Raw genomic sequence first — 72,089 nt, forward strand, 5'->3', positions numbered from 1 at the left:
AAAAGAAAAAATGTGTTGAAAATAAACTTGCAAAATTCAAAATTTTCAAATTCACAATTACACATCTTGGGGGCTTCTCTCGGGTCTTGAGCCTTTTACCTCTTTCTTCCTTAAACCATCAACTTAACCACATTACAACCCTTGAAAGACCTCTTTGAGGTGTACATACACTTGTGAAAAGTTCGGTTAGAGCTACGTTCGTTCTGATTCCTAACGGATACGTAGGCAACCTCACATCGAGGTGCGGCCACATTCATATTCATATCCATGCATGATCGAGTCAAAGAATATCCAATGCTTATCCCTACCCATTTAGAGCTAGACTTGGGGGCTTGAACCCAAATCACATTAGCTTACCCAGCCTGAAGAGTCATCATCTTTAACTCTTCTTACATCTCTTTCCATCGCTATAACCCTTGCAGCCAGCCTTAGTATCACATTCCCACACTTCACTCACACATCCATATCAATCATCCTTCCCTTTAAGAGTCCTTTATCATGAAATCTTGTTTCAACACTGTGCATGCTTCATCATATTTAAAGACAACATTCAGTAGAAGAAACATTGCATACTTGCTTAGCTTCCTGACCTGAGCAATGTTCATTGTTTCGCATAATGTGCTAAGAAACATCTATATATCAATGATTTTTAATCATACAAAGCATATCGTGCTTAGCTCCTTGACCTAAGCAACGTTCATTATGCAATAATCACTTCATCTGTATACGTGCTTAGCTTCCAAACCTAAGTGACATTCAAGATCGTTTCTTTACACCATAAATGATGCTTAGCTCCATGACCTAAGTTCATTCATCTATCGTGTCACATGATGTAATTGTCCTTAGCCTCCTGGCCTAAGAACATGCATCATGCATACATTACTTTCAAGAAAAGCAATTCAATCCATGCGATTCATTTTGTCTTGCTCAACGAGGAAGTTCAAAACTTCTTTCCTTTTTTCGCGTCTTTTCTTTTGGGGAAGTTTTTTTTTTTAAAAAAAAAAAAAAAACTTTTTCAAAATTTTCTCAACGAGGGAAGTTCGAAAATAAAAGTTCAGTTTTCACATCTTTCTTTTTCGGGAGAAAGTCGGTACCCTCCACTCATGACAAAAATTGACGGAAAATTTTTGCTTTTGCATCTTCGTTTGCTTGTGTCTGCACACACACACTCACAAGTCATACACATGTCATGTCACATCAAGTCAAACTTGGTCAAGTTAGTGGTCAAGTCAATCACAGTATATACGAGTCCATTGGCAAATTTATTTTTGCAGGTCTTATCTAAAGCCCACGTCCAGGGACAAGCGGACCATCTACAGCCCACGTCCGGGGACAAGCGGACCACCATCATTTCATGACGCAAGGTTCTCGATACACAGAGACTTGCAATCTCATCATCTTTCGACTTTCCTCAAGCATGGAAAGTATTATCCGGTGGATTTTTCTTCAAGTATAGAAAACCGCCAAATCGGCTTTCCTCAAGCATGGAAAGCGTTATCGGTGGAATTCTTCAAGCATAGAATGACACCATATTCATCAGTCAGCTTTCCTCAGGCTTGGAAAGCGTTATCGGTGGATTTTTCTTCAAGTATAGAAAACCGCCAAGTCAGCTTTCCTCAGGCTTGGAAAGCGTTATCGGTGGATTTTTCTTCAAGTATAGAAAACCGCCAAGTCGGCTTTCCTTCAGGCTTGGAAAGCGTTATCGGTGGATTTTTCTTCAAGTATAGAAAACCGCCAAGTCGGCTTTCCTCAGGCTTGGAAAGCGTTATCGGTAGATTTTTCCTCAAGTATAGAAAACCACCAAATTCCTTTGTCGGCTTTCCTCAAGCATGGAAGGCATTATTGGTGAAATTCTTCAAGCATAGAATGACACCAAATTCGTTCATCGACTTTCCTCAGGCATGGAAGGTATTATCCGGTAGCTTTCTTCATGCTTAGAAAACTGCCAAACTCTTCAGTCGGCTTTCCTCAAGCATGGAAAGCGTTTCAACCAATGTCACTCGGTAGATTCCTTCAAGCTTAGGAAGCTACCAAACTCATTTGTCACCAATACACTGGTGTCAGATACGTATTCTATCCCTTTACTCCTTTTATCTGTAGAACTAACATTTTTCTGCAGGTATCGGCGTATACAGAGTGATTTAGGATCGCAGAACGTCTTAAATCATTCTCCGTCCCTATCGGCTACTTTGACTATCGTTTTCGAAACTGACGTTTCTACAAACTCGGTCAAAGTGGGGGCTTCTGTAGACACCTAAAAATATCTCCCCAAAACCAAACCCGATGATAAATAACCTTTCACCGCCTCTATTGGTCGGGTTTAGTATTTAATCCCGAGGGTGCTTAAAAAATCGTATTTTATTAAATTCATACCTTTGAAAGGTCCATGGATTAGTCTTGGTGTTTGGTAAAAACATAGTTTTAATTTTAACCCGAGCTTATTAATTAATTTTAAGCCCAAACCTTTTTATTTTATTATTTTATTATTTATTTTTGGCCCAAACATTTTATTTATTTTTATTTTATTATTTTCTTATTTTAGCCCGAATAATAAAAGTCAGAAAAAAGCCCGAAATTATCAATCGGCACTTAAAAAGCCGAAAGAAATTAGGGTTAAAAATGAATTTAGACGGAAATATGGACTGGAAGTGACCGTGTCACGGTACAGTCTGACCGTGTCACGGGAACCCTTCCCGTCTGACGGTGGGACTTCCCGTGACACGGGAGGTCTGCCATGACACGGGACGTTCCGTGTCCTTTCCGCGTAAACCCTTAACGCGTTTTTCATTCTGTTTTCTGAAAATTTCCCGCGTCACTCCAAAACTGTACCGTGTCACGGGAAAGTGTACCGTCTGACGGTACAGTCTAACTGTGTCACGGTACAGTCTGACCGTGTCACGGGATACTTTTTTAGGGTTTTTATCATTTTAGGGTTCCGTGTGTTCCCTCAGCACATTTTCCCTATAAATACCCCCTCGTTTCTGATGTACGGGGCAACCAGAATTTTATTATTCTTATTTTCTCTCTTCTATGCTATTAACCTAAACACTAGCCTCCCCTTTTCACTTCAAAATTCCTTCTTCAAGCACTCAAAGGAGTCTATATTTTACTCGAGGTTCTGTCCTTAAGCCAAGGCGTGAAAGGTAGAATCGTTTGAGGGTTTGGCCCCAAAATCAACCTTATTTTATTTAATTTAATTTAGTTATTGTTTTATTATTTCCTTGAAGTTACTAACTTGTTTATTATTTTGTAGTTGCAAACAAACAGATTCAAAGTAAGGATCATGCTCTTTTTATTATTATTATTTTTCTAACGATTTTTTTGTTGTTGGAATTGTGATTAAATTGGTTTTAATATTAATGTTGATTTTATTCTATTTTGATCACCATATTGCATGATTAAAGGGAATATGTAATTGAAAATCACGCCTAATAAGATAATTTGGACAACCGGTTTAGGTTCCTTTTTAATCTTATTATTAATTGAAGTGATCACCAAATTTTTAGAATTATGTGTGCATTAATCATAAACCAATTTAATTAAATAATAGTTTGGAGCAAATTGAATATTTTGTTTGTATGCCTTTGAGATCACAGGAATGCTTTTCAATATAAGAATCGAGTAGAGGCCAATACGGGCGAATGTGACTCCATAACTCACTTCGTACCATCATCCCCGATCCTCCTTTCGTGGTTCCGAACCATATGGAGTTAGTAATCTCATGGATTATGAATGGGGTGTAACCTTCACGGGTCAATCGTTGTTGCCTTTGTTGTCCCTTATTCGTGGTTGCCTTTTATGATCTGTGAACGGTTTACAAGTTCCTTAAAAACTTGTTGGCGGCTCCCTACTTTATTTGTCCCTAATCGTAATGTCAATTCCCACTTCCTATGAGTGCCAAGCATATTCACCAAATGCTTTTAACGTAGGCGCACTTCGAGCAACGCCTACACCATCAATAATGTAATTTATTTTATTAATGAAATTCCAGCTTTTTAATTAAATTATTTACTTTAAATTTAATTTTATTAAAGCAATGAAAACCGAAAAATTAATTTTTCAGAAATTTTTTTGATTACGGACGTCGAAAATTTTCCGAAAATACCAAAATATTCCCAAACTTGTAACTGTAAATTGGCGCCACACTTTTGCGACCGGCGCCGGCTCCGGCAGTCTAGCGTCAGGAGACGGAGCCGTCGGCTGGCGCTGATGTTCATCGGCTGGCGCCAACGTTCAACGGCTGGCGCTGGAACGTTTTCCGTGACGCCGATATTTCGCCGATCTTCTGTCGAGTTTTTTATTAATTCTGGGATGCGAGATTTTTGAATAATAAAGTGGCCGCACCCGTAAAGGGTTGCCTACGTATCCTTTCTTAAGGAATCAGGCCAAACGTAGCTCTCTTGAGTATCCTACTCAAGTAATTATGGGTAGTATTTCTTAAGTTGGTCAAGAATTGTCATGTTCGAAAACTCATTGCCATCCATATCAGTTAATTTTGCTGCACCTCCTGACAGGATTGTTTTGACAATGTAGGGTCCAGACCAATTAGGTCTAAATTTTCCCCTTGGATCTAAACCATTTTTCCTTAATGCTTTTAACACCAAGTCTCCTACTTTGATGTTTCTTGTGTTGACCTTCTTATTAAAATGCCTAGCCATACGAGTTTGGTAACACTGAGTGTGATGTAGAGCTTCTAGTCGTTTTTCATCGAGTAGAATTAATTCTTCATATCTTGCCCTAGTCCATTCAACTTCATCAAGTTTTCTCTCTAACGCGATGCGTAGAGATGGAATCTCTAGTTCGACAGGTTGTACGGCATCCATTCCGTAAACCAAGGAAAATGGTGTATTTCCTGTTGATGTGCGAATTGACGTGCGATAACCCCACAATGCGAAATGAAGTTTGTCAGGCCAATCCTTATAATTTTCCGTCATTTTTTCGATGATAGTCTTTAGATTTTTATTAGCTTCCTCAACTGATCCATTTGCTTGAGGCCTATAAGGGGAAGAATGATGATGTTGAATGCCATATTTTTGTAGCGATTCTTCACATTCGGCTTGAAAGTGAGTTCCATTGTCACTTATCATTTCATGTGGGACTCCGTATCGACAAATAATATTTCTCTCGATAAAGAGTGCTACATGTTTTGCAGTGAGTTTAGCGTATGATTGCGCTTCGACCCACTTTGTGAAGTAATCAATTGCTACTAGGATATACTCGTGGCCTCCTGTTCCTAGGGGAGTGATTTTGCCGATGATGTCAATTCCCCATGTAGAGAACGGTCATGGTGATGTGTAGGTATAGAGCAAGGATGGAGGAACATGTTGTTAATTGGCATAGAATTGGCACTTAGGGCATCTTTTTACGTATTGATGGCAATCCCTATTCATTGTAGTCCAATAATATCCTTCTCGCATTATCTTTTGAACTAACATTTTGCCATTTATGTGAGTGCCACAAATTCATTCGTGAACTATCCTCATTGCTCTTTGTGCATCCTTTTTTCCTACACATAAGAAAGCTCGTCCCTTAGGTACCCTTTTATGTAGCTCGTTGTCTATGAGTACATATTGGGAAGCTAAAAGTCTTAAGGCTCGTTTTGCTCTTTTGTCAGCATGGGGAGGGTATTCTCCTTTGGTGACATAATTGAGTATATCTGTGTATACTCTGACTGATTAGTATGAGTTTCCAAATAGGTTTGGTAAGGGGCTAGACTTTCGCTCCTTACTTTCCACCTTTTGTTTATTTGATTGATGATTAATGAAGAGTCTCCAAATCCGTAACTTTTTTACTCCCAATGCCAAAGCTGTTTCAAGGCCTACCACGCATGCTTCGTATTCAGCAGTGTTGTTGGTAACGTCGAAGTCAAGCTTTATGGAGATTGGGACATGCTCTTCTTTAGGTTACACTAGTAATACTCCAACGCCACATCCCTTTTGGTTTGAGGCTCCGTTGAAGTATAAAGTCCAAGTATCATCTTCAGTGACCATCAAGTCTTCATCTGGAAATTCATTGTCTTGTATCGGCGTTGAGTCTTCTATTGGAAAGTCCGCTAGGAAGTCTAACACCACAGATCCTTTGATAGCTTTTTGCGGCATAAACCTTATATCAAACTGGGATAAATTGACTATCTATCTCGATATGCGTCCATTGAGTGTATATTTCTCGAATAGATACTTTAGTGGATCTAATCGGGAGACTACAAAGACGGTATGCACTAGCATGTAATGTCTTAACTTGGTTATGGCCCACACCAAGGCGAGGCACAATTTCTCAAGTGGTGTGTAACGTGCTTCATATTCAAGCATTTTCTTGCTTAGATAATAGATTGCGTTTTCTTTGCCTTCTACTTCTTGTGCTAGCATAGCTCCCATTGTCTCTTTGGTAACTGTTAAGTACAACCTAAGAGGTATTCCGGGAAGTGCTGGTGCTAATATGGGAGGATTTGCGAGATAAGATTTGATCTTTTCAAAGGCTTTTTGACACTTGTCATCCAATATTACTGGTACATTCTTCTTAAGCTTTTTAAAGATTGGTTCACATATCGTTGTCAATTTTGATATGAACCTACTTATGTATTGCAACCGGCCAATAAATCCTTGAATCTGCTTCTCGGTTTTGGGCGGTGGCATTGACATTATTGCTTTGATCTTTGTTAAGTCTATCTCTATTCCTCTAGAGCTTATGACATAACCTAAAAGCTTGCCTGAGGTGACTCCAAAAGCACACTTAGATGGGTTCAACCTTATGTTGTATTTTCTTAGCCTTTCGAAAAATTTCCTTAAGGCTACTTGATGGCCTGGGCGGTCTTTTGATTTTACAATCATGTCGTCTACATATACTTTGACTTCTTTGTGCATCATGTCATGGAGTAAGGCAGTTGCTGCACGTTGGTAAGTGGCACCCGCGTTTTCAACCCGAATAGCATTACCGTGTAGCAGTAAGTGCCCCATGGTGTTATGAAGGTTGTTTTCTCCATATCTTCTTCTGCCATGAGAATCTGATTATAACCTGCATATCCGTCCATGAACGAGAGAAGTGCGTGATTTGCCGTGTTATCCACCAGAATATCGATGTGTGGTAAAGGGAAGTCGTCCTTTGGACTTGCCTTATTTAGATCTCGATAGTCGACACACATTCTTACCCTTCCATCTTTTTTCGGAACTGGGACGACGTTGGCGACCCATTCAGGGTATTTAGATACCTTGATGAAACCTGCAGTTATTTGTTTTTGGACCTCTTCTTTTATTTTTAGTGCTACGTCGGGTTTCATTCGATGTAACTTTTGTTTTACAGGTTTCATTCCCGGAATTAATGGTATAGTGTGTTGAGCTATTTCTCTATTAATGCATGGCATATCTTTGTATGACCAAGCAAATACATCGATAAATTCTTTAAGTAAGTTAATTAAATCGGTTCTTTCTTGTTCATTAAGTGTTAGTCCGATTTTAACTTCTCTTTTATTGGTTGAATCATTTGAGATATCAACCGTTTAAGTTTCTTCAATTACCGGTGTTTTCTTTTCGAGTGTTTCCATTGCTTTAATAAGTTCTTTGTCTTTTTCATTGTTAGTTAAGCAATGCTCGTCATCTTGGGTTAGAGAAGAACACAAGAAATAAAGAGAAGAAGATATATTATTGTACTCTAAGATCATTACATCAAAGAGTGATATGTCCTCAGGGACTTGATCACTAACTATTCTAGGAAAAGAGATAGAAGGGGAAGGTGCTACTACTAAAGACCTAGATGACTCTATAGGGAGAGACTCCGACTCTGACTCTGACTCAGACGACTCTTTAAACATCGGTCCTTGCCCTGTCGTGATGAATATTTTTCTTCCACTTGGAGTAGTCACTTTGACGGTCTTGCGCCACCCTTGTAGTGATCCTTCCGCTGGAGTGATTAGCTTCGAGGGATCGAAGCTTTCGCTTTGTAGGACTGTTTGAATGAGCGAGGAGTTATCCTCTTTGTAAGCTAGGTAATCCTTTTCTCTCCCAAATAATAATCCCATGACGTTAAAGTCAAAGCATGGGGGTGCTTTCTCCTTATGGACAGAAGTTGGGATTTCATCTGTGAAATAACAATCCAAGAAAATTTCAAATCCCGGTTGCCTTATGTCGTTTACGACAAATGGATCGGGAAATTCATGGCATGGATAGTCCTCTCCTTCTTTTATGAATTGACCATTAAGTGTAAGAGGGTACTGATCCATTGGGATTGCTTTCTTTTGAATGCAAGCGTCCCTACGTGCCTTTGATTTTTCCTGGGCTCGCTTAAGATCTTTCCAAGTCGGTTCGAAACCAAGTCCAAAAGTATCTAATTTAGGGAGGCCAGGTGATTCCAGCGGTTTTGCTATTCCTTTCTTCTTTCCTAGGGTCATCCCAGGAAAATGTCCTTGCTTCTTTAGAATAGCATTTACGATCATGTTGGAATGGGGGTCATGGCAAAGAGGGGTCCTTTCATCTTCCTGGATTAAGGAGACCTCTTCGTTAAAGCCCCATAAATCTTCATCATCCTCATCGTGCTCCACATTAATTATTGGATTTTCTATAGACTTGATTCTCATAGGTGAAGCATCGATAGTGATAGGAATTCCCCCGACTATGGCTTTTACTTGTTGGTGGAGAGATGAGGGGACGACCTTTAGGTCATGAAGCCAAGGGCGTCCCAACAGTAGATTGAATGAAGCTTTAATGTCTACTACTTGGAAAGTAGTAGCATGTTCTATTTTACATTCATGGTAATTTTACCAAGAGCTTGACGACGAGTGTTGTCGTAGGCTCTTATTCCTTGTGTCGACGGAGTTAAATCTTCACCCCTTATGCCTAGCATCCTCGCAGTTCTAAGTGGACAGACGTTAATGGCTGATCCATGGTCTACAAGAGTCATAGGGACGTTCATTCTCTTGCAAACTACAGTGAGGTTTAATGCCTTATAGTGTTTGTCACCTTCTGGAGGTAAATCTTTGTTAGAAAAGGTGATCAAATTGATGGGACTAGGTAGATCACTCGTGAGGAAGTTAGCCAACCCCTTAGGAGTGGTGTCAGAATCTATCCCTATTTTGTCAAAGGCATTCATTACAGCCAACCTATGTTCTCGGGATGTTGCCAGAAGTTTCCGCACGTTCATTTCAACTTTTGTCTTCTTGAATTGTTTGACGATATCATTATCTTCAATTATAGGCATGGGAACTTGCTGTGCGGTTGGTATGGGTTGTGTTGAGACGGGAGGTTGCATTCTCCTGGATCTTGTGAGGACGTCTATCGATGAGTCTTCTTTAGCCCAAAAGTCATCCATGGCGTATGATACTGAAGGTGGAAGTCCTACCACGTCTTTTAAATAGACGTCTTCTTCATCACTGTCCCAAACTCCATTAATACTTGCATCCTCTACTTGTGGAACTTGGACTAGTTTCTTTTCATCAATCATTTTCTGAATTAAATCCTTAAATTTAAAACAGTTTTCGATAATGTGACCCCCTGATTGATGATACTGACAGTAATATCTATTTGTCCTTTTCAATGATTTGAATGGTCTTGGTTCGAGAGGTTTGATTTCTCCACTCTCGGAGAGCATTTCTAACATTTGTATATACGGGATCCCAATTGGAGTGTAGAGTCTATTACTCTTCTTAGGTTTTTCAGTGACTTGTAAAGGAAAACGCTTTTCTACATAAGTCGTTCCCATGGGTGTGAATACTCTCTTGGGTTCATCTTTCGGGAGTGGAACCTCATCATATTTCTTCTGAAGTTCCTTTATAGCCTTGAGAGTTTCACGTAGCAAATGCGATCCTTCCATCATAGACAGCGTAAGCGATTGTATGTCCTCTTTACTTGCTGGTTCTGGAAGGTTATCCATGGCGTCGAAAAAGATCTCATCCTCTTCTTCGATGGCATGGATTTCTTTAATAGGTTTGATGAGAGACGAGGGTTCGACCTCGTTTTCCTCATCAGAGATAGCCAAGGAATGAGCGAGGGGCGCATTATCAATACTTGGTTTCTTACTGGCAGGGGGCAATGGTAGCTTGTTGTTGTCAATTAAGTCTTGGATAGCTTCTTTAAGCTTCCAACAGTTCTTGGTGAGATGGCCCCTACCTTGGTGGTACTTGTAGTGTGCATTGGGGTTCCAGTTAGCCGACCTCTTTTCGACTGGTGGGTCCCCAAATGGTCCAATGGGAGTTATAAGACCTTTTGCATTTAGTCGATCAAATGCGGTGTCATAACTCATGCCAATAGGAGTAAAGTTTCTCCAAAATGGCTTCTTTTGTCCTTGATTATTCATAGCAAGGACTTCACCTAGGTTAAAAGTGCTAACATTGTTTGAGTGGGTGGTTTTGGAAGAAGAAGGATTGTCATTCTTCTTTCCTTTCCAGCCACTGTTGGAGTTATTGTTGGCAGCTTTTAACTTAGCCAAGTCGTCTTCAATCACTAGTAGAAAATATTAATTGGCCACCGGTTCAAAACCCCCCTATGCCACCGGTTTTGAACCGGTGGGCATTTGGGGGGTGGCAATAAACTGAAGCAAGGCCACCGGTTCAAAACCGGTGGCAAAAATTGTTATTGCCACCGGTTTAACCGGTGGCAATACACACGTCCCGGTATTTTTTTTATATTAAATTAATGCCACCGGTTAACCAGTGGCAATAGTCCATATAAATTTTTTTTGTTTGTTTGTTTTGTTTTATTCACTTTAAATATAATAAAAGTGTGGATATCGAGTGCTCGTTTTTCCTAAAAAAAAGCGAATAAATTAAATAATCAAACAATTGGAAACGCAACATCAAAATTTTATTACTAAACAGTTTTCTAATCTACTAATTGCTCGATATAGATCACAATTACGGAAATCAAAATTACAATATAAATAAATATAATCTAACAATTACAACATACAAATAAAAAAAATTTACAATATAAATCAAAAAATAAAAGTTACAACATTAAAATAAAATAAAAAAAAAAACCATACAACATCAATATTCCTGCATCTTGATTCTTCAATTAAAGATATAAATCATTATACCTACATCAATTAAAACAAAAAAATAAATTGATTAATATAAATAAGCTGTGAAAAAAATAAATAAAAAAAAAGCCATAAACCCAGAAATCAAACAAAAATCCAGAAAAAAAAAAAACAAAAAAACCCAGAAATTATTAAAACTAAAAAAAAAAAAAAAAAAAAAAAAAAAAAAAAAAACCCAGATATCATGCATGTACCCATAAACCTTTGAAAATCAATCACACCCAGCAAAAAATTAAACCCAGAAATTTCAAACAATATCGAACCAATCAATTTCGAAATTAAACCCAGAGAAAATTCCAAAATCAATTAAACCCATCAATTTCGAACAATATTACAACAATCAAACCCAAAAAAAAATCAAGGCATGTAAAATAAATAATTAAACCCAGAAACCCTAACCCCGAACAATTAAACCCAACTACATGCACTAAGCCACTAACCTCGAATTTTACCTGAAAATAACCTCGAATTTTACAAGTTGTGGTTGATTTCGGACTTGGCGGCGGCGGTGGTTAGTGGCGTTGGTGGTGGTGGGCAAAAGACAGAGGGAGGTCGGAGAGATCGAGAGGGGAAAGAAGAGGGATAGAGGGGAGAGAAGAGGGAGAGAGGGAGGTCGGAGAGATTGAGAGGGGAAAGAAGTCGACGGCGGCGGTGGTGGTGAGACGAGAGAGCTGGAAAGATAAGAAGAGGGACGGCGGCGGTGGTGGTGAGATGAGAGAGCAGGAAAGACGAGATGAGATTGGAGAGGAGATGAGATCTGGAGAGGAGAGGAGATGAGATGAGATCAGGAGAGAGAGAATGAGGGAGGCTGAGTGATTTGAGAGTAGGGTTTGGGTTTTTTTAAGGGGCGTTTTTTTTAAAAGGAAAAGCCACCAGTTCAAACCGGTGAAAATAATGTTTTTTGCCACCGGTTTAGTTTGAACCGGTGGCAAATACCTCCCCTCAAAATCCCGCCTATTTTTCCCCACATTTTCCCCACCGGGTTTTAAAAACCGGTGGCCTTAGGGCGGTGCCAATCTTCTTTTTTCACCTAGTGAATATTAATTCCAATGTCGTAGACGGCCTTGAAGGTATGGAGATTATTTTGATACTTGAGATGCTTGGAGTATTTTTCTTGAAGGTTTTTAATGAATAACCTTACAGACTCTTTTTCACTTGGCACCTCAATCACCTTAGCTGAGGTTTCTCTCCATTTGTTAAAGAAGGAGGTGAAGCCTTCGTTCTCCTTTTGTTTGAGGATTTCAAGTTCCCTATGGTCAGTCTCAACTTGAATGTTGCACTTGTATCTATCAACGAAAGCGTTTGCTATGGACTCTCAGGTGGAGGTCTTTTTTTTCTCGAGAGAAAAGAACCATTGTTGGCAAACGGTCTCGAGAGATAGTGAGAACAGAGAGGGGAACACCTTTTTGTCGATACCCTTAATACTCATTATTGTTTCGAAGGCTCTTAAATGAAAATAAGGGTTATCGGTTGCTTTGAATTACGGGATTTCATTGGCATTGAACTTCTGCGGAAGAAGATCTTTGTCCACCGAGACCCCTTGTGAACTAATCCCTTGAAACTTGTAGTCGCTAGATAGCTTGCTTAGACTCTCTTGCATGAGTTCCAACTGTTGTTGTTTCACGGGATCATCAATCTTAAGTGTTAGGAGCTTCAGTGCCTCAGTAACAGTAACCAGTTGATTCCTAAGCTCATTGACTTCTTCTTGTGTTGCCATTACTGTCCTAGCTTTCCTCTTACGAGCAATGGGTTTGTCAAAAAGTTGGACTTGTACGATAAGGTTGTCTTTAATTAACCGTCCTTCCTTTCTTGACCACGCGCTGTAATTTAAACCATTTTGCGTTTTAATTACTTGACTCAAATCGACTTGACTTTACGGTTTTAAACAGGAAAAAATAAAAAAAATTGGTGCATATGTTGGCAAAAATAATGTATATATTTTTAGGGAACTAAGTATGGTATTCAAATTGGAGGATTAATATCCGACTTACCCCCCTAAAAAAATGACATGCTTGGACTCTTGTGTAAGACCATGGGACTTAGTGCCTAGACTCAATTAATGACTTAACAAAAGTATTATTGACAGTAAAATTTAATCGAATTAATTAGTAAATTGGTTAATTAGACATAAGGTGATGACTCGATCAATAATCCGAACTGTCGTCAAAACGACAGAACTGGCGCCTCTCTTTGCAATGTAGCGCTAGACGACAGAGTTGTCGCCAGGCGCCACACTCCACAGAGTGGCGCTACAGTTCAGACTTTGGCGCCATTGCTGGAGCTTGAATCTGAAACTGTTTACGGTGTTATTAATCAGCAGGGGTATGCCTAAAGTCGTACTAGGTCAATTCTGGTTAAGATATTAGACTTTATTTACTCAAATTAATTAATTAATTAATTAGTCAAAGTTCTTTTATTCATTAATTTATTTAATCTTTTATTCCTTGTTGTGAAAGATATTCCTCAAATTTCCTACGTGTAAAATCCTATGTTTTAACTCATTACGGATGGTCTTTCCAATGAGATATTTTTTTATGCATATGACAATAATGTTAATCAAAATTACACACATGAAATACTTAGAACGTTTCGAGTCTCATCCACTCATTCTAAATCATTGCTGAAACAAATTCAGGAATTAAAATAGAAATCCTCCCCAGTGGAGTCGCCAAAAACTGTAGGAAATATTTCAAGCGTTAATCCCTAGCTTGAACCCCACTGTGATCATACACTAAAGTACGGTGGCGTCCAAAGGGAAAGAAGATAGAGCAAAAGAGTCGCCAACAAGTTTTTTAGGAACTTGTAAACCATTCACGAGGTGAAGGTTACACCCCTTAACGATCCAAGAGATCGTCAACTCCATTAGGTCTTGAACCAAATAGGGTTCGGGGATGAAGGTACAAATCCAACCTAAAAGAGATTGAATCTGCCCTAATAATAGGCCTCTACTTTATTCTAATCGTATTCATGTGCGCTTTCTGACTAACATGCAATCAATAGGATTAACCCTAAACCTGTTTATCTATGTTGGTTGAATTTAATGCACAAATAAAACTATTATTGGCGATCACTTGAATTATAATCATATTAACCCTAAACAAGATTATTAATTATCTTATTAAGCGTGATTACAAGTACCAATTCCCTTTAAACATGCATAAAAGGTGTGATCAAGCAATAACAATAAATATATATCAAGCAACATAATAAATAATCACCATAATAATAATTATAGCAATTATAAAAATAATCATGATCACATTAAAGCATAATAATAGCAAGATCCTAGGCATGATACTAACAAGATTAATAACAAACTCTAGCATGTCACTAAACAATAAAGATCAAAGCTTAAACAATAAATATTAGGAAGAACATAAAAGGCATCATACTTTTAATCATACTTGGTATTAAAGTTACCCTACACATGATACTAGGAATTTATTGTTGTCACCCAAAACATCAAATTAAGGAAAACGTTCTAACATGATACTAGGAATCAAAATAACAATCTAAGCATGATTTCTATATCATAATATCAATTAAACCATTAAAGTGCTTACTTGGATGCCTCGTACCTCTTTCTAATAACAAAATACACGCGTTAGTAACTTCAAGGAAAATAATAAAATCAACAACAATTAAATTAAATAATTGAAAGAGATTTGGGACCAAACCCTCAAAAATTAAACCTTTCACGTCTAGGGCGAAGGAAACTTTGAATATTGCTTGGTGTTTCTAAATATAATGAATGCGGAATTTTGTATTTGAGAGAAGCTAGTTTAGAAAAAGAGAGAGAGAGTAATCAAAAAAATCTTGATGAGAGTTGGTGAGTGAAAATGGAGTTTTTAGGAAGCTAGTTATAGAAAAAATCACCCAAAAAGATAAAACATCAAAAACAGAGTTCTGACGTGAAAAACCAGGTTAGCGCCAAACGCTGACCTTAGCGCCTGACGCTAAGGCGGCGCTACAGCTGGCGTTTGGCACTGACTAAGAAATCGACGCGTTTTCTTAAAATCAGATAGAAATTGCCGTACTGGAGGATAAAATCGTATTTTCCTCAAAAACGTTCTTTTATTTTGATTAAAGCTCTAAAAAGTCAACAAAAGTCAATTTATCAATTCTAATTGAATTAGGAATGAAAAGAACCTTCTAGAAGAATCTAGAAGACTAAAACCATTCCTAATTGCATTAGGAGCGATAAATCCACATTAGGCCCTCCTCTAGATCATTGGGCCGCATATAAGGCTCAAACCAGGTCCAGTTCAGTAATTTGGCCATAACTTCCTCAATATTCATCGAAATTGGGCTTATAATATATCGTTGGAAAGCTCTTTTCAAGCCCTATCCAACTACACTACTATTGGACCCATATCATGGACCAAACAAACTAGATTGGCTGTTTTCTTAAAATAGGTTTTTAAAAACAGAGAGAAGAGAAAAGAAATTAAAACTATCCGCAACACTAAACTTTCCACAGTTTCACTATATTCGATTATGATTCGACGCGAAAGGTACTCATTACCGGGCTTGGTTTTGGGGAGACACAAATGGTTGTCTACAAAACTATACAGAGTAAATTACAAATTAAATAAAAAAATAAAGAGAAATTATACCATATGGTTTTCTAGAATGCTGATGTCACGATAAATACACCAATCATTTGGAAGCCAATCAGGCCACACTTGATTATTCAGATTTTCAACTACGACATCATCCCATGAACATTTTTGTTCATCCCTTTTCTTATCGTTCAAGTGAGTGTTTGATTCTTACAGTTCTCAGTCACACTACTTTATGCTAGAAATATCTGTTCCACCTAAGCATATTTATGTATTAGTCTCGTTGATTTTATGTCTACGAGAGATGTCGAGCTCAGAACGGTTATTAATACTATGGACGTATTTATGTTTTCCAAGGAAATAAGGGATAATATCGACAGGGGTGTATGATATTATTGATAAGGTACAAAGAATGTAAGGATTTGTTGTATTTGTCATATAAGGTAGAATATCATGTAAAAGAGATGTGTTTATATGCATTATTAGAGTACTTAATTCGATTTATTTGTGTGTGGAAAGTATGATTTATGATTTGGGTGGATAAAGTATGTTGATATTTATTGTTGTCTATATCAAATTGGCTCAAACCATTTGTATGCAAATGAATCCATACGATATGTACTACTCCATTGGGAAAAAAATAGTATGTACATATAATTAGTTTAACTTTTCAAAAACAAACAAATGAAACATTTATATTTGAAATGTATTAATGCAGTGTTCGGGAAAAGAGAATTATGATTAAAATTTAGAATGGAGAAATTTATTTATTATTTTTTTTTATTGAGGCAAATGGAGAAATTTAATTAGTGGAATCTTGTTTAAAAATTGATTTTAAAAAATGAGGGACAATGTATTAATGTAGTGCTTGGGAAAAGAGAATGATGATTAAAAATTAGAATCATGCATGGAGAAATTTAATTAGTAAAATCTTATTCAAAACTTGTTTGACAAAAAAGAAAAGCATAATAAATATATACACATTTATAAGTGAGATCATGTGTTAGTATCTGTCTAGTAACAATTAAAGATGGACAACCTAAAAAAAGGAGGATTCGGTCCATAAACAAGGCCCAAAGAGAACCATACTAAACCAATTATTAATTATACATATATATCCATAGTTATTAGTAGGAATAACTATTCTACTTTACGGAGTGATGTCATCCCTTTTCTATTTTCTAATGTGACACTCACAAGTAAGATTAACAGTACCAAAAAAAAAAAAAAAAAAAAAAAAAATCGCCAAATAATGATACAAGTAGAAATTTTATTTTTATTTTATTTAACAACATATTTCGTTAAAACACAAAAATTAACAGCAATTTATGTGTGTGGCCACATTTTTTCATATGAATAACACATATTCATTATTACGAGTAACCTTATTTTGCTGATACAAGTAACTCATTATAAAAGTAACATAAATTGAAAAAAAAAAAACGAATCTCATTTGTTTATTTGTGTAACCTATTATATTTTGTTTTAATAATTACAAGAATAATTCCATTTTCTATTAGATTGACTCTCGTTTATACAACGAACAAAAGTAATCTCATTTTCCTTATATTAATTATATACATGTAAAGTGGTCATGCCATGCATGTGGCTGGCCATGTATATTATTCGGGTCGTAACCCCTGTTATATTTTGTTTTGACTCTTACAATTGTAATTCCATTTGTTTATATGTGTAACCTTATTTTTTCGTTGGATTGACTCTCGTTTATACAACCTATACAAGTAACCTCATTTGTCTTATGTTAATTAAATGCATATTTTGTGGCTGGCCATGTGTAGGCGTCGTTTGAAGTGTGCCTACGTTAAAAAGCATGTTGTGAATATGCTTGGCACTCATAGGAAGTGGGAATTGACATTACGATTAGGGACAAATAAAGTAGGGAGCCGCCAACAAGTTTTTTTAGGAACTTGTAAACCGTTCACGGATCATAAAAAGGCAACCACGATAAAGGGACAACGAAGGCAACGATTGACCCGTGAAGGTTACACCCCATTCATAATCCATGAGATTACTAACTCCATATGGTTCGGAACCACGAAAGGAGGATCGGGGATGATGGTACGAAGTGAGTCATGGAGTCACATTCGCCCGTATTGGCCTCTACTCGATTCTTATAGTGAAAAGCATTCCTGTGATCTCAAAGGCATACAAACAATAATTCAATTTGCTCCAAACTATTATTAAGCTAAATTGGTTCAAAATTAATGCACACATAATTCTAAATATTTGGTGATCACTTGATTAAACAACAAGATTAAAAAGGAACCTAAACCGGTTGTCCAAATTATCTTATTAGTCGTGATTTTCAATTACATATTCCCTTTAAACATGCAATAGGGTGATCAAAATAATAATAGAATCAATATTAATATAAAAACCAATTTAGTCATAATTCCAACAACATAAACATCGTTAGAAAAATAATAAAAAGAGCATGATCCTTACTTTGAATCTGTTTGCTTGCAACTACAAAATAATAAACGAGTTAGTAACATCAAGGAAATAATAAAACAATAACTAAATTAAATTAAATAAAAACAAGGTTAATTTTGGGGCCAAACCCTCAAACGATTCTACCTTTCACGCCTTGGTTTAAGGACAGAACCTCGAGTAAAATATGGACTCCTTTGAGTGCTTGAAGAAGGAATTTTGAAGTAAAAAGGGTAGGCTAGTGTTTAGGTTAAGAGCATAGAAGAGAGAAAATAAGAATAATCGAATTCTGATTGCCCGTTCATCAGAAATGAGGGGGTATTTATAGGGAAATGTGCTGAGGGAGCACACGGAACCCTAAAATGATAAAAACCCTAAAAAAATATCCCGTGACACGGTCAGACCGTACCGTGACACGGTTAGACTGCACCGTCAGACGGTACAAGTTCCCGTGACACGGTCAGTCTTTGGAGTGTCGCGGGAAATTTTCAGAAAACGGAAAACGCGTTAAGGGTTTACGCGGAAAGGACGCGGAACTTCCCGTGTCACGGCAGACCTCCCGTGTCACGGGAAGTCCCACCGTCAGACGGGAAGAGATCCCGTGACACGGTCAAGCTTGACCGTGACACGGTCAACTCCAGTCCACTTTTCCGTCTAAATTCATTTTTAACCCTAATTTCTTTCGGCTTTTTGAGTGCCGATTGATAATTACGGGCTTTTTTCTGACTTTTAATATTCGGGCTAAAATAAGAAAATAATAATAAATAAAATTAAATAAAATATTTGGGCCAAAAATAATAAATAATAATAAAATAAAAAAGGTTTGGGCTTAAAATTAATTAACAAATTAAAACTATGCTTTTACCAAACACCAAGACTGATCCATGGACCTTTCAAAAATATGACTTTAATAAAATACGATTTTTTAAGCACTCTCGGGATTAAATACTAAACCCGACCAACAGTGGCAGTGAAAGGTTATTTATCATCGGGTTTGGTTTTGGGGAGACATTTTTAGGTGTCTACAGAAGCCCCCACTTTGACTGAGTTTGTAGAAACGTTAGTTTCGAAAACGATAGTCAAAGTAGTCGATAGGGACGGAGAATGATTTAAGACGTTCTGCGATCCTAAATCATTCTGTATACGCCGATACCTGCAGAAAAATGTTAATCCCACAGATAAAAGAGTAAAGGGATAGAATACATATCTGGCACCGGTGTATCGATGATAAACGAGTTTGGTATTTTCCTATGCTTGAAGGAATCTACCGAGTGACATTTGTTGAAACGCTTTCCATGCTTGAGGAAAGCCGACTGAAGAGTTTGGTACCTTTCTAAGCCTGAAGAAAGCTACCGGATAATACTTTCCATGCCTGAGGAAAGTCGACGAACGAATTTGGTGTCATTCTATGCTTGAAGAATTCCACCGATAATGCCTTCCACACTTGAGGAAAGCCGACAAAGGAATTTTGTGGTTTTCTATACTTGAAGAAAAATCCACTGATGATGCTTTCCATGCCTGAGGAAAGCCGACTTGGCGGTTTTCTATACTTGAAGAAAAATCCACCGATAACGCTTTCCAAGCCTGAGGAAAGTTGAAAGATGATGAGATTGCAAGTCTCTATGTATCGAGAACCTTGCGCCGTGAAATGATGGCGGTTCGATTGTCCCCGAACGTGGCCTGTAGATGGTCCGCTTGTCCCCGGACGTGGGCTGTAGATGGTCCGCTTGTCCCCGGACGTGGGCTGTAGTTGGTCCGCTTGTCCCCGGACGTGGGCTGTAGATGGTCCGCTTTTCCCCGGACGTGGGATGTAGTTGGTCCGCTTGTCCCCGGACGTGGGCTGTAGATGGTCCGCTTGTCCCCGGACGTGGGCTGTAGTTGGTCCGCTTGTCCCCGGACGTGGGCTGTAGTTGGTCCGCTTGTCCCCGGACGTGGGTTGTAGATGGTCCGCTTGTCCCCGGACGTGGGCTGTAAATAAGACCTGCAAAAATAAATTTGCCAAAGGACTCGTATACACTGTGATTGACTTGACCACTAACTTGACCAAGTTTGACTTGATGTGACATGACATGTGTATGACTTATGAGTGTGTGTGTGTGTGTGTGTGTATATGTGTGTGTGCAGACGCAAACAAACGAAGATGCAAAAATTTTCCGTCAATTTTTGTCATGAGTGGAGGGTACCGACTTTCTCCCGAAAAAGAAAGATGTGAAAACTGAACTTTTATTTTCGAACTTCCTTCGATGAAAACTTGGAAAAAGTTTTTGAACTTCCCCAAAATAAAATAATGAAAAAGGAAAGAAGTTTTGAAATTCCTCCTTGAGCAAGACGAAATAAATCGTATGGATTGAATTGCTTGTCCTGAAAATAATGTATGCATGATGCATGTTCTTAGGCCAGGAGGCTAAGGACAATTACATCATGTGACACGATAGATGAATGAACTTAAGTCATGGAGTTAAGCATCATATACGGTGTAAAGAAGCGATTTTAAACGTCACTTAGGTCTGGAAGCTAAGCACGTATAGGGATTATTGCATAATGAACGTTGCTTAGGTCAAGGAGCTAAGCACGATATGCTTTGTATGATTAAAAATCATTGATATATAAATGTTTCTTAGCACATTATGCGAAACAATGAACATTGCTCAGGTCAGGAAGCTAAGCAAGTATACAATGTTTCTTCTACTGAATATTGTCTTTAAGCATGCATAGTGTTGAAACAAGATTTCATGAAAAAGGACTCTTAAAGGGAAGGATGATTGATATGGATATGGATGTGTGAGTGAAGTGTGTGAATGTGATATTAAGGCTGGCTGCAAGGGTTATGACTATGGAAAGAGATGTGAGAAGAGTCAAAGATGATGACTCTTCAGGCTGGGTAAGCTAATGTGATTTGGGTTCAAGCCCCCAAGTCTAGCTCTAAATGGGTAGGGATAAGCATTCGATATTCTTTGACTCGATCATGCATGGATATGAATATGAATGTGGCCGCACCTCGATGTGAGGTTGCCTACGTATCCGTTAGGAATCAGGCCGAACGTAGCTCTTAACCGAACTTTGCACAAGTGTATGTACACCTCAAAGAGGTCTTTCAAGGGTTGTAATGTGGTTAAGTTGATGGTTTAAGGAAGAAAGGGATAAAAGGCTCAAGACCCGAGAGAATCCCCAAGATGTGTAATTTTGAATTTGAAAATTTTGAATTTTGCAAGTTTATTTTCAATATATATATTTTTCTTCTTTTCTTTTTTTTTTTTTTTTTTTTTTTTTTCATTCTTGTGAATCAATGTAGGCAATCTCAGATCATGCGGTCCATCACTCACTTGGCATTCATGTTTCTCAGGCACGGTATCGAGCACTCGATGAGAGACGCAATTTGAGACGTGTTCATATCAAAGACATTGGAACACTTGCCTTTAGACATTGTTTTATTTTTGCTTTGCTACTTTTTTTTTTTTTACTTGCTTTATGAATGTTATACAATTACACATCTTCCAATCCCAGGGTTAAGTGAATGTGGGTTGAAGAAATGAAGGCCAAGCGTTAGACGAGGCTCAAAGTGGTTGATGAAAAAAAAAATGGATATGTAATTGAATGGTTAATGGGGAATGAATGGGTTGCAAAGGTGCCTCAAATCATTGGTGTACCTTGTGTTTAGTTCGACAGCTTTTATTATTTTTTTTTTTTTTTTTTTTTTTTTTTTTTGCTAATCACATGATCGAATGTAAGAAAGAGATGCTCATTTATGAAGAAGGTAAGAAATGTGACACATAGACACATGGATAACGAGAACCTATGCTAAACTTATTGGGGAGAGGGTTGAAACAAAAGAATGAAAAAAAACATGAAATCTTGCACGAAGGATCTGTGTGCCTTGTATTCATTACTTCTTGCCGCCTGGAGGGACAAGAAGTTTATTTGCATTCATTCTTGAATGACGTCCTTCAAATTCCAACATTGCTCCGTAGTGTGGCCCCTTCCTTGATGGTACTTGTAATAGGCATTGGGATTCCATTTGGCGCTCCTTTCTTCAGGTTTTGGCTCTGGAAATGGCCCAATAGGTGTGATCAGGCCTTAACTGTAAAGGCGATCAAAGGCCGCATCATAACTCATTCCTAAAGGAGTGTAAATTCTTTTCTTCTTGGGCAATGGAGTATCAAGAGCTAACACTTCGTTGAGATCAACTTGGCTTATATTGTTGGTAGTATTTTCGTGCTTAGAAGACGAAGAAGAAGGATGGTCGTTCTTCTTGTTTTTCCAAGTGTTATTATTGTTACTACCAGCAGTCTTTATTAGCTCATCCTCGATATTGATGCCGATGTCATGTACAGCTTCGAAAGTGTTGAGTGGAAGAAATTTGAGATGTTCCCTATATTTATGAGTCAGATTTTGAATAAAGAGGCGAACCATCTCTCTTTCTTTGGGAGGATCTACCAAGAGTGAAGCTGTTTCCCTCCACCTGTTCAGGTAAGCGGTGAAGCCTTCATTCTCTTTCTGTTTGAGAATGGAGAGTTCACGTTCAGAAGTTTTAGTTTGAATGTTAAACTTGTAACGATTCATGAAACTGTCGGTGACATTTTGCCAAGTCGCAGTACGCTTGGCATCTAGGGAATAGAACCATTGTTGGCAAGCATGTTCTAAGGAGAGAGGGAACACCGTAGGGAAGAGTGTTACGTCCAATCCCTTAAGAGCCATGGTTGCAGAGAACGCCTTCAAATGGAATATTGGATTGTCAGTAGGCTTGAACTTTGGAATATCAGCAGTGGAGAACTTTTCAGGGAGTCTGTCCTTCACATTCAAAGGAGTGGGAGGCCGTTCCACATAAGTGAAATCCTCAGAAATCTTACTCATTTGTTCCTTCAGTTTGTCAAGAGTGGAAATAGTGACCTTGTTTTGTTCCATGGTAGTGACCCTAGTGGTAAGGGTTTGCATCATGGAAGACAGTGCCTCAATGGATTTGTTGATGTTCTCAATGTCCTCTTTAGTGGCCATTGAAAGGTGATGAGTAACGGAGATGACAAAGTTCTCTTTGAACGCCTATTAGATCTGAGAGATTGTTGCGGTAATGGCTCGAACCGTATTGATCTATCTCTGTTCCTTGAACAAGTACTGTGAAATAAAACAATTCACTTAATTGTTTGACTCATTGCTCAAGATAGGAAAGGAAGGAAAAAATAGACATTTGAAAACAGGTGAGAAAACTCCACTCATTTTTTTTTATTATGACGAAAAAGGGTGCATGAACCTAATATACGATCATAAACGACCTGGTGCACGACTCGAGTCGGAACATAAAGAAAGTGTGTGGACTATATTTGACTCGTGAGTGATCAAGTGATGTTATAAGACTCGTGGTATGATCGTATGGCTAGACATGTGAACAATAACCAAAATGACTGACGCGAGGACCAAATTAACACGGAAGACTAAACTGACGCTTTTTTTTTTTTTTTTTTTTTTTTTGTGAAAAGGGGTGACGTGGCACGGGACACTTCTCCCGTCAGACGGGATAAATTCCCCGTGTCACAGTCAAATTTTTTTTTTTTTTTTTTTTTTTTTTTTTGAAAAGGGGTGACGTGGCACGGGACACTTTCTCCCGTCAGACGGGATAAATTCCCGTGTCACGGTCATTTTTTTTTTTTTTTTTGAAAGGGGTCACATGGCACGGGACACTTCTCCCGTCAGACGGGATAAATTCCCGTGTCACAGTCAAATTTTTTTTTTTTTTTTTGAAAAGGGGTGACGTGGCACGGGACACTTCTCCCGTCAGACAGGATAAATTCCCCGTGTCACAGTCAAATTTTTTTTTTTTTTTTTTGTTTTGAAAAGGGGTGACGTGGCACGGGACACTTCTCCCGTCAGACGGGATAAATTCCCGTGTCACGGTCAATTTTTTTTTTTTTTTTTTTTTTTTTTTTTTGTAAAAAAAAAATAAATAATTTTGAAACGTTGCTTGTTTATTTTTAAAAGGGAGGATACCATCCGATTTAAAAAAAAAAAAGACATAAAAACAAGACTTTCCCTAAAATACGGTCAAAAAAGGGGTGCACGACTTAAAGCAAAAAGTGTGTAAACACGACATGTGAGTGATTAAGTAAGGTTATAGACGCGTGTTTTGACCGTATAACTAAACACGACTCAATACTGGACACAAAAATCGAGAAAAAAGACTGACGGGACACTTTCTTGGGCACCGTGTCAGATTTGTGATTTTTTTCAGATTTTAATCGATTTTAAATCCGTACTAATTACTATGTGAGAATAAAAACCCTCGGTCATGGGTCAAACAAAAAGAGCAAACACATTAGGGTTAGCACCGAACAAACACATAGCATTTAGGCACGATGATGTAAAAAGAGTTCGCAACCTAAAGTCAAGATCTATGTTCAACTGTTGGTCAAGCATTGGGTGTCAAAAGGGTACCATGGTTAAGAGTTTGGACGCGTTAGCAAGGCAGCCTCCCTTGAGGGTGTATGCCAACGGGCGGCTCCGCGAGTTCGTGATGAAATCGAACTCGACTCCATGGTTTGGGTGAATTTAATGACTCGGATGAACCCTTATTGCCATGAGCGTTTTTGGGTTGATAGAGCTTAAATTCCCCGGGGCTAAGACGCATGTAGAACACATACGTTTTTTCAGAAAAATCGAAGGAAGTCGACTGTGGGAAAAGAAAATAGGTCACCGGACAGATTTTAGGACTGCCGTGACACGGCAGAAATTCCCGTGTCACGGTACAATGTGCCGTCAGACGGTACACTGTACCGTGACACGGCAGACTCTGCCGTGACACGGTAGTCAGAAAATCTGACTGGTGCCCTGTTTGCTTTTGCGCGCAACCAAGTTATCCAATTTTTCCTACGGGACAGACCTGAATGCGACGTTAAAACGTCTATGCAGATGCAAAAATGCCAAATGAATCACAGGAATATTTTTTCAAGAATCATTCAAGTCTCATCCACTCATCTTAATTAAATACCGATCACTCAAATCGATAAATAATTAAGAATCCTCCCCAGTGGAGTCGCCAAATTGTAGGCGTCGTTTGAAGTGCGCCTACGTTAAAAAGCATGTTGTGAATATGCTTGGCACTCATAGGAAGTGGGAATTGACATTACGATTAGGGACAAATAAAGTAGGGAGCCGCCAACAAGTTTTTTTAGGAACTTGTAAACCGTTCACGGATCATAAAAAGGCAACCACGATAAAGGGACAACGAAGGCAACGATTGACCCGTGAAGGTTACACCCCATTCATAATCCATGAGATTACTAACTCCATATGGTTCGAAACCACGAAAGGAGGATCGGGGATGATGGTACGAAGTGAGTCATGGAGTCACATTCGCCCGTATTGGCCTCTACTCGATTCTTATAGTGAAAAGCATTCCTGTGATCTCAAAGGCATACAAACAATAATTCAATTTGCTCCAAACTATTATTAAGCTAAATTGGTTCAAAATTAATGCACACATAATTCTAAATATTTGGTGATCACTTGATTAAACAACAAGATTAAAAAGGAACCTAAACCGGTTGTCCAAATTATCTTATTAGTCATGATTTTCAATTACATATTCCCTTTAAACATGCAATAGGGTGATCAAAATAATAATAGAATCAATATTAATATAAAAACCAATTTAGTCATAATTCCAACAACATAAACATCGTTAGAAAAATAATAAAAAGAGCATGATCCTTACTTTGAATCTGTTTGCTTGCAACTACAAAATAATAAACGAGTTAGTAACATCAAGGAAATAATAAAACAATAACTAAATTAAATTAAATAAAAACAAGGTTAATTTTGGGGCCAAACCCTCAAACGATTCTACCTTTCACGCCTTGGTTTAAGGACAGAACCTCGAGTAAAATATGGACTCCTTTGAGTGCTTGAAGAAGGAATTTTGAAGTAAAAAGGGTAGGCTAGTGTTTAGGTTAAGAGCATAGAAGAGAGAAAATAAGAATAATCGAATTCTGATTGCCCGTTCATCAGAAATGAGGGGGTATTTATAGGGAAATGTGCTGAGGGAGCACACGGAACCCTAAAATGATAAAAACCCTAAAAAAATATCCCGTGACACGGTCAGACCGTACCGTGACACGGTTAGACTGCACCGTCAGACGGTACAAGTTCCCGTGACACGGTCAGTCTTTGGAGTGTCGCGGGAAATTTTCAGAAAACGGAAAACGCGTTAAGGGTTTACGCGGAAAGGACGCGGAACTTCCCGTGTCACGGCAGACCTCCCGTGTCACGGGAAGTCCCACCGTCAGACGGGAAGAGATCCCGTGACACGGTCAAGCTTGACCGTGACACGGTCAACTCCAGTCCACTTTTCCGTCTAAATTCATTTTTAACCCTAATTTCTTTCGGCTTTTTGAGTGCCGATTGATAATTACGGGCTTTTTTCTGACTTTTAATATTCGGGCTAAAATAAGAAAATAATAATAAATAAAATTAAATAAAATATTTGGGCCAAAAATAATAAATAATAATAAAATAAAAAAGGTTTGGGCTTAAAATTAATTAACAAATTAAAACTATGCTTTTACCAAACACCAAGACTGATCCATGGACCTTTCAAAAATATGACTTTAATAAAATACGATTTTTTAAGCACTCTCGGGATTAAATACTAAACCCGACAAACAGTGGCGGTGAAAGGTTATTTATCATCGGGTTTGGTTTTGGGGAGACATTTTTAGGTGTCTACACCATGTATATTATTTGGGTAAGCCCTGTCATATTTTGTTTTAACACTTACAATAGTAATTCCATTTGTTTAAATGTGTAACCTCATTTGTCTTATGTTAATTATATGCATGTAAAGTTGTCACACCATGTGGCTGGCCGTGTATATTATTCGGGTAAACCCTGTTATATTTTGTTTTAACTATTACAATAGTAATTCTATTTGTTTATATGTGTAACCTCATTTTTTCGTTGGATTGACTCCCATCTATACCGTTAATACAAGTAACCTCGTTTGTCTTATGTTAATTATGTATGTAAAGTGGTCACACCATGTGGCTGACCATGTATAATATTTAATTGGGTGACCCCTATTTATATTAGACCAGTCAATTCTGCTCAACAAGTCAGATTCAAGTCAAATTTTGGGTTGTTTGGGTCATTTGGTTTAAGTGGTTTGGATCATTACAAATTATGATAAATGGGTCAAATAAGGTTTATTTTGGGTCATTTGTCTCGAGTTTGGGTTCTCTATCAGTAAAACAGGTTTAGGAATCAGGTCTGGTAAGGAATTGACAGGTCTGTTACTAGTTATATTTTGTTTTAAGTTTTTAACTATTACAAAAATAATTCAATTTGTTAATATGTGTAACCTCATGCATCATTTTTTCGTTAGATCGACTCCCATCTATAAAACCAATACAACTCAGCTCATTTGTCTTTGCTAATAAATTTGTTAATTGCATCCATTTAAAGCTTATATTTTGCATATTGTAGCCATTTAAACTTTTTTTTTTTTTTTTTTGCAAATTGCTGCCTAAAAGCACTAAAAAAAATGTAAATTGCAACCCAATTTAATCTTTTCATAGATTTGCGTGTCAAAAAATGTTATGTTAAGATTTCAGGGGTCATATAAGCCTTCAAGGATCCGAATTGAGCTCGGAATTGACTAAAAATAATATCAGTATCTTATCTTGCGTATAAAAAAATGTGTCGATGTGTGTGAAAGTATTTTTTGTCGTGAAATTAAGGCACTTAATGTTTGCCAATTTCGAGCACAATTTGTCCTTTTAAGACCTAAAATGGCCCTAAAACCTTGATGAAACATTTTTTTAGCACGCAAATGACCCCTTAAATCATAACATAACATTTTTGTCTTACAAGTATAGATCTGCTACTATAAAGGGAACATAAAATTATAAAAAGAACATTAAGAACTAAGGCTCTGTAACTTAAAAATGCAGAGAATTCAAATTACTAAGCTGTAATAACAAAAGTAAACTAGCTAAATTTCAATCTAACTACTCCTATTGGGTCAAAAGAACCAATAAACCATGAACCATAAATGTCAAGATAATTCACAAGTATTCAGCACAAAAAGAAGCAAAAGGAAAGGCACTATTACACTATATAGACATGGTTTACTTCTGTGGTTTGTTAGTATGTTTTGACTAGCCTTTGGTAAAGTAAGATGAGCAAAAGTTGTACTCCATTCTTGCTTAGCAGAATAGCAGATTCAGGGACCCTCTCAACGCTATTGGTCTAGGGCCTCCATGTCCTTCCATAGATATCCAACAAGACCCATTTCACCTTCGCCCTGTATTTTCTTAAGTTTCTAAGGCAGATTATGTTCAACTTACCGAACCATTAGCATCATCTGTTTTATTTATTCTCTTTCTGGAACTTAAGTGGATGTTTGAAGCAGAAGTGGAGTGGATGTTGTGATTTACTAACCAATAACCATGAATAAGGTCATACATACTCTCTGCAAATGTTATGGAGCTTTCTCTGTCGTTTGTTCTGGAATTTACTTCATGAATAAATGAAAAGTACAGTAACGTTTGCTACCATAACCATAACTGACCTTTTGTACTAGTTCATTAACGGACTTAACTTTTTTTTTTTTTTTTTTTTTTAATTTTTTTTATTGGACATTAACGGAGTTAACTAGCAAACAGTGGGTCCATGTCTGGCAGAGTGGCAGGAAACAAAGATGTAATATTAAAGTAACTAGATTAACCCCGTTTTAAAATAATAATTGAATTATAGATTTTTTTAATACAAAATGAAAGAAAATAACTTTCTCACTTTTCCTAACTAATTTCTAATTAAATATGAACATACAATTTCCGAAAGTGCATTATTTTCATATTTAATTAAGAAATTTCAATTAAATTATATTACTCCATATTAACTATTGTTAACAACTCGTATATAACCAAATGGTATAACACTAGGTTAGAACCCGTGCGATACATATGGCTACTCACTTGCCTATTTTCTTCATTTCTCAACTAATAAACTTATACATTCTCAAACCATATCATAATTACATATGTATAAGTGATTGTGAGTTGAAATTGCATAAAAGAAGCAAAGTTCTAATTATTTTGGCGCATTTCATCAAAATAAAGCCACTTCAAGCCGAAATGGCTACTCACTTGCCTATTTTCTTCATTTCTCAACTTATAAACTCCTTGAATCTCAAAAAAACTCATAATCACATATTTATAAGTGTTTGTCATTTGAAATTACATAAAAATTGCCAACTTCTAAGGTTTTGGGTCCAATTCATCAAAATAAAGCCATTTTGAGCCGAAATGGCTACTCACTTGCCTATTTTCTTCATTTCTCAACTAATAAACTTATACATTCTCAAACCATATCATAATTACATATTTATAAGTGATTGTGAGTTGAAATTGCATAAAAGAAGCAAAGTTCTAATTATTTTGGCGCATTTCATCAAAATAAAGCCACTTCGAGCCGAAATGGCTACTCACTTGCCTATTTTCTTCATTTCTCAACTTATAAACTCCTTGCATCTCAAAACAACTCATAATCACATATTTATAAGTGTTTTTCGTTTGAAATTACATAAAAATCGCCAAGTTCTAAGGTTTTTGGTCCAATTCATCAAAATAAAGCCATTTTGAGCCGAAATGGCTACTCACTTGCCTATTTTCTTCATTTCTCAACTAATAAACTTATACATTCTCAAACCATATCATAATTACATATGTATAAGTTATTTTGAGTTGAAATTGCTTAAAAGAAGCAAAGTTCTAATTATTTTGGCGCATTTCATCAAAATAAAGCCACTTTGAGCCGAAATGGCTACTTACTTGCCTATTTTCTTTATTTCTCAACTTATAAACTCCTTGCATCTCAAAACAACTCACAATCACATATTTATAAGTGTTTGTCATTTGAACTTACATAAAAATCGCCAAGTTTTAAGGTTTTGGACCAATTCATCAAAATAAAGCCATTTTGAGCCGAAATGGCTACTCACTTGCCTATTTTCTTCATTTCTCAACTAATAAACTTATACATTCTCAAACCATATCATAATTACATATGTATAAGTGATTTGTGAGTTGAAATTGCATAAAAGAAGCAAAGTTCTAATTTTTTTTGGCCCATTTCATCAAAATAAAGCCATTTTCTTCATTTCTCAACTTATAAACTTATTCTTTCTCAACCTATTTCAGATTTCGAATGGAAGCAAAAATTCAAAGAGAAAGAGGGTGGAGAAGCCTAAAATAATTGATCAACCTAAGAAAAAGCTAAGTGAACAACGGTCCAAGAGTGAACAAGCGTCAAAGTTGCACTCTTCGAAAGGTTCACCCATGCCACCTACTCCACATGTTGAAGACATTGTTCTTCAATCGCTCTCTGCTGACATGACCTTTCTTCACAACCGTGCTTGTCATTTGGTCGATCCCATGGAAGTTACACTTCCTAAGTCAATGTTCCACTATGATGAGGATGCAGTTGCATGGATCAGCAAAGAAGATGTGAAGGAATTTCTACGTGGTGCAAAGCTCAACATTTCCCTCATTCAAACATTCATGAGGTACTTCAATGCCCACATAATCTATACTTTTTTCAAGTTATTCAAATTGATGGTGATTATCCTACATCTGATAAATTATTCAATGTTCATGCATGCAGAGCACTACAGGAGCACTTAACTGACACTGATTCTACTTGTAAAGTTGGGTGGTTATGCCCCGAGCAGTTATCCACTACTAGAATCATAGGCAACCCCCATGACGTGTTGTACTATGTTGAACAGAGTATTAGGGAATCAGCGCGTGCGGGAGACAAGTTCATATTCGCCCCATGTTATAGAGAGTAAGTCTAACCATGACAAATTCAATCGATTTGGCCTCATTATATGTTGACTCCTAAATATTAATTTTCTTGTCTATTGTGAACTTATGTAGGGAGCATTGGAGCCTCATGGTGGTTTTTAATTCCACTAACACAATTTATCACCTTGATTCAGCTCGATCATCGGAGAAGTGGCTCGTGAAGTCTATATTGCAAAAGTAAATATATATAGCAACCTAGTGATGATTATTGCTAATAATAACTAATTTAGTAATCATACGACTAATCAAATTTGAATGTACTTTTTTTTACTACAGTGTTATGAAGAAGCTACATTGTCGTGCTCCAAAGGGTCCAACATGGAAGTCACCGTTGGTAATTTACATGATATTGTGATTATCTTCAAAATCTATGTTAGTAAATATTTGCTCATTCCCTTTGCATGTTTCACTGATGTGATTTGTTTGTCATATTCTAGCTTAGTGTGCACAACAAGAGAATAGACTTGATTGTGCTTTGTATGTGATGAGATTCATGCTTGACATTGTGACTCATTGTACGGACACTCAACAGCTTGATGAGGTAAGTCCTAAAACTTATTGAAATTCTATATTGATGTGATTTCTAGCCTTAGAAACCTAATATTACCCAACAATGGCATGTTATGCGAAACAAAAAAGCTATTTCACAGGAAAGGTAGAAAATGGGCTTAATAGAAGTCATATGGGCCATATTAGGGCCATTTTGTGTTAATATGCTCTTTTGATGTGATTTCTTTCCTTATACACCTATAACTAGATAATATTGACATGTTATGAGATAAATAAAGTTCATTTAATAAGAAATGTAGGAAATGGGCAAAGTAAAGTCATATAGGCCATATTCAGGCCATTTTGAGTAAAAAGCGTCATAAACCTTAATAAAATGCTATACTATACAATTTTAGGGCTTACACACATACAACTACCCAACATTGACATGTTATCAGAAATAAATAGTTCATTAGATAAGTAATGTAGAAAATGGGCTACATAGAAGTCATATAGGCCCTATTTGGGCCATGTTGAGTAAAATGCGTTGTTTAACTTATTGAAATGCTATATTGATGTGATTTCTAACCTTAGACACCTAATATTACCCAACAATGACATGTTATGAGAAACAAAAAGGCCATTTCACAAGAAAGGTAGAAAATGGGCTGAATAGAAGTCATATGGGCCATATTAGGGCCATTTTGTGTTAATATGCTCTTTTGATGTGATTTCTTTCCTTATACACCTATAAATAGATAATATTGACATGTTATGAGATAAATAAAGTTCATTTAATAAGAAATGTAGGAAATGGGCAAAGTAAAGTCATATAGGCCATATTCGGGCCATTTTGAGTAAAAAGCGTCATAAACCTTAATAAAATGCTCTCCTATACAATTTTAGGGCTTACACACATACAACTACCCAACATTGACATGTTATGAGAAATAAATAGTTCATTTGATAAGTAATGTAGAAAATGGGCTACATAGAAGTCATATAGGCCCTATTTGGGCCATGTTGAGTAAAGTGCGTTGTTAAACTTATTGAAATGCTATATTGATGTGATTTCTAGCCTTAGACACCTAATATTACCCAAAAATTACATGTTATGGGAAACAAAAAGGCTATTTCACAAGAAAGGTAGAAAATGGGCTGAATAAAAGTCATATGGGCCATATTAGGGCCATTTTGTGTTAATATGCTCTTTTGATGTGATTTCTTTCCTTATACACCTATAACTAGATAATATTGACATGTTATGAGATAAATAAAGTTCATTTAATAAGAAATGTAGGAAATGGGCAAAGTAAAGTCATATAGGCCATATTCGGGCCATTTTGAGTAAAAAGCGTCATAAACCTTAATAAAATGCTCTTCTATACAACTTTAGGGATTACACACATACAACTACCCAACATTGACATGTTATGAGAAAGAAATAGTTCATTTGATAAGTAATGTAGGAAATGGGCTACATAGAAGTCATATAGGTAATATTTGATAAAATACATATTGTTTTGCCTAATTAATTAATTTTAACATAATGTTTTTGTATTTCAAGTTTTGCAAGGTCCAAAAGGATGGTCCGTTAACAATCAAGGAGCTTAATGAAGTTCGTGACATGTTGGCGTCTTTTATCACCTTCAACATGTAAATGGCATTGTAATTGTAAATTATTTATGTTAACTTTTGAACTATGTAACTTATTATTCATTATATATGTACTTACTATTATTTGTATATGTAAGCAACTTTGTTTTTTTTGTATTGCATTTGGGAATATTTATATCTATATATATAATTGAATTCTTGTTTTTAATATTATTTTTGTATCTTATTGTAATAATTAATAATATTATTATTATAATAACTAATAATAATAATATTATTAATTATTATATTTAATATAATTGCTGGAATTACAGGTTATTATTATTGCTGGAAACAGGTTTTTTTTTTTTAAATATTATTGCACGAAAATTGGAAAAAAAAAACAAAAAAAAAAATTTGGTGAATAGGCACCGGTTAGGCAGCAACCGGTGCCTAAAATAGCTACCACCAAAAAAAAAATTGGCGGGAGAGCAGTTTAAGGCACCGGTGCCTAAGTGGGCATATAGCACCGGTTAACCGGTGCCTATTTCACCCTATGGCACCGGTTTTGAACCGGTGCCAAAAATTGGGGTTTTGGCATCCCCCCACATAGGCAGCGGTTCAAACCGGTGCTTTAGACCGGGTTTGAACCGCTGCCAAATCCCTTTTTTCACCTAGTGAATGACAAGCAGTTCAACCCCAAATCGCTTGTCATTATATATATTGGCAAGCGGTTCGGGCCAAAACCGCTTGCCATTTAATATTACATGTCTAATAAAAAAAAGTGGGTGAATGGCAAGCGGATTTTTAGAACCGCTTGCCATTTAGGCTTCCCATCACTTATTTTCTACTAGTGGTAAAAATAAGGGAAGTGAATAGGGCCATAGCAATAATTCATCTCTAATCTTTGGATAAATCGCTCATTATCTACTCTAAACAACTTATAAAAAAAGTCTGTTAAAGAGGTGTGTTGCATTAAAAAAAAACGGAACAAGTATATATGAGTTTGTCCCAACAATTAACTGTACACTTTAATTTGTGTTGTCTTAATACTCAAAATGTAAGATTCCACATTTTTATGGGATGCTGCAAAAAGTGATTTTTGAAGAAAATTTTGGGATGGATAGAGTAGTTTTGATAATTTTTTTACTACTAGAAAACAACCTAATTTCGACGGACTAGTTCCGACGGACACGTAATTTTGTCGGAAATGGAAATTTTCCGATGGACTTTTATTCCGTCGGAAATTTCCGATGAATTCAACAATTCCGTCGATAATCCGTAGGAAATTTCTGACGGAATAACAATTTGTTGGAAAAATTGCACTTTCCAACGGAATTTGCCGTCGTAAAATACCATTTTTGACGGAATTTAAATTCGTTGAAAATTTTCGACTTCTGTCGGAACATATTTTTATATAAAAAAAAAACCCTTTTTAATATATAAAAACCCTAACAACCCCCTCTTAACTTTTTCGCCCCTTATCTCTCATTTTCCCCCTTATCTTTCTTTTTCCTCATTTTCCCCTTATCATTTGATCTCTTTCTCTCTCCTGCCCTCAGTCTTCACGTTCTCCTTCTCTTTCCTCCTCTCTCTTCTCCTTCTTCTGCCTTATCTTCTTCTTCGCCCCTTCTTCTCCCTTTCCCCTTTCTTTTAAGTTACTTCTTCTCACCCATGTCAAAGTATGGTTTTTTTGAACAAATTAAGGCTTTTCATGTCAAATTCGACCACGTGGTCGAATTTGACCTTTAAAACCCAAAATCAAGCCAATTTCGGAGTTTTGTTGGTGTAATTCAAAGTATTTTGGGTTTTGAGAATTTTTTATATTTTATGGTGATGTTGGTTGAATGCGGTGGCAGTGGCCGATGGGTGGTTTGTGTGAGGGACTTTGGTGGTGGTGGGTGGTTTGTGTTAGGGTGATTATTGTAATAACTCGTATTTTCATACGTATTTTCTAATTAATTAATTAAGAATTATTTTATAAAGAGGCTATTTTAGTAAATTGATTATTTAGAGCCAAAATAATATTTGAATTTTGGCCCCAAAAGTATTTTGAAAACTAATCATTATTTTGGATAAGATTTACTATCCACTTATATTTAAAAACCAGATTATTTATATATTTCGTATATTTTATTGAAGATAAAAACTATATTTTATTAATTAATAAATATATCCGAAAATTCCCATTAATTAGCTAGGAATTTCGGATTTCCTATGTATAGGAAATCTAATTTTTTTTCTTAGTTATTTTGTTGGTTAATAATTGGTATTTAGTAATTAATTATTTTATATTATTTACACAATTATCTTATTCCTTAAAAACCGAGAAAAATCTTCCTAAATATATTTATAGGAGTCAGAAAATTTGAGCTATGGTAAGCTCAATATTTTTGGCCCTATTGAATTATTTTGGGGGATTTAATTGGTAAAGTTATATTTTTAATTATCTCCCAAAATCTCTTATTTTCCTTAATTCTAATTCACCATCTTTTTAATATCTAATCATCATATTTTCTTGCCAATCATTCTTCTTAATTATTCCCCTAGTAATTCTAATTTCCTTATTATTTTTCATGACATACATACCTTCCATATTCAAGTATACACAATCACCTTAATATCCGTACTTTCCTTAATTCTTTTACTCACTTCTCCAAGTAATCCCATAAACCCTACTTGCAATAATTATTTCCACATTCTCATGCCATAATTCTTGCATGAGCTAGCCTATAAATACCCCTTCATATCTTTCACATTCTTTACACCAATTCTCTTCTTTTGTTCTCCTCAATTTTACACAAATCATCCTGTTTATCTTTGAAGCCAATTTTTGGGAACTTTGGTTCAGTTTTTGGGGTATTAATGTTTCACAAAAGATTGTTTCTCTCGAAAAATCCTTGAGGTTAGGCTCAAGAATCACCCAATTAGAAATTATATCAAAGGAGTTATAGCCTCTGCAAGTTATGCCTATTCTTTCCAACGCAAATCCAATTCTTCTCTTTTTCTTGGTTTCTTATCTTTTCTTGCTCTCTTCTCTTATTCAATTATTATTATATTAATTATTTTTATTATGGGGGATTTATAAATAATTATAATGAGTAGTTTTAATTATATAAAATCAGATTTTTAATGATGTTTATGAGAAATTAATTTAAAAGGTTCATGTACACATAGTTGTGGGGTTTTTTTTTAATTATTTGTTAATCTTATATTGATTAAGGTTATATTTATTTTTAGGGTGTGTTCAATCAAGGTTCTTGAGGTTCTTTTTGTGTGGTTTTTCTAGCAAGGATCAAGGTACATTTAGGTGGCTAGATACCTTTGAAAGTGATTGGTTTGAATAACATGTTTTACATGATTTGATTTGTGATTGACTTAAAATTATTTGAATTATGATTTTGAAATAAATTATGTTTGAAGGTATTTATTTTAATAAAAGTATCTTGAATAAATCATGTTTTGAATGGTTTGGATTACTTAACGTGTTTAAATAAAGGAATTGATTTTAAAAGGTTTGTTGAATTAAATAGTGGCTTGTTTGGGAACACATATTTCATTTGAAAATCTGGAATTGGCCCAAATAACATGTTTGGCAAACCAAGAATTTTAATTTTGGATTTGGGCCAAATTCCAACCCATCTAAAAATAAGACAAAAATCAGAATTTCAAAATGACACCTCAAACCAAGTCATTTCAAATTCTAATCTAACCTTCCACAATTCTTTCTCTTCGACAACCTCATCATCCTTGTTTTCTCTCTCCTTACTTTTGGTTGTTGTATTTTTCTCTCTTCTCTTCTATTTCTAACTACCCATCAGTCGCCGCCGTCGCCACCATCGACCCCCCAAAACACATCATTATTTGAACAATTGTGATACAAATCTTGTTGTTTACAAGATTATTTTACTCGATTGAAGCAAGATTCAGGTTTTATAAAGTTGTAGTTTCATCTAAAGTAAGCTACGTTTTCTTTAATTTGGAAGGTAAATTCATGATTTTCATTCTAATAGTCAAATTTGGAGAAAAAAATTAGGGTTTACAATCTTAAGTAAAAGCTTTGATTATGGATTCACACAAAACAATTAAACTGTAATTTCATACGGAGTAATAATAAAAGTAGAACGCTATTATTAAAATTAAATAGCATAATTTTTTATTTTTTTTATTTTTTTTTGAAGAAATTGACGATATTTTGATATCCAGAAATTGAAATTCTACTATTTCCCAAACAAATATTTTGGAATTGAATTATAATAATTCAAATTCTAAAATTGAAATCTTTCATTTGAAATGAATTGTGTATATCCAAACACAACCTAGAGGTTTTTCAAGGAAGAGTTGTTGATTTTGAAAAGTTATTAATATCAGATTTTATTCTTAAGTATTTATTTACAAGGTTTGAATTTGAAAGCATGTGGAATTAATTAAAAAGGATTTTGAATTATATTTGAACTATTGGATATTAAAAGGATTTTTTGAACCATTGAATTATTATTATTATTATTATTATTAATGCTTTATAAGCATGTTAGTAATCCCGCTATGCGGATTTGGTTTATTGATAAGGCCTTGGAATTTGTATGACCGGGTCTTTCCCCAAGTATAGCCTTGTAACATAACGAGACTAGCTTGGGGGGTGTGCACACTTGGGTGAGGAATTAGATTAAACGGAATAGGTTCTAAATAAAGGAATTGGTTTTATTAACTATTATTTTGAAATATGAATTATAGGAATTAGTTTTGGAATAATGATCTTTGAATTTATTGGATTAATTATTGGAATTGATCTTAAAAGCATGTTTGCAAATAAATTAAGTTTACATTATCTTGCACTTATCGTACTTAGCATAATTTGCTAATCCGTATTTCTTATTTGTTTTGATTCGCCCTGTTTACCGTAATGATAAGCAGTGTTGACTATTTTTAGGTGGAGTCATGAATGAGCATATGAGAGTCCCGGGATTTGCTTCACCTAGTTTATGAATGTTGGTCTTGTCTTTATTTTTGAGCACTCATAACAATGTTATTATTTTCGTAAGTATTAGTAAAAGAAAGTTGAGTTTCCGCTGCAAGTTTGTTATTGAGTTAAGTATTTTGAGTAGCCTTGCGTAATCACGCGGCAGTAATACGCCCAAGTCTATCTCTACGGTATAATTATACGTATTATACTAGTATTTCCATAGAGGGAGATTTGGGGGTGTTACAAAGTGGTATCAGTTTTAACGGTCCTAAAAATATTAAAATTGGAGTAATAATAAAAATTGTGGGTAGACATAAGAAGGGCATATAGGATACATAGAGTTTCACATTTGTGTGAGAGTCAAAAACATTATTTTTATATAAAACTTTTTTCCTATTTGTGGAAAGATGAATGAGAAAAGTATGCTCGAGTTCTCTACGGAGACCTATAACGGGTACGAGTCTCTGTCTAGGAAAGGCTTGCCTTAACTTCGTAGGTAACTTTCTTGGGAGACGCGGGCTCGACCGTCCTATAGTCATGATTCAAGTACATATTTTTTATTTTTGAGAATAAAAAGAATTGAAATTATTTGAAACTTGAGTATGTGATTATGTGTGCATTAAAGTTGGTGTTTTTTTACACCTTAGGGAATGGTCTAGAGGTACAATATTTTTTTTAAGTTATTGCCTATGGTCGGGTGATCTTGAGTTATTCTTGGTTGATTGAGAAATGAATTGCTTATTACAAATGGATTTTGAATCGAATTATTTATGTGATTTTCGCATGTGTGTGTGAAACAGATGGAAAGGATTGATGAAATGAGACAGAATTACTTTAACTTGCATTACTTGAAAGATAATGAAGTCACAATTAGTTAGTTCATAACTTGAATTGTCACTCTGGCCTTAACCCTTTATGAGAAGTATAATCTAGATATGTGATATGTGGCAAGTATTTAGATCATATGAGTGTTACACGTGGTCAATATGGTTGAGTTGTTATTTTTTAGATTAAAGGATTTGATGATTACTATGGAATAAATGAGGAGTTATTTTGGATTTATATCATGAATATTTGGAGGATTTGTGTTATCAAGTCTTTCTTAATTTTTGGAATTGTATTTATGTTGAGCAAGGAAATATTATTAGTGGTAATGATGAGTTGAACTAGTTCTATATAAGTGTTGGAGTAAGGTATGTTTTTTTTGGGAGAGATGAATTGGATATTAGTATTAATTTATGATCGTTTGTATCTAATGGTGCAAAGTATCCATATGGCGAGGAGGAGTATTGTGGTTATTATTTAAAGCAAAATGGATGATGGTTGAATCTTTGAAGAAACTTAATACAAAAGTTAGATGATTTTGAGTCAATATAAGTGAAAGGATATATTTGAGATAATGGTATTTGGTTTAAATTGAATTTTATTTGAAGAAATAATATCTTGTGAAGGGATTTATTGAAGTTAACTAAAGGAATGATTGGTTGGATGGTTATTTAAAGGATTTTACTCTAAGGGATTAACGACAAAGTTAATTGATATAGAGAAGTTATCAGTGATGGAATAATCAATGATTTGCATTGAGATTTTAATGAGTTGCCTTAAAGATGAGTTATGGATTATAACAACCAAATTGAGGAATTTGAAGTTATGAGAAAAGATGAGAGAGTTTTTTTAAATGTATAAAACAAAGTATTATGAAGTGATCAAGAGTTAATGATTACGATTTAAGGATGTATTACCAGGATTTATGAATGTGTTGGGGAAGTTGTTAATACTTTTGGAGGATACCCTGAAACAAGTTACTAATCTACGAGCGATAAGAAGGTCAAGATAAGATGTGTTCCTTTTATGCTTAGTACCCATGCCAGTGTTTGCTATGAAGTTGAATATGTGATTATTGAGTTTCTTTATGAAAAAGTAAGACTTTTATTGAAACAAGTATTTTATTACAAGTATGAAAAATGAATTTTCAAATACACAGTTTTCAAAATAAAGTTTTGTATTCTTTGTTTTTAAATAGTTGTTTGGATTGAAAACTTTCATGGATCATTTAAAATCTTTTATTAAATATTTTTTTTTCAGTTCATACTTTGTAATTAAATATATACGAGACTTTTACAACAATTTCTCCTGATGTACGTATTTTAAATTATTTTTCGAATGACTTATAAAAATATTTTTTGAGTTTACTCACTACTTTTATTCGTATTCAAATCATTTTAAAACCTAAGCTCTTTGGATGTTTGAAACTTTCTAGTTTTCCTTACTTTATTGATGATTGTTGATAAATTGTTAATATAGTTGATTTATTTAGTGAGCTAATGTGTGGTCGAGTTACGGGGGCGTAACTCCTTTTAAGGGGGGTAGAGGGCAATAGAGTTTCGCGTGTCTACTTTTCGAGTCATTTTTGAGTGATTTCGAGTCTTACTTGAGTTTGGTTGGAGTCTTGAGTCAAGTTAGGATGTGGATGAACCAATAATTTCAAAATGATTTTCGTTTCTTTTGGCTAAGTTTCGGGTTGAAACTTATTTTAAGGGGGGTAGACTGTAATACCCCGTATTTTCATACATATTTTCTAATTAATTAATTAACAATTATTTTATGAAAAGGGTATCATAGTAAATTTATTATTTGGAGGCAAAATTATATTTGAATTTTGGCGCCAAAAGTATTTTGAAAACTAATCATTATTTTGAATAAGATTTATTATCCATTTATTCTATTTAAAAACCAGATTATTTATAAATTTTGGATATTTTATTTAAGGCAAAACTATAATTTATTAATTAATTAATATGTCCAAAAATTCCCATTGATTAGCTAGAAATTTCGGATTTCCTATGTGTAGGAAATCTGATTTTTCTTAGTTATTTTGTTGGTGAATAATTGGTATTTAGTTAATTAATTATTCTATATTATTTACACAGTTATTTAATTCCTTAAAAACGAAGAAAAATCTTCCTAAATATATTTATAGGAGTCCGAAAGTTTGAGCTATGGTAAGCTCAATATTTTCGGCCCTATTGAATTATTTTGGGGGAATTTAATTTGTAAAATTATATTTTTAATTATGTCCCAAAATCTCTTATTTTCCTTAATTCTTTTCCATCTTTTTAATATCCAATCATCATATTTTCTTGCCAATCAATCTTCTTAATTTTTTCCCAAGTAATTATAATTTCCTTATTATTTTTCATGACATACATACCTTCCATATTTAAGTATACACAATCACCTTAATATCCAAACTTTCCTTAATTCTTTTACTCACTTCTCCAAGTAATCCCATAAACCCTTCTTGCCATAATTCTTCCCACATTCTCTTGCCATAATTCTTGCATGAGTTAGCCTATAAATACCCTTTCATCCCTCTCACATTCTTCACACCAATTCTGTTCTTTTCTTCTCCTCAATTTTACACAAATCATCCCGTTTATCTTTGAAGCCAATATTTTGGAACTTCTGGTCCGTTTTTGGGGTATTGATGTTTCGCAAAAGATTGTTCCACTCAAAAAATACTTGAGGTTAGGCTCAAGAATCACTCAATTCGGAGCTATATAATCGAAGGATTTATAGCCATAGCAAGTTCTTCCTATTCTTTTTAACGCAAATTCAATTCTTCTCTTTTCCTTGGTTTCTTATCTTTTCTTCTTCTCTTCTCTTATTAAATTATTATTATTATTATTATTATTATTATTATTATTATTATTATTATTATTATTGTTATTATTATTATTATTATTATTATTATTATTATTATTATTATTATTATTATTATTATTATTATTATTATTATTATTATTATTATTATTATTATTATTATTATTATTATTATTATTATTATGGGGGATTTATAAATAATTATTATGAGTAGTTTTAATTATATAAAATCATATTTTTAATGATGTTTATGAAAAATTAATTTAAAAGGTTTATGTACACATAGTTGAGGTTTTTTAATTATTTGTTAATCTTATATTGATTAAGGTTATCTGTTTATGTAGGGTGTGTTCGATCAAGGTTCTTGAGGTTCTTTTGTATGGTTTTTCTATCAAGGATCAAGGTACGTTTAAGTGGCTAGATACCTTTAAAAGTGATTGGTTGAATAATGTGTTTTGCATGATCTAGTGGAGGGCCTATTAATTATTATTCATAAAATTATTAGGATTGATTATAGTCTTATAGAATATTCTAGAATGTTATTTTGAGTTCTAATGACATTTATAATTTAAATTTTAGAAACATAATGAATTTGGTTAGAAATAAAACAAGTGTTTTATTTTGATAAAATATGATTCAAAATGATTAAACGGAGTTTGAATTGCTTAATTATATTAAGAAAGGGATTTCGTACAAAGTGCGTTTTATCTTTTAATTGTCGCAAAACGACAAGCCTGTTCGTGAAAGAAAGAGATACGAGACATCCAAGTAAGTAACTTAATTACTTTGCTATTCTTTTGATATAGAAATAATGCTTTAATTTTTTAAATTCCTAGTATCGTGTTAGGATGCTTTTGTTGCTTTCTATGTCTTTCTGATCATGTTTAGGTTGCTTTCTAACATCGCCATACGACACGCTAGGATTTGTTATTAATCTTATTAGTATCATGCCTAGGATCTTGCTAATAATATGCTTTGATGAGAATAATATCATTATGTGACGAGTGGAAAACTAGGTCGTTATCTAATCTTCCCTCGGTCAAACACAATTTATAAAATCCTAAACCAACCTAATACAAGTATAGGGTCGAACCCAAAGGAGTTAGTTGGTGTTAACTTTAGCCTAAGTCAAGCTATTTCGGATATTGTAGTGAGAAAATGGTTGGTATTATGGTAGCAAAATTAGACTAATCAAGTAATTCAATAAGCTATATACTAGGGATATAGGTTCCACATGCTAGTTCAATAATCGTGCTAATCGATAATTTCTTCGTTTGATTCAAGCATTGCAAAGGACAAACAATAGTAGCAATCAAGAGAGTTCAAGAGCTATCTCTTGGAGGCCAAGCTAGGGGTCACTATGAATGGCTAATCAAGGAAATTCACAATCAAACTCAATCAATTAAAGCAATTCTCAAATTGATGGGTCATGTCATTAATAATTACAATGCAATCTAGATTAATCTTATAGGTTGATCATTCCTAATCTAATTAATCACATGCAAAACTATGTCAACCAATTTAATTGCAACAATTTAATCAATCAAAGATCATCAACTAGCACAAATTATCAATAAATCATGCTTCCCCTTCTCCCTAGCAACTAATCTACTCACTAATCATGGTGTAACTTAAGAACAAATCACTAGAATTAGCATTGATCATCAATCTAAATCAAAATCAAGAGAAAACAATATCAACTACAATATCCAATTCAAATCCAAGCAATTCAAACAATCAAAGATGAAACTAAATCAATCAAGTAAAGAGATGAACTAGAAGAAGAAATTCTTACTAACATTAATGATTGAAAATGAAGAAATCCAAGCACAATTGATCCAATGTTGAAATACAAATCTAATACCAAGAACTTCTCTCTAACTTCTCTCTCTAAAACTAAGTTAATGAAAATAATCTAAAAGTTCTCCTCAAAAAGGAATTACAAGTGTAATTATAGGCAAAGAAGGAAAACGAGATCCCGCGCCCTCTCTAGTACACCCCGCGCCCGCGGAAAAATGGGTACGGAACCCATAACAAACTCCGCGGGCTTTCTGGGCAAAAACCGCGCCCGCGGCAAAGGCCTCCGCGCCCACGGCAAAAGCGCGGCGAATCCCCTGCTCCCAAAGGGTGATCAGAGGGCCGCGGTCTCTCTGGTATGGAGCGGGCTCTCCAGACTACCCGCGCCCGCGGGGAGCCCGCAGCCAGATCGTGGAGAGTTCCTGGTCAAAATTTGCCAATTTGGTGCATACGAGCCCGCGCCCGCGGCAGACTGGCAGGGCTTGATGCCCTCTCCAAGGCCTCTCCAAGGCCTCTCTATGCCCTCTCCATGCCCTCTCTGAGCCCTCTCAAAGCCGATTACTTCCTCCTTGCTTAGTCAATATAGCCCATCTTGATCCCCTTGCAAAGATAAATCCTAGGTACCTACAAGAACAAACAACGGAAAAGAATAAAAGGGAAAAAGAACCAAATAAAAGGAAAACACGAAGAAAACACGAAAAACACAAGGAAAGAAAGAAAGAAAGGAATTAAAGGAAAAAGGACCAACAATAAGATAAGAAAGCATAAAAAGGAGATGAAATCATCCTAAAAGACTACCCTATGAGTGCCATAAATGACACTCATCATTATGATGATGATTGTTGTTATGTTGCTTGATATATTGTTGTTATTATTGCTTGCTCACGCCTTTTATGCATGTTCAAAAGGAATTTGTACTTATAATTACACTTAATAAGATAATAAATAATCTTGTTTAGGCTAATATGATTGTAATTCAAGTGATCACCAATAATAGATTTGTTTGTGCATTAATATTTAACCTACATAGACTAAACAGGTTTAAGGTTAACCTATTGATTGTATGTTAGTCAGAAAGCGCACATGAATATGAGAAGAATAAAGTAGTGGCCTATTTTTTGGGTAGGTTCAATCTCATTTAGGTTGAATTTGTACCTTCATCCCCGAATATCTTTTCATGGTTCCAGACCACTATAGAGTTAGCGATATCATGGATTGTGAATGTAACCTTCACCTTGTGAACGATATACAAGTTCCTAAAACTTGTTGGCGACTCTTTTTTCTCTAGCTTCCTTCCCTTTAGACGCAACCATGCTTAAGTGTATGATCATAGTGGGGTTCAAGTGTGGGATGCTTGAAATATTCCCTACAGTTTTTTAGCGACTCTACTTGGGAGGATTTCTATTTTAATTCCTTATATTTATTTTGGCAATAATTTAGAATGAGTGGATGAGACTCGAAAAGTTCTTAGTATTCATGTGCGTAATTTTGATTGACATTATTGGAATAAGCATAAAAAAGGTCCACATTGGATAGACCATCTGTAATGCAAAAAAAACAAAGGATTTTTACATGTAGGAAATTTGGGAAATATCTTTCACAACTAGGGTTGAAAAAATGCTACGAAAAATCGGAAAATTCAAAGAACAAAAAGTTGTTGAGGCATGTAGGAGCCGGCGCCGAGAAAACAATGCCAGCACCATGCGATAGCTCTGTTGCCGTGCAACAAAAATGTCATTTGGCGACAGGGTTATCTTCTGGCGACAGGCCCTGTTGTCTCGCGCCATGTTTTTCCAATACCGAGCCAGAAATCTATCTTCTTTGTTTTGACCGATTCTAGTAATGTTCGATTGGTTCTAATTCCTGATTGAGTTTTTATCACTTTTCTAAACCCATATGTGTTCTACATATGGCCATGAACCTCTGGTAATTCACGCTCCATCTACCCAATCGAACGCTCATGGGAATGAAGGGTACATCCGAGTTTGTTGAATTCACCAAACCGTGGAAGCGAGTTTAACTCGCGGGGTCATATCTGTTGAGTCACTTAAGGTTTTGAGTGATGACAAACAGCTGACTAGCTGGTTCTTATTGGTTTTATATTATATCAACTGACATTTTTGAACAGGAACAACTATCCCAAGTACTTGAGGCAATATGAAGTCCTTTTGAATCAAAGCATTCAAGAAATCTGTATCAGAATGTTCTATCAAGGAAGGCCGTCAAGACTTGAAGATTATGAAGTCTCTTAGATTAGGATAGTTGATCTTTGTAGTCTTTATAATGTTAAGTGTGCATGAATGTTTGTACGTGAGCTATTTGTATCCCTTACTTAGAGTATTTAGTGTTGTAGAGATCAGGAAAAGTTGACCTGATCCCTAGGACATTAACAGGTCAGGAAACAGCTGCTTCGTAGCTTGTTTCATGAACCTGGACATTAGTTCAGTAAATATTTTCTGGAATATATATTTTCTATCCTTAGAGAATATTTACTAAACTAATTGATTCAGTTTATGCAAAGTTAGAGATGAATTATTTCGCATATAACTTAGAATATATTATTCTACCCATTTATGGAAAGTAGAATAATATCTTAGAATGTCTCTTATTTACAAAATAAAAGATATTCTATTTACCTAAGTTATGATCTGAAAAGATCACGAAAGATTTTATCTCCCAACCTTATAAAAGCATAAACTCGATCAGAATTTCGAGTGAGCTTTTCTGAAAAAAATTCTCTATCTTTGAAAACTCGAAATACACTCTAAGGGAAATAGTTAGTTCATCTCTTACAAACTATTTATGCACACAGTAAGAATTGTTTTGTAATTATCTCTTGTAAGCTTTGAGTGGAAGCATTTAGAGGGAAACACAGGGTTTGTATTGAATCACTAAGAGGTTAGTGATTGGGTAGCATTTACGAGTGTGAGTGCAAGTGCTTGTGAGTTCAAGTGCAAAGTGACACCTAGAGTTAGGTGTGGGGATCACGAGTGTGATCATTTGTAATTGCTTTTGTTTTTCAGAGTTGATTAATAAAAGTAATTAGGGTAGTGGAGGACGTAGGCTCAGAGTTGAGCTGAACCTCGTTAAATCTTTGTGTTGATTATTTATTGTATTTTCTGTTTCCGCTGCAGGACCAGTTCATCACCTGGTCCCCCTACATAAATAGAAGAAAATCCAATAATTCCTAACACTGCCCTGTACTCAATTCAACCCCCCCCTTCTTGAGTACCAGCTGCACTTTCAATATCCACTCTCACTAACCCTACCAAAGGTAAGGCTTCCGCACGGTTCATTCGGACTCATAACCATGGACCCTCTTTGACTAACCCTTATCCTTGAACTTTAGAGAACTAGAGCCATGGTTAGATTGCAAACTCATTGCATCATATTACGCTTACTTGACTAATTGTGCATTCTTACTTGTGCATAACCTATGTGTGTTTACACTAACCATTTGTTTGACTTGTGAATGAGTTTAAATAAACTAATTACTGACTATAGGACTTTGCTTAATTAATTAATTAATATGAGTGATATAATTCTAAATAAATTGATCAAACTTGACTTAGTACAACTAAAGGCTTGTTCCTTTAGAGTAGAACACTTGAAACAATTCCAAACTAATGTTCCAGCAATGGCGCAAAGGTTTGGGCTATGGCGCGACACACTGGTGTCTGGCAAAATGCGATAATGTTGTCATTTGGCGCCGGGCTCTAGCATGTCGTAGCGACAATCCTGTTGCTTCGGCGATAGTCCAGTTTTCTGCTCGAGTCTTCACGACGAGTCTAATTAATCAGTTTAACCAGTTTATTAATGGCAAAAGTCATGTCTAATCCTTAATTGAGTCTAGTCACATGGTCTAGTCACATGGTCATGACACAAGTCTTAACATGTCACCTACACTCACTAGTTTTAGCACACACTTCGTGTATTTGTTACCATGACCATGTCTTAAGTTCATGCATGGGTGGTTTTTCTATCATTTGAGTTGGGGGCCTATTCTATTCCTAATTCTCCCATATTTCTCTATCGACATCTTTTTTTTACTCATATGATTCCCCTTTTTCTTCCATGATATCTTTTCATTTATTGAATGTTGAATAGAGCTTGAGTCAAAAATAAAAGGTAACTCTAACTCCCCTTTCTGCAACACTTGATCAAGAAGAGAAGGTTGGCTAATCAAGGACAACACTTTCATCCAAATACTACTTTTTGATAAACCGATCCATCAAAAGAGAAAGGCTAAGAGGATAATGGCAACTCATGAAGAAGTCAATCAATTTAGGCAAGACTTAGCCAATGTAACTGAAATGATAAAAACTATGGCTCTTCAAGTCAATGACCCTGCGAGATAGCAACAGATGCAATAAATGGAGGAAAGTTTGAACAAGCTCTCCAATGACTACAAGTTCTAGGGAATTAGCTCACAAAGGGTCTCAGTGGACAAGGAGCTTCTTCTGCATAAGTTCAATGCCAATGACATCCCTAGGTTCAAACCTACTGACAATCCTTATTTCCACTTAAGAGATTTTGACTCCATAATGAACATTAAGGGATTGATAGGAAAGTCTTTCACTCTTTGTTTTCTTTATCTCTTGAAACCGTTTGCCAACAATGGTTCTTTTCTATCGATAAAGAGAGGATCGCTACTTAGGATGGAATAGTAAACGCTTTCATTGATAGATACGAATGTAACATTCAAGTTGAAACTGACCACATACAACTTGAAATGTTAAAGCAAAAAAAAAACGAAGGGTTCACCACTTTTTTTTACAAGTGGAGGGAAATTTCCGCTAATATGGTCGAAGTCCCTATTGAAAAGGAGTCTGTAAGGATGTTCATCAAGAACCTCAAAGAAAAGTATTCAAAGCACTTGAAATATCAACAGAACTTGAATACTTTCAAAGCTGTTTACGACGTAGACATTGAAATCGAAGATGACCTTTTGAAAGTTGATAGTGAGAAAGGAAAGAAGAACGACCATCATTTTTCTTCCTCTCCCACTAATGAAGTGCATGCTACAAACACTTCTAAACAACGAGTCCAAAGGTCAAAAAATAGTGTTCAACTACACTTTTTATGAGTTACGAGACAACCTGCGAAAAGCTACACCACAAAGGACAAGTCATGCCCATATGACCTATCAAAGACCCTGTTCGAGAAGCCAGGCCACCTAAGTGGGATCCTAATAAACAATGCAAATATCACCAAGGAAAGGGTCATGACACTGAGGAATGTTGGAAACTCAAAGAAGCTATACATGACTTGATCGATAACAATAATACTTCTGAGATTCTTGCCATCGCAGAAAAACAAATATCCTTCGATCCTTTGCTCCTTATCACACCTGTAGGAGTGGCCATGATCGAGACAGTCTATATAACCTCTATTGATGAAGTGAGCATGATTGAGGAAGATGAAAGGGTTTTCATAGATGATACTGAGGAAAATTTGTCATGTCCAAGAGAAGACATTCGAAAACTTCAAGATGTTATTTCCATGCTCTTGATCGAACGTGGTAGAATGACTAGGAACTCGGCTAATGGTTATCCAATAGAATTCTCACGAACGATTTAATGAAGAACTCAATGCTCCTAAGCCACGGGCAAAACATACCATTGAAGAATATACACCAATAAGAATGACTTATAATGAAGCTTTTGACTATTGTCACGGTCGAAACCTTATCCATCCCACTAGTACAATCCAAGACCCACCACCTGAGAAACGACTTCCCTGCTGGGATCCAAACTCTTATTGTAAATATCATAGAGGCCATGGTCACACCACAAAATAATGCTTCACCCTTAAAGACCAAATTCAAGATCTTGTTGATTCAAAATTCCTTCGTATTCCTCTGACAAACAAGAAGATCAAAATCTATAACAATGGTGGCAGGAGCAGGAAGAACGACAACCCTTCTTCTATTTCTTCCTATCATAATGGAAGTTGCATCGATAAAAAGATTTTGAAAATCAAAGAACAAGAAAGGAAATTCAACTTAATTGGAATGAGCTATAACATCGCCTTTGATCGACTCCTTGCTAAGGGACTCATCACACCAATTAGACCTTTGCAAAATCCTCATCTTGAAAGGAGAACACCTGAATGGAATCCAGATTCCTATTGCAAGTACCATCAAAGCAATGGTCATACTACAAATAAATGTTATAAGTTTCAAAATCTCATTCAAGACCTTATCGATGCAAATAAGCTTCCATTCCCACCAGCTGGCAAGAAGACAGAGTGATGAAGCACAAGAAACGAGGTAGGCTTCAACGATAAGATTTAGTGACCTCTTTTTTCCTTTCTTTTCAAATTCCTCTTTTTCCCAATAACTCTAGCATAGACACCTTATATTTTGTAGGTTTTTTCCTTTTTCCTTTTAATAAAATGAGCATTTATTTCCTTGCATATGATTATTGCATTAAAAAAAATCCATGTCGAATTAAGCACAAGGTATACCAATGATTTGAGGCACCCCTTGTAACCACATCATATAACCTTTTGCCCTTCAAATATACAATCATTTCTTAATAAACCTCTTTGAGCCTCGTCTAACAATAGACCTTTCTTTCTTCAACCCACATCTACCTAACCTTAATTAGGATGGGATTGTGTGCAACTTATGCAATTTCAAAAGCTTATTGAGTGATTTCAAAAGAATAAAATAGCAAAAAGAAATAACAATAATAAAAAATGTGATAAAGGACAAGTGTTCCAATGTCATTGATATGAACATGTCTTTGATAAGACATCTAAGATTTCGTCTCTTATTGAGTGCTCGGTACCATGCCTGAGAAACATGAATGCCAAGTGAGTGATAGACCGCATGATCGGGATTGCCCACACTTATCAAAAAATTCAAAAGAAAAAGAGAGAGGGAGTAAAATATAAACAAAAGAGAGTTAAAAAGTGAAAAACCTCAAGCATACAAATACAAAGATTCGAAACCAAGGTTGCACACCTTGGGGGCTTATCTAGGGTCTTGAACCTTTTATCCCTTTCTTCTTTAAACTATAGCCTAACCACATTAGAACCCTTAAAAGACCTCTTTGAGGTATACACACTTGTGCGAGGTTCGGCTAGAGCTACGTTCGGCCTGATTCCTAACGGATACGTAGGCAACCTCACATCGAAGTGCGGCCGTAATAAAAAATGCATTCATATTTACATTAATAATTGATCATATCAAAAGATCTCCGATGCTCATCCTTATCCATTTAGAGCTAGACTTTGAGGCTTAATCCCTACATCATTAGCTTACCTAGCCTAAGATTCACCATCATTCGACTCTTCTCGAAATAATATTTTTCCACACACCTTAGCCTTTGCAACCTAACTTAGTGTCACTTTCACACACTGCACAGACACATAGACAAACTAGCACTTCCTTTAGGAACCCTTTGTCATGAAATCTTAACATAATTAATGTTGAAGCATATCTTGGCATATTAAGGTCATAATAACATTGTGTCACAAAGTATGAAGTGCTTAGCCCGTGCCTAAGTTACCTAAATACTTTCATCAAAAATCAACAATTGAGATAGCCTAGGTTGTTACAATCTTCACACCCTAGGATATAACGTCGATGCATACACTTGACTAAGCTCATTCAACATACCATCCAACACTTCATTTTTTTCCTTTTTGTGTCATTCTTTTTCGGGAGAAAGTCGGTACCCTCAACAAAAAATGACGGAAAATTTTGCACAATCACATTATAATTCCCACGAGTCATGTACGTTGAGTCATGTCACCTCGAAATAAGTCTGACACATGTGTCAAAACATATTAAGTCACAAAAGAGTCACACACATGTCAAAACACATTGGGTCAACCTCAAGTCAGTCAATCACCTTAGGTCAACCCTAGAAAAACAGTAGCAAAGTCTTTTGGCAATAATTTGATTTTATATGATACAACCATTCAGCAAAGCTCCTTTGTTCAATGATGCATGGACATATCATAAATCTCTTTTGCTTAGAGACGCGTAGGCACATCATTAAAAAAAGCTCCATTGATCAGAGACGCGTGGATATCTCCTTTAAGCTCCTTTGTTCAGAGAAAAGTGAACATCCCTCATCAGACTCTTTTATCCAGAGACGCGTAGACATATCATTCAAAGCTCCATTGTTCAGAGACGACTTAACATTCCTAAAAAAACAAGCTATTTTGTTCAGAGACGAGTGAACATCAACAAAAGCAAAACTGAAGATGGCTACAAGCAGTCACCTTTGACGATGATCCCTAGGATGTGAAGGATTGTCACAAGCAGTTGAAGATGGTTACAAGCAACGGTCTTTGACGACGGAGTTCATGAGGCACTATGGAGGTCGTCATAAAAATGCAGCAACAAAACTCGGTTACTCAAGAGACGTGTGCTCGACAGTGCAAGATACGCGTTTCTTAACTCTTTTATTTGTTTAACTAACGCTAGTTTGTAGGTATCGGCGTTACAAGAACGATTTAGGATCGCAGAACGTTCTGAATCATTCTCCGTCCCTATCGCTACTTTGACTTTTGATTTCGAAACATGCGTTTCTCTATACTAAGTTAAAGTTGGGGCTTCTGTAGACACCCAATTATATCTCCCCAAAAACCAAACCCACTGATGAATACTTTTCATGTCGCTTGATTATCGAATGAGGTGAAAGTATGAAAAGGCTTGTGATGTGTTTGTTTTTAATAAAAATCTTTCTCTTTGTTTTCGAAAATTTTCTCTATTTACCAAAATAGCCGGTCCAATTTAGTTTGGTCTATGATTAGGGTCCATTAATACAGTAGTTAAGTCGGGATCGTAAAGAGCTTTTCAATGATATATTATAAGCCCAATTCCGATGAATAATGAGGAAGTTATGGTCTAAATACTAATTTAGGTCTGAAATGGTTTTATGGCCCAATGATCTAGTGGAGGGCCTATTAATTATTATTCCTAAAATTATTAGGATTGATTATAGTCTTATAGAACAGTCTAGAAGGTTATTTTGAGTTGTAATTGCATTGATAATTAATATTTTAGAAAAAATAATGAATTAGGTTTGAAATAAAACAAGTGTTTTATTTTGATAAAATCTTATTTTAAATTTATTAAATGGAGTTTTAATTGCTTAATTATATTAAGAAAAGGAAACCGTACAAAGCGCGTTTTATCTTTTAATTATCGCAAAACAACAACCCTGTTGCCAAACGACAAGGCTTGTCGCCATATGTGATTCCTGTCGCATAGCGACAGACTCTGTCGCTCGTGCCAGGGAACAATTTTATTCCGATCCAGATTCTGCTTTGTCTCTATCATTTCCGGACTATTTTCTTATAAATAGGGGTCATATTTCCATCATCAACAATTATATAATTTTATTCTCTCTCTCTAAAAGCTAGAAGCTTATTCTTTCTCCCTCTTTCTAAACCTTCCCCCTTTATAAAATTCCACATTCACAAGTCTTAGACACACCTAGCCAAGTTATAAGTTGCCTTCGCCCTAGACGTGAAAGAAATAGATACGATGCATCCAAGTAAGTAATTTAATTACTATGCTATTCTTTTGAAATAGAAATCATGCTTTAATAATTTTAATTCGTGATATCTGTTGGAGTTTGGTAAGTCCAACTTACCGCGGAAACGACCCCGACCCAAAGAACCACTCGCAATTAATAAAATTACAAAGCATAATAAATAAAAATAAAAGGATAAAATCAAAATTTACCTTTGACGCGTGCTTTGCCCTCAAAGTCGGGCTCTTACTTGAAAGCTTTTAGCTCCGAAAATACCGAGCCTCCAACTGTATCAACCCACAAAGGAAGACCACCGACTTTTTAGGTCCGCTACCTTGGAGTTAGCAAGGTCCGACCAAAACCCAAGTGTTAATGAAGTTTAAGAGTTTTTGCCAAAATGCAATGCTCTTTCTAACTCCCACTCAAGCACTTTTCTCTAAAACCCAAGATGGGTATTTATAGAGAAAAGTGGGAGTGAGAATTTCAATCCCATCAATGTGGGATCATGAAATTCCACAATTTAATTTAAAGATAAAATGAATTAAATAGGCAAGCAAGTAATAAATCAACAAGTGTCCTTGTTGTATGTAAAGAGAAGTGAGGACCACTTGGAGAGGAGGGGACCATACTTGCTCCCCACTCCTTCCTCTCCTTGTGCCACTTGTCCCTCACACAAACACACTCCCTCACATGCATCCCCAATGACACGGCCCTAGCTACCCGACCCAGCCTAGCCCCGCACACGCGGGCTGCTAGCTGCAGCCTTCTCGGCCCAGCACGCCCACGCACATATGTGTGGGCTGCTAGCTGCAGCCTTCTTAGCCTAGCACTCCCACACACATATGTGCGGGCTACTACTGCCGATAGGCGCTGCTAGCAAGCCATGCACCTGTCGGTTCCGTATATTTCCAACGTCTAAATATTTAACACTTGGACGACGAATTAATTTCTTCCGAATTAATTCGTCGAGTCGGTTTCGTACATTTGCTTGGGTTAGACCCGAAGGGTTAAGTCTAGATTAAGCTGTAATATTAATTATACATTTATATTACTGATCAGAAGCGACCTCCAACCAGGCATTCCGATCACTTGACTTTACTAAATATATTAGCTTTATAATAATTCTAAACCCGCTAACGGAATAGTACACTTGTTCGAAGGACACCATTCCTATTAGTATCATGTTAGGATGCTTTTATTGCTTTCTAATATCATGTTTAGGTTTCTTTCTATGTCTTTCTAATATCATGTTAGTATCATGTTAGGGCTAAAGCTTTGATTTTTATTGTTTAGTGACACGCTAGGATTTCTTATTAATATTATTAGTATCATTCCTAGGATCTTGCTAACAATATGCTTTGATAAGATTAATATTATTATGATGATGATTGTTGTTATGTTACTTGATATATTGTTGTTGTTATTGCTTGATCACACCTTTTATGCATGTTCAAAAGGAATTTGCACCAGTAATCACACTTAATAAGATAATTAATAATCTTGTTTAGGCTAATATGATAATAATTCAAGTGATCTCCAATAAAAGATTTGTTTGTCCATTAATATTCAACCAACATAGACTAAACAGGTTTAGGGTTAACCTATTGATAGTATGTTAGTTAGAAAGCGCACACGAATATGAAAAGAATAAAGTAGAGGCCTATTTTTAGGGCAGGTTCAATCTGTTTTTGGTTGGATTTGTACCTTCATCCCCGAATATCCCGTCATGGTTCCAGATCATTATAGAGTTAGCAATCTCATGGATTGTAAAGGGGTGTAACCTTCACCTTGTGAACAGTTTACAAGTTCCTAAAACTTGTTGGCGACTCTTCTACTCCAGCTTCCTTCCCTTTGGACGCCACCATGCTTAAGTGTATGATCACACTGGGGTTCAAGTGGGCCAATTGACCATATTGTTATATATGTTAACACCCTTATGACATATTGGTATATAAGTTATTTCCGGCGACATATTGGTATAAAAATTAACATGTGGCGACATATTGGTATATAAATTAACAAATTGTGACATGTACCCCTATTTTTTCTTCGGATGAAAGAGCGTGTTGTATACTTCAAAATTTTGTTATAATTACTTTTGTAATCTTATTTAATATCATAATATACTTATTCAGCACCAAATAATAATTTTTCCCTCTTCCCTTCCAATACAATAACTTTGATAAATCAATCAAACGATAAAATCCCAAAGAACTAATAAACAATAAACAAAATCTCAATAGTAGTTATTTAATTTCAAAACCAATAATTACTAGTAGACGCTAACTTTCATTATTACTTCATTTGTTTAATTATACCCACAACTTTGTAAATCAACAATATAATAAGAAAAAATATATATATGACTGTTTTTTTTTAAAAAAAAAAGAAGAATCTACCCTTGTGATGCTTCAATGACCAACGCCCTCAATACATTCAAGCTTATATCCCTTTGCTCAAGCTTTCCTATTCGTTTTCTCCTAGCTTCTTTTTTCTCATCACTTTTGGGCTTTCAACTTATTTTTTTTTTGGATTTTTACTTCACAATTTTTTTAAATTAATATAAAAAGTAGAAAAAAGTACTAAAATTAAGCGCGTGTATCATACGCATATCCTCCGACGAGAAAATAGGGGTAAATGTCGCAATTTGTTGACTTTTATACCAATATGTCGTCACATGTTAATTTTTATACAAATATGTCGCCGGCAATAACTTTTATACCAATCTGTCGTAAGGGTGTTAACTTTTATACCAATATGGTCAATTGGCCGGTTCAAGTGTCGGATGCTTAAAATATTCCCTACACATACATTCATAACAAATCATTTTAACTTTTTTATAACAAAAGTTTACTTTCTCTCTCCAAATAAAAACTTCAAACCCATTTAAATTTCTCAAACCTTAAGCAAAATTTCAAAAATTATAAATTTTGAATCCAAAATTGTCTAAGATGACATATAAACACGAAAGTTAAGACCAAATTCGACATTCATACTTGTGTATTTGACAATCATACTTGTTTATTTTTAATTTGAGTGTTTGTTATTAATAAATTTGATTGAAAATTGTAATATTTGATTTTATTGGTAGTTAATTGCGATTTTGATGTAATTTTGTTGTTGCAATGAGAAATAAAATGAAGTTCTTGAAGAAGATCGATTGATTAATACATTTTGGAAGAAGAAAACAAGCAAATAGAAAAATTAAGATAAAATTGTAAATCTAAATAATACAATGTACATTAAAATACAGTAAAATGTTCTTTTTTCTTATAGTTACATAATCCAAATAATACAATGTACATTAAACATGTAACACTCATTATAACATATATGTTCATTAGAAAATAATACAATGTACATTATAATAATGTAAAATGTACTTTTTCATATACATACATGATCATTTATACCCAATGTACATTTACTATATGAATAATGTTCTTTAATGTTATCATGTTTTTTTTACTAATATTACAAATGTTCTTTAGATTTACATAGTATATATATATATATATATATATATATATATATATGATGTTCTTTATAAAATAGTTATATGTTCTTTACAAAACAACTATATGTTATTTACTGAACAACTAAATGTTCATTCCGCCTTTTTTTTTTAAAAGAAATACGAATGCACCTAGCATGGTGCATCCGCCTCCACAAAAAAAAAAATTCAGTAAATGAACTATACATCAACATCTCAACCTCCTAACATCTTTCTCTCTCGTTTGACATTCTCAACCTTCACTAGATAACGGGGAAAATTAATTTAGTGAATTCAACATGCAACATGAATTTGTAAGTTGTTAATACGAAGTAGTTCAATTAAAAATCACTACCACTGTTATGGGTAAAAATATGTAAGGGTTAGTCAACGATAGTCAATGAAGGTCAATGACAAAGACTCCCCTTGACGAAGACTCCCCTTGACGAAGCCGCAAGCTCGATGACGCACTGTCAGCATTGACGGAAGACAAAGTCAAGTAACGACTCCCTACTTTTTAGGAAGAGGATAAGCAAGGACTTAGTCCAACTTCAGCCAAATCAGTCCGTTAGAATTCAAAACAGAAGAAGAATATTTTCAGCAACTAAAGTTTGAAAATCATGGGCACATCCTATCTCCTTGCAACGGCTAGGGTTCGACCTAGCAAACCATCTATATAAAGGGCTGGACAACGACGAGTAAAGAACATTCTCACCCAACGATATACATCCTACATCACATCTTGTAAACTGATATTATTATTTTTGCATAGTGAAAGTTTGGTAGATCCTCATTTTACCCGCGGTTTTTACCTTCATTGGGTTTTCCGCGTCACTAATCCCTCGTGTCATCTATTCCCTCTTTAGTCTTGTCTTACTTTTGATTTTGCTTAGTTGATCCGTAACCTAGATTTTGATATTCAATCCCACTTAACAAAAATTAGCATAAACAATTTGGCGCCCACCGTGGGGCTACAACTAGGTAAAGTCTAAAAATTCCTCGTTAAACCCTTCAATATGTCAGCCGACGAAATGACCCCAGAAAAGCTAAAAGCTGCTTATGAGAAAATTCAAGCCGACCTTGAAGCAGCTAAGGAATCTAACGAGCGTCTTAGCAAGGAAAAAGAAGCGTCAGATTCTGATGCAGCTGCTCTCCGTCAGCAATTGGAGTCCGCCCAGAGCAATCGTCGTTGCCGGCCAAGGCAGTTAGACCTTATCCCCAGAATGCCGTTGCTGGATGTCATTGAGTCTCCACATGACACTGATACTTAATCCAGTGATGGAGAAATGAATTTGGACCCCCCAATCAGGACTGCCGGGCAAGGGATCATTCGGACTTTAGGAGACGACCAAGGCAACCCGCAGCCGGACCAGACGGAAATCCTGCTCCAGAGGTTGGCCGCGTTAGAAAAGCAAAACTCCAGGGTCCTGTCGCTGATGAAGAAGATGCCCGGCGTGCCGATCCTCGTCCAGCGAGAAACTCCAGATTGATTCGCAGCGACCCCATTTTGCGATGAGTTGGCCCTGGCCCGGATTCCCAGAAGATTGTCGCTCCCGACGTTTACGTCGCTCTACGACGGAACTACCTGTCCCGAGCAGCATGTCGAGTACTACAAGCATCGAATGTGGCAAGCTTCGATCCCGTTCGAGTGCTGGGAAGCGTGCATGTGCAAGTCGTTTGGTGCGACGCTGACAGGCCCCGGCCTTAAGTGGCTCGGCAAACTCGAACCAGGTAGTATAACTAGTTTTGCTATGTTAGTTAACAAATTCTATTCCCATTTTGAAAGTAGCAGGCAGTTCGACAAGCAGACGAGCGATATGTATCGGATCGTCCAGGGTCCCAAGGAGACCATTAGAACTTATTGGTCTCGATTCAACAAGGAGAAAGTCTCAATCAAGAATGTTGACAATAGGACTGCCATTGAAGCCTTCCTCCGCGGATTGCATACGGACTCGGACCTGTACAAAGATATGGTCAAATATCCTTGCTCAACATTTGAAGAAGCCCGGACCAGAGCCGTGGCTCAAATGCGCTTTGACGAAGATATCGCCAATCGCAGCTCCTACCCCAGTTCCAGAAGTTCGTCCGATCGAAAGGCCCCAAGCAATCCATGAGGATCGTGGCGACATCAGCCTTACGAGGCAGCAGGTAGATCACGCTCTGTTAATGCTGTGCAGGTCGAAGATATCCTCGACGCCTCGCAATACCCCAAAATATCGGAGTATGGCTTCGATGTGAATATCATAGCAGTAGTTAAAGAATTGGAGCCCTTGGGAAGCAAAGTGCGCTGGTCGTCGAAGAGCAACAAGCCGGAATCGGAGAAAGATATGAGTAAATGGTGCGAGTTCCATAGCGATCATGGCCATAAGACGGAATATTGCTACGCCTTGCGAAGAGAGGTCGACTTCCTGCTGAAGAGAGGCAACCTCAAGCATCTATTGGGGAAAAAGAAAAGCAATGACACAAGTCGCCATCAGCCAGAAACGACGACGACAACCGGACCTCCGAAGCCTCCTGTACCTAAGGTAATAGTTAATGTTATCACTGGTGGTTCCGATATTTGTGGACTAACCTATTCTGCAGCAAAGAGGATCGCAAAGTCGACGATAGATAATGCAGATGTCCCGGACGAGATGAGAGACCCCCTTGAAAAGAAGCCGGAGGCGATGTCAATTACTTTCGATGATGACGACGTCAACAACATCAACAGAGAGCATGAAGACTCTTTGGTAATTTCTTTGGTCGTCGAGAATTGTCTGCTTCGAAGGGTGCTGGTCGACGGAGGAAGCTCCGCAAATGTCCTGTTCAAGAGAGCCATGGAAGACATGGGATTAAAGTATAGAGACATCACCAAAAGGTCGACGACTCTGGTCGGTTTCAGTGGAGAAAACATGTCAACTCTCGGAGACATAACCCTTCCAACCTATGCAGGAGGCCTAAACCCTCAAACAAAATTAAACATCGTCGACTGCCCGTCAGCCTATAATGCCATACGAGGACGACCCTGGATTCACTGATTGAAAGCCATTCCTTCCACCTACCACCAATCAATAAAATTTCCCACCCCATGGGGAGTCCAAGAAATTAAAGGAGAACCCCACGAAGCCAAACACTGCTACAAAACAAGCCTTAAACCAACCGTGAGGACCGCATAGCAATTACAGCATGGCCCGACACCAGACAATCCCAACGACCTCGAAATTGACGAAGTACCTTTAGACCCCGAAAAGCCTGATCAAACCGTCCGTGTCGGAGCCAACTTAACACCTGAACTCAAAAATCAAATCCTAGCCTTTCTCCGAGAGAACAAAGATTGTTTCGCCTGGTCTCACAAGGACAAGACTGGTATAGATCTGAGCATCATCTCGCATAAACTGAATGTCGATCCAAATCATAAGCCCGTCAAGCAGAAGCGTCGAAAGTTTGCTTCAAAAAGAAATAAAATCATCAACGACGAAGTACAGCAGTTGATCGACACGGGAAAAATAAGAGAAGTCAAGTATCCTGATTGGCTCGCAAATGTTGTTGTCGTTAGTAAAAAGAACGGCAAATGGAGAGTATGCATCGACTTCACCGATCTCAACAAAGCATGCCCTAAGGATCCGTTCCCGCTCCCGCACATCGACTCCATGGTAGACGCAACAGCAAGTCACGAGCTCTTAACATTCATGGACGCCTACTCCGGATACAACCAGATCCTAATGCATCCCAACAATCAGGAGAAGACGGCCTTCATGACCGACAAAGGTATATATTGTTATAAAGTCATGCCATTTGGACTAAAAAATGCAGGTTCGACGTACCAGAGGCTAGTCAACAAGATGTTCAAAGACCAGCTAGGAGAGACGATGGAGGTATACATCGACGATATGCTGGTGAAATCTAAGAAGTCGAAGGACCACGTCGATCACCTCAGACATACCTTTGAGGTATTGCGAAAATATGGTATGAAACTTAACCCTACTAAATGCTCATTTGGAGTGTCTGCTGGAAAATTCTTGGGCTATGTAGTAACACAAAGGGGAATTGAAGCCAGCTCTGACCAAGTCAGAGCCCTAATAAATATTCAATCCCCCCGTAATGTTAAAGAAACCCAAAAATTGAGAGGACGAGTGGCAGCATTAAATCGCTTCATCTCTCGATCGTCAGATAAATGTCATCTATTTTATAAAGTTTGAGAAAAAATAAAGGATTTGAATGGACTGACGATCATGAGAAAGCTCTGCAAGATTTAAAGAAATACCTAATGACGCCACCCCTCCTGTGGAAACCCAAAACTAACGAGCGAAGACGAGGGAAGACGACGAAGCTGGGCAGCTCCCGGTTTACTATGTAAGTAAAACCCTACTCCCAGCCGAGGTAAGATACACTTCCCTAGAAAAATTAGCCCTCGCTTTAATCACTGCTATTAAAAGGCTAAAGCCTTATTTTCAAACCCACCACGTAGTGCTGATGACTAATTATCCGCTTAAGTCTGTTTTGAGAAAACCAGATCTAACAGGACGTTTGGGTAAGTGGAGCATTTAGTTGAGCACGATGGACATCGAGTATCAACCCTGAAAAGCAATAAATTCCCAAGCCCTAGAAGATTTTGTGGCTAACTTCAGCCCTGACTTACAGGCTATAGCTGACAAAGAGGTAGAAGAAATCAACAATGTCCAGAGCGAAAGCAAATGGATCTTGTTCGTCGATGGCTCGTCCAACCAACGAGGAGCTGGCCTAGGAATGGTGCTAAAGTCACCACAAGGGGACATGATAGTAAGGTCTGTATCTTGTGATTTTAAAGCAACTAACAATGAAGCAGAATATGAAGGTTTGATTGTAGGAATGACCGTTGCGAAAGACCTAGGCGCCACAGCCTTGGATGTATACAGCGACTCCCTCCTCGTCGTCAGTTAGATAACAGGTGACTTCGCAGCAAAAGACTCCAAAATGTCAGTGTACCTCGACATAGCCAAAGTAAAAGCCAAACATTACCATCTCTCAAATTCCAAGAGACCAAAATTCCCAAGCTGACGCATTGGCAAACCTAGCCTCCGCCCTCAAAAAGACCACCTTCACAAACATCCCCTTAGTCCATTTGCAAAAGCCATCCGTATCCTTTAAAGAAATCCTACCAGTCGACGACGTCAACAACGACGATAACTAGAATAGACCCATCATAGACTACTTGACCAAAAATATCCTACCCAGTGACAAAGCAGAATCACGAAAACTAAAATACAAAGCCTCCCGATACCACATCATTGGCGGAGTCTTGTTCCACTAATCAGCGTCGGGATTATCCCAAAGATGCATCCAAAAACATGAACAACAGTCCATCCTTAGCCACTTGCACGATGGGATATGCAGTAGTCACGTCGGAGGGAGAAGATTAGCTAAAATCGCGAAACGAAAAGGATACTTTTGGCCAACGCTTCATGAAGATGCAGTGCAATACGTGACCAAATGCGACAACTGTCAGCGGTTCACCAATTCCGTCCATAAGCCGTCGAAGCCCCACCACCAGACATTATCTCCATGGCCCTTCATGAGGTGGGGAATGGACATCGTTGGGAAGCTACTTGCGGCACCAGGATAAAGAGTCTATATGTTAGCACTACCCGATTATTTTTCTAAATGGATTGAGGCAGTTTCTTTGAAACAGGTGATGGACAAGGAGGTCATAACATTCATATGGACTAACATTATATGCAGATTTGGAATCCCGTCGGTAATCGTTTGTGACAACGGGTCACAGTTTATTAGCGACAAAACTCGTTCTTTTTTACAGAAATTCCGTATAGAGTTGAGGACGTCGACACCAAGGTACCCACAAGCCAATGGACAGGTCGAGTCCAGCAACAAATTCGTCATGGAAGCCATCAAGAAAAGACTAAAAGTAGCAAAAGGCAAATGGGCCGACGAGCTCCCATCAGTCCTATGGGCAAACCGGACGACACCAAGAGAAGTAACGGGGCAAACGCCCTTCTCCCTCGTATATGGATGCGAAGCCGTTCTCTCAGTAGAGGCTGACTTTCCAACGTCAAGATTCGGTCTCATGACGGAGGAAAAAAATCAGGAGGAAATGGAAGATAGCTTAGGCGCAATTGAAGAATTAAGAGAAACAGCGCTAATAAGAATGGCAGCACAACAACAAATCGTCGCAAGAAGCTTCAACAAAAACGTCAAAGCCAAGACATTTTAATTAGGAGACTGGGTACTAAGGAAAGCATTCTAGAATACAAAGAATCCGGCCGATGCAAAGCTCGCTCCCCCATGGGAAGGACCATACTAAATTACCCAAGTCATCGGCAATGGTGCTTATCGATTAACCGACCAGCAAGGTAACCCCGTTCCACGAAGCTGGAACGCAACTCATCTCAGAAAATACTACTTTTAAACAGACAGTCGAAAGCGTTCGTCGACGAAACGGTAATGTTCTAAACAAAATGCTCAGCTTATTTCATTTGTTTAAAGTTTATATTTACGACTAAATGTACTAACTTAAGCATCGGAGGGCCGTTGGCAACGGTGCATTAACCATGTTTGTTTTGCAGTACATCGATTGACGAAGCATTTAACTAAAGGGAAAGAAAAGCGTAGCTTTAACCCAACTGTAAAAGGCAAACGACGACAGACGTCAGCTACACTAACATCCTTCAAAAAGATGAGTAAAGCTGCCGTTCAAACGACTATAGAAGCATGACGAAGCCCGGGGCAAAACCTGACCTTAGCGTCTGATGCCAAACACCCGATACCTGAGCCACAAACCAGTCTTCAGGGTTCAGCGTCGACGCTGGGACGCAAGGGGCATTGGCAAACAATGTAACGATAGGTCTAAAATCACAAAGTCTTCGACGAAGCATACTGTGTAGCTACAAAATATTTCTATATTTAAAACGTCTCCTCTTGTTTAAGCGTGTTATCCTAGAGTTAATAAAAATTGAAATTTTTCGGAATTTTTGGAATTTAAAATATTTTGATTTTTTGACATATCATTTTTAGCAAATAAATTTTAATAAACTTTATATTGTGTTCTGCCTTACGTCCACTGATCGCAACTTAAGCAAATGATGAAAAGCAAAGGAATACTTAGCATATAAAACAAAGAAAACTGTCAAAAGAACCACTTGCCCTCAAGTGGAACAAAATCACAAAGGCACAAGTCATCAAATCAAAATACAAGTTTTTAAAGCAAAAGCAAAAGATTGTTTAAAAGCATACAAAGCAAAAGTTTGAACCGTCACAGACGACGGCCTTCAAGCATCAGTCCCGTCAGCAGAGATCCCATCGACGACCTCCTTGACGATCTCATCAGCTCGAGCATTGTCGTCAACAACCTCGACCTGCGACTCCTCGGTACCGCTGACGGATTGGTCAGCGGCAACAACAGGCTGATCGTCGACGATAGTAGGCTGGTTGTCAGCGATCACAGACTGATCCCCAACGACGGGAGACTGGACATCAACTGCAGCAACATACGAAGCAATAGTGACGGAAGGGCCAGGACCCGAATCCGCAGTCGACGCCACCGCAGTGTCCTCTTCCAGCTTGTCAAGGATCCCGCTGTTAGTCAGAAAACGATCGATCACCTCTTGAGGACGCCACTATGAAGCCTTTCCATCAAAAAACTGTTTCATTAGCTTTGCCCTCACCTTGATATCCAGTTCGGCATAGTCGTCCAGCGCATCCTCCAATTCCTTCTGAGTCGATGCCAACTCCTCATGAACCTTCGACAAAGCCTCATCCTTAGTAGCGATAACCCCCACCTTATCCTCCAAATGCTGAGCTTGTTCCTTCAGCTGATCCCTGAGCATATTAGTTTCCTCCTCCATCGTCTTCGACTGAACCTGCAGCCGCCTTTCCAGATCGTCCACCTTCTTTTTTGACTCGTCCAACTCCTTCTTGGTCAATTGGAACACGTTAACCGTAGTCTTGCGCTGAGCATCACTGTTCTTGGCAGCACCATCCAACCTTTGCATCTCCTTAGCCAGCCCGATCACCCTGTCCCTCAACACCAAAGAATTTTGCAAACACTGGCCAAACACATCCCCAATTACAACCCATGGAAATAACCTTGACAAGTAAAAACTAAACCAATGTAGAAACTTACGTATAAGTGAACCGAAGCAGCTTCAGAGGCTATGTCCAGGACGGACGTCCCAGCCAAGACCTCCCTGGACTTAGGAAACAGCAGTTGATTCAGGGCGGGAAAAAATGAGTGTTGATCGTCCTTCCGACAATCTAAAAAGTTGGCAGGAAAACGTATCAAGATATCGGGAACCAGAGGTTCATCGTCGGTCTTCTGTTGCTTGCGCGGAGGAGTCGCCGACAACGTGATAGTCCCTGATTCATCAACCGTCCTCTTAGATGACGGAGTCAAGATAGGCTCCACCTTTTCGACCGCAGGAGACGGCTGCTATCCTTGGGATGCCAGACCCCGCTTCCTTCTCATTCGTAAATCAGCTTCCTGCTGGGTCAAGCTCCGTCCACGACGATTACCCTGAGCAGCTGACTTTGTCACGACGCAAAGTCCAACAAGACAAACACATGAGTAAACATACGACGATGAACAACGCAGCAATAAAGCAACGACAACGCAAAACTTACGAGTCGACATCGTCTCTTCGGAATCTTCGACTTCTGGAGAAGTAGCTGACGGCGTCTCCTGCTTCTGACCCGACTGATCACCAGCAGCCTTTTTCTTCCTTGCAAAAGTTCTCACTATAGGGCTAAGTGCTAAGAACTTCTTCACGTTCGACGAAGGTGACTCCGATGACTAAAGAAAGCCCAAGTCCATCTCTGCATAATTAGAGAAAAGATCAAACCATTTAGCCAAAATCAAGCTAGAGGAACAAGAATACCATAAAAATACTTACCCTTCGTCGGCCATCCCTCTGTCAACCACAGTCCGTCATTACCCAACGACACCCTCTTAACAAAAAGGAACCACTTCTTCCAACCCCTGTCATTCACATCGGTATTCAAAACCAACCGACTTCCTTTTTTGCATAGACTTACGAAACCACTTTCAGCATCTTTATTTCATACCCTACCGCTAAATCTTCTAAAGTAAAGGGATCCTCCCAATCTTTGGTCAATTCTACTATTACTGACATAATTCTCCAACCAGAAGGCATCAGCTGTCCAGGTCTGATGCCCAGAACTTCAAAGAAAGAACGAACCAAGGGCGGGAAAAGGAATTTAATCGTCGTCTCCGCAAAAGGGTATCTAAAGAAAACAACGAAATCTCCGGGACAATCCTCCACCGTTTCGCCGGGCACCGGAATATAGGCATAGGTAGTGCTAGGGAAGCCCGCTATCTTGACGAAATCACTCGTCATGTTCGGAGCCATCAACGACTTAGACTGGGATTTTAATTTTTGCTGTGAAACAATCGTTCCTCTTTTTTCAACAACGCGAAGAGAAAACCTAGTTCTAGTTTTGGGAATTTTTTTCGACATTGTGCTTAAAATTGATTTATGCAAAAAGAAGTAAAGTAGATTACCTGGTAACTGAAAATGTCGGGAGTTCACAATCGCCGCCGCACGCTGCCGCCAAACCACCGGAAAAATCTTGCAAAATAGAGAAGAATTGGAGAGAGAAAAGTAGAATGGAGTAGAAGTTTGGGGAAGCGCGAAGCGTGTTTCAGTAATTATAGAGTGAAGTGACGGTTAAGAGCAAAGAGAGCGGGAGAAGTGAAGTAACTCCTCTGAAGAACGTGCATAATAAAGGACGAAATCGCCCCTCCAAATAATTTGAAATTTTTACGGTTATTTGATTTTTGTTTTTTTTTTGTTTTTTTTTGTTCTGCATTTTTATTTTTTAATTGCCAAAAGTGTATAGTTATCCTTGTTTTAGCAATTAGGGGCAAATTGTTATGGGTAAAAATATGTAAGGGTTAGTCAACGATAGTTAATGAAGGTCAATGACGAGCACGGGAGAATGAAGAGTAATGATTTCAGCAAGATCAGCCGGACGGACTAGATCAGTCACCTGGGCAAACCAACCTTCCTCCAAGCCTTTTTTGCTTCTGTGATCAGATCAGCCAAAGCAAGAAGAATCCATTGTTGGAGTGCGTATTCTTCGCCAACTCCCGCCTACTACTTGAAATTGGTTTTGGTCTTTAGGGAAACGAATGTTATGGATTTGAAATGCATACCTTTTTACTTTTTTGGGGCCTTGACGAAGCCGCAAGCTCGACGACGCACTGTCAGCATTGACGGAAGACAAAGTCAAGTAACGACTCCCTACATTTTAGGAAGAGGATAAGCAAGGACTTAGTCCAACTTCAGGCAAATCAGTCCGTTGGAATTCAAAACAGAAGAAGAATATTTTCACCAACTAAAACCCGAAAATCATGGGCACAACCCTATCTCCTTGCAACGGCTAGGGTTCGACCTAGCAAACCATATATATAAAGGGTTGGACAACGACGAGTAAAGAACATTCTCACCCAACGATATACATCCTACATCACATCTTGTAAACTGATATTATTATTTTTGCATAGTGAAAGTTTGGTAGATCCTCATTCTACCCGCGGTTTTTAACTTCATTGGGTTTTCCGCGTCACTAGTCCCTCGTATCATCTATTCCCTTTTTAGTCTTATCTTACTTTTGATTTTGCTTAGTTGATCCGTAGCCTAGATTTTGATATTCGATCCCACTTAACAAAAATTAGCATAAACAACCACCATCTAACCCAGCTAACACATGTAATTCTTTTAAAAAAAAAAAGCTAACACCTGCAAAACATCTACCGTCACCTTAACTCAGCCACCAACAGACTCGACCTTAATCCAAATCCCAACCACTCCACGCCCATAACCCTTTTACCTTGACCATCTTGCGACCATAACTCTCCAATCTCAACCACCATGCGTCCAAAACCCCCTGACCTCGATTACAGCTCTGCTCCAGTGAATCCACCAATTAATGAGCTCATAATTTTCCTAATTAAATGGAGATTGGAAAAAGGCAGTTGAGTTTTTCGGGGGAGGGAATTCGGGGGTTTTTTTTTTATTTGGCTATGGACAGCGATGATTTGACAATTTAGGGTTGCTGGCGGGGAAGCTGTACCAGACGCCGAAAGCTAAGGGGGTGGGGGGAAAGGTTGGCTGACTGTTGAAGGTGGTGGTGTGGGTGGCTGTTATTTATTGGAGTGTATTTCTTTTTTTTTTTTTTTATTAAAAAAAAAGGAAGATATAGTTAATTTTATTTAACTATTTTTTAATTAAGTCTTTAATGAAATACGGTTACTATTGGAATTTATTTTTATTTTATTTATGGTCATTTTGTGAAATAAAATAAAAAGGAGGTGATCATTTCATGGTTACACTTTTTAAGGGTTGTAGACACCCAAATGTGTCTCCCCAAAACCAAACCCAGTGATGAATACCTTCCATGTCATGTGTTATCAAACAAAGAAAAAGTGTGAAAAGTCTAGTGATGAGGATGTTTTTATTAAAATATCTTTTCTTTCTGTTTTTGAAAATATTTCTTTTTTTACCCTACTTATGAAACACGTGCATTCCAGTTTAGTTTGGTCCATGATATGGGTCCAATAATAGTGTACTTGGATGGGGTTGAAACGACCTTTCCAACTATATATTATAAGCCCAATTCCGATGAGTAATGAGGAAGTTATGGCCAAAATACTAAACTGGGCCCAAACCGGATTTTACCTACGACCTAATGATCATGTGGAGGGTCCAAAGGTTTAATCCTATTCCTAAAGTAATTAAGATTAATCAGAAACTTCCATAAGTTTCTAAAAGATCTTAATTATCCATTTTGAAAAGATAAAATCAAAGAATTTGAAATTAAATAAAACTTTCCTTTTTTTGAAATCCAAATTCTATTCGAATTTAAAGATGTTCAAAGACAGTCAGATATTATTTTATTTTCCTCATAGTCTTTATCCAAATGTTATATTGTTGGATATATCTTGACATTATCTTTCCATTGATATATTATAATATTAATTCCGAGCTATAACGAAAAAGATATGAATTGAATACAAAACTCTATCCAAAACTGACACCTTCCACTATTTCGGCCATATATTTTATCTACAAAAGATTTTTATCTAATTCTAATTTGTTTGGAAAATATATTTCAAGAGCTTTCCAACGACATATTATATAACTTATTTGGAGTTTTGGATCAAAAGATATGATAAAAACAAAATCCGCAAAAAAGCTATCCTAGCGCCAAACGACAGGTCTGTTGCCTGGCAACGATACATGTCGCTTGGAGACGAGCTTGTCGTCTGGCGCTGCTCCTGTCATGGGCGATAGGAGATCTTTTATTCCAAATAGGACTTGAACTCTTTTCTTTCGATTTCTGTGATATTTATTCTATAAATAGGGGTCGTATCTCCCCGTTTTTAATCATTAGCAACAATCATCTCTATCTTTCTCTCTCTAAAAGCTAGAAGCTATCCTTCTCTCTCTATTCTTATTCTAAAGCTTCCTTCTCTTAAAATTCCTCACTCACTAGCTCTAGAAACACCTAGCCAAGTTTGAAGTTTCCTTCGCCCTAGACGTGAAAGGTTGATAATTTCTGAGGGTTTGGTCCAAAATCCCAATTTCAATTATTTAATTTAATTGTTTTGGTTTATTATTTTCCTTGAAGTTACTAACATTTGTATTTTGTTATTAGAAAAACATACAAGGCATCGGAGTAAGTACTTTAACTGTTTTACTATTCTTTTGATATAGAAATCATGCTTAGATTATTCTTTTCATTCCTAGTATCATGTTAGGATGTTTTATTGCTTCCTAGTATCATGTTTAGGGTTAACTAAAATTTCTAATATCAAGTATGATTATTATGATTCTTCCTATTTCTTTCCTAATATCATGTTAGTATCATGTTAGGGATGAAGCTTTGATCTTTATTGTTAAGTGACTTGCTAGGGTTTGTTATTAATCTTGTTAGTATCATGCCTAGGATCTTGCTAAAAATATTACGCTTTAACATGATTATTATTGTTATTTTGTTGTTTATTATGTTGCTTGATGTTTAATATTGTTATTGCTTGATCACGCCTTTTATGCATATTTAAATGGAATTTGTACTTGTAATCACGCTTAATAAGATAATTAATAATCTTGTTTAGGATAATGTGATGATAATTCAAGTGATCGCCAATAATAGATTTGTTTATGCATTAATATTCAACCAATATAGATTAAACAGGTTTAGAGTAAACCTAATGATTGCATGTTAGTCATAAAGCGCACACATATATGAGAAGAATAAAGTAGAGGCCTATTATTATGGAATATTTAATCTCTTTTAGGTTTGATTTGTACCTTCATCCCTGAACTTCCAGTCATGGTTCTAGACCTATTGGAGTTAACGATCTCCTGGATCGTTAAGGGGTGTAACCTTCACCCACTGAACAGTTTATAAGTTCCTAAAACTTGTTGGCGACTCTTTTGCTCTAGCTTCCTTTCCTTTGGATGCCACCATGCTTAAGTGTATAATCACAGTGGGGCTCAAGTGTGGGATGACTTGAAATATTCCCTACAGTTTTTTGGCGACTCCACTGGGGAGGATTTCTGTTTTAATTCCTAATTTTTTTTTTGCAATGATTTAGAATGAGTGGATGAGATTCGAAGTGTTCTGAGTATTTCATGTGCGTAATTTTGATTGACATTATTGGCATACGCATAACAAGGTTTTCATTGGAAAGAACATCCGTAATGAGTTAAAAACATGGGATTTTTACACGTAGGAATCTAGGGAAATACCTTTCACAACTAAAATCGAAATAATGCTACGAAAAAACTAGAAAATTCAAGAATAGAAAGCTGTCAAGGCATGTAGTTATTAACGCTGAGAAAATAGCGTCAGCGCTAAACGATGGCATTTTCGCCTGGCGACAGTGCCAATGTCTAGCGACGACGCTATTTTTTTGTGCCAAATTCTTCCACTACCGAGCCAGAAATCTACCTTCTTGTTTTGACTAGTTTTCTAGTACTGTTTGCTTGGTTTTACTTCCTAATTGAGTTTTTTCCTATTTTCTGAAACCCATATGTGTTATACATATGGACATAATCCTCTGGGAATTCATGCTCCGTCTACCTAATTGAACACTCCTGGTAACGAAGGGTACATCCGAGATTCTTGAATTCACTAAACCATGGAAGCGAGTTTAACTCACAGGGTCTCATCCACACGCGCCAACCCTTCCAAAGGTAAGGCTTCCACGTGGTGCATCCTGACTCATAACCATGGACCCTCTTCGACTAACCCATATCCTGAACTTTAGAAAACTAGAGCCATGGTTAGGTTGCCAATTCATTGCATCATGTTGTGACCTTTTGACTTCTTGTGCATTATTTTCTTGTGCATTCTTACATGTGATTAAACTAACCGTTTGGGTAGACTTGTAATTATGAATATGCATAAATAAAGTAACCAAGGACTAAAGGACTTATCTTAATTAATTGATTAATTAATTTGAGCTAATAAATATGTCTAAAATCGAGTCATAGTTTATTTCAGTCAACCCGGATTTTTATTCATGTATACTGCACAAACATTAACTTGTTTTGGTCATAGCCAGAGTTCTAGAAAGAGTTACGGGTCGTAAAACCAATGGATTTGCATCCCTGAGTTTTATCTTCAATTTGGAGTTGGTTTCGTCCCAATCAAAGTCACAGATAAAAAGGTATGACTAAAACACTATAACTTGTCCAGTTTAGTACACATATATGAGGTCTTAACTTAGTCTTTGTTCGAGTCTAGTCACATGGTCATGACACAAGTCTTAACATGTCACCTAAACTCACTAGTCTGAGCAGACACATTGTACATACTCTTTTCACACCATGACCATGTTTTAGGTTCATGCATGAGTCGCTTTCCCGTCATTTGAGTTGAGGGTCCATCCCATTTCTATTTCCTTCCATGTTCTCTTCCCATCCATTGCATGTTGAATAGAGCTTGAGTAAAAATAATTAATAAAAAAACTTACCACTAAGTTACCTTTCCACAACACTTGGTCAAGGAGAGAAGGGCGATTAATTAAGGACGATACCTTTGTTCAAGTCTCACTTTTTGATAAACCGATAATGGCGTCTCAGGAAGAAGTTAATGAACTCATGAAGGATGTGGCCAACCTAACTGAATCAATGAAGTGTATAGCTCTTCATGTGAATGACCCTGTAAGGCAACAACAAATGGAGTTCATGCAAGAAAGCTTGAGCAAAATATCCTGTGACTATAGATTTCAGGGCATTAGCTCACAAGGGGTCTCAGTGGTCAAGGAACTTTTTCCACAGAAGTTCAATGCTAGTGACATCCCTAAGTTTAAGTCAACTAACAATCCTTACTTTCACTTAAGGGCTTTTTAAACTATAATGAACATTAAGGGGATTGATAATAAGATTTTTCATTCGATCTTTGTTATCACTATCTTTATAAACTGTTTGTCAACAGTGGTTCTTTTCTCTTGAAAAAGAGAAAACCTCTTCTTAGGATTCCATAACAAACGCTTACGTAGATAGATATAAGTGCAACATCTAAAACGAAACAGACCATAGACAACTTGAGATGTTAAAACAAAAAGAGAATGAAGGCTTTACTTCCTTCTTCAACAAATGGAGGGAAACTTCTAATAATATGGTTAAGTCCCACCGAAAAAGAGTTTGTAAGGATGTTCATCAAGAACCTTTAAGAAAAATATGCAAAGCACTTAAAATA

This window comes from Chenopodium album, chromosome 1, assembly GCF_948465745.1.
Source record: "Chenopodium album chromosome 1, dcCheAlbu1.1, whole genome shotgun sequence".
Classification (NCBI taxonomy): Eukaryota; Viridiplantae; Streptophyta; class Magnoliopsida; order Caryophyllales; family Amaranthaceae; genus Chenopodium; species Chenopodium album.